Here is a 60,948-nt window from a genome sequence, read left to right as displayed (position 1 = left end):
ACTATTAAAAGTTAAAATTGACACTCATATATGCTTCATAGTTCATACTATTGGGCATGGTTATTAAAACCGGACCGGACCGGCCGGTTTAACCGTATGAACCGGGAACCGGTCCAATCACCGGTCTGAAATGGCCCCAAAACCGGACAGTAGGAAAACCGGTCAACAACCGTTTAAACCGGTCAAAAACCGGTGAAAACCGGCGGTTTTCCGGTTTAGACCGGTTCACAAAATCATATTAAAAAAATTCAAATTTTCATCTTTCTACTTCCCGAGACTTACGGCAGTGGCTCTTTTTTGCAATAATGATCAGTTATTACTTATTATTATATGCATCTCAAATCTCAAGCTGTCACATTTATTTTTTTTGAAAATTTGGAATTTGAAATTTGAACTTGAAAGTAGTAGCAAGTTTGACCAAAGTGAATCTTTTGTTTCCTTCCTCCCGCTGGTGTACCCACTTTGACTTGTTCAATGTCTTTTTTATTTATTCATTTTTTTCGACTTAAATAGTAGTAAATTTATTCATATTTCTATATTTTCTTATCAAACTTACAATAGCACACAAAATTAACAATTGATAATAATATATTCGATGTAATTATTTTTAACCTTTTTTCTTAGCATTTTTTTATTTTTACGGGTGGGCTATATGCAAGCCCATGTTTTATTTCATAGAAGATAATGTGAATTATAAACAAAAATGTGACTATTGTTATTTTGGACCTACTATTTTTATTGTGTAATTTTATTTATAATATGAAGTTATAGATAGTATAAAAAAAGTTAATGATATTTTTTTTTTCATTATTACCTTATATATTATATATCAATTTTAGAATAACATTATTTAACTTATAGCGGTAGGACCGGTTCGACCACGGATCAACTACGGTTGGACCAATGAACCTTGAACCAGTGCTCTCACCGGTTTCATCACCGGTCCGGTTTTAATAACCTTGCTATTGGGGCCTTATTCTCAACCTAACTTTCATACGTGTATCTTCCAATGAAAGGCCACCACGTAAGAAAATAAGAATCAATTTTTTACAACCTCATTGTGATATATAGTTAGCACCTTGTTTGGTTCAACACTTTTAAGGTTCAGCTTCCCATTATTTCTTTTTCTGCTTCTCGATCTGCATCTTCTTCTTCTTCTTCTTCTTCTTCTCTTCTCAACCTAATCATCAGTGCTCAACTCTTCTCTCTTTCTCTCTCATCATGATTGGGCTTAACCAGAAACCCTTTTTGCATCTTTGTCTTGTACTTCTTGTGCTGTTTTCTTCTTCTTCTTCCACTGAATCCCTCAGATTTGAGCTCCAATCTGGCCACACCAAATGCATCTCCGAAGACATCAAGAGCAATTCCATGACAGTCGGCAAGTACTCCATCATCAACCCCAACGAGGGTTTCCCTTTACCCGATACCCACAGAGTCACAGTTAGGGTATGAAAAAAAAAATGAAAAAAAATCCAAACTTTTTCTTGCCCAGTATTGAATCTCTGTGATTTGAATCAAGTTCAGTGGTTTTTCGTTAATGGGTAATCGTAGTTTTTTTTTTTTTTTTTGCAGGTGACTTCGTCTTATGGGAACAACTATCACTATGGGGATCGTGTTGAATCGGGTCAATTTGCATTTGTAGCTGCTGAGGCTGGAGACTACATGAGTTGTTTCTGGGCTGCGGATCACACACCGGCGATAACGTTGACTATAGATTTCGAATGGAAGACGGGTGTGGCGGCTAAGGATTGGTCTAATGTTGCTAAGAAAGGCCAAGTTGATGTGAGTTCATTACTTGTTTCTGGCTTATTTTAGTAAGAGTATGAACAAACAACTAATCATGAAGTCAAGCATTCAAAAATAGTAATTGAAAAACACAACAAAGTCCTCACTTAATTGTTTTAAGAGTTTTCATTAGTTGTGTCTATTAACATTGTAGTGTTGTAGTGTTGCAGTGTTTTGATTATTGCCCTCTGTAGTTGTACTACTAAGTTTCATTTAGCTTGCTGCTGAATATTTACTTAGTTACATTCCAAGGAATACTTTTCTAAGGAAAGCTGATTTGAACTGAACTCAGTATTGCTTTGTAGTATTTGTGGCTATGTACTTATTTCGTTGAGGCTAGGATATCTTACGGTCTGCTTTCCTTGATCTGGTTCTTGATGATATATTAGGAGTAGGGTTGGTAATAGCGCACCATAGCGGCGCAATAGCGCTATAGCGGAGCACTCTAGAGTTCACCGCTATTTGCCGCTATTGTCTGCTATTTGCCTCTATCGCACTCGAAATAGCATTTTTTGGGCTTGCCGCTACACTGCGCTATCCGCCATTAACAACCCTGATTAGGAGTATGTTCGGAGTTAGCATGTGTGCTTGTATTGGAGCTGGGTTGGATGTGCAAGTCCTTTCATCCAATCCAACTCTTCTGTTCCTTTGTACCGCCTACGTTCCTTATTAACTGTCCACTTTCAAGAAAAAAATTTGTTCCTATATATTTGTCCACTTAGCATTTCAAGAGAGCATTAAATGATGTTTTTCCTAACAATGCCCTTGTAAAAGCAATAAATGAAGAAAGATAAAACACATTCTACGGGGTAAAATAGGAAAACAACTAATGCTTTTCTGAAAATCAACAAAATTAATTCCACTCCTTAATATGTGTGTTTCTTCTCTCTCTGAACAGTTAAATAGGAATGTGTGCTACATGGGTTGAAAAACACACACATTCCAAAGGTTGCTCAAAATAAAAATAGGTTATGCAAAGGACTAAAACTATTGGAAACAAATTTAGCATAGTGAGTAATGTAAGAAATATCAAGCCTTGCATCTATGTTAGGATATCAAGAAATAGATGATTTTGGGATACCGAGCTTTGGGATGGTTTTGAGTAACACAATCACCACGCTAAATAGATGGTTCCTTTTTTGCATTGGAATATGTGCTAATGGAAAAAAATAGTTTTGGGATATCAAGCTTTGCATCTAATTTAGTGTAGTGTTTGTGTTACTAAACACAGGAAAAGAAATATGGTTGGTCTCTTTTGCAGCCCATCTCCTAGCTTATTTACCTTACACTGAGGTGAGGTGAATTCCTCCTTATGAGCTTTCCTGGCTTAAGCACAATCTGATTTTTCAAGTAGTGTCTGATATCAGTAATGGGTTAGACAGGTATATAGATTTGTATCCTTATTAGTAAATATCTAATCTTGGTAAGCTTATAGAGGGAGTTTTATATTTCTAATCATGGAAAGTTTCTTACTGCATGATGTTATATTAAATGGTTAGCCCATGTCATCCTTGCAAATCTCGTTGGTATGTTAACTCATTTTCCCTGTACTTATATGTTGTCAACTTATGTTTGCAAACTTTTGATATCAATAAGCGGTGTTTATTTCTTTTGTTGGCCCATTTTTCTCTTGACAAAATTGGCTTTCTTGAATGATTGCTAACTCCAAATATTTATGTATTGCTTCACCTTTTATATATCTTTTCTTTGGATGTTTCCCTAATTCCGTGGATACCACTAGATTTATGCCCTATTCACAAGCAAATCTGAACCTACCCTCTGATCAAACTGAGGAGAAAAATTGAGATTGTGGATTCTTCTTTCTGATAAAACAAACGAAGGTGACACTGTTAACTGATAACTAGCTGAAACTAACAGAGAGTAGCAGTTATAACTTACAACTATATAATTAACATCTCTTTGTCACTAACTGGCTTCTATAATATCATATTCAATCTAGTGTCTGAGATACTTGAACCCTTCCTGTCCGCCCATTTGTCATGGAGGCATGAACCATATCAAATCTTTGATTTTTCATTTACTTTGCAAGATTTGTAATCTTGCTGACTGGGTCTTAATGAAAGAGAAATTCACACCCTGATTTCATTCAATGTGCCAGGTAATGGAGCTAGAGCTAAAGAAGTTGCAAGATACTGTTTCTTCCATCCATGAGGAAATGTTTTATCTTCGTGAAAGGTAAGCATGGGCAATTGCCTCGAAGTTTCTTAATTCAATACACAAGCATTGTTCTTACTTTTGCTTATATACAAATTTCAATTCATTGACATAGGATATCTTTAACGAACATTAATTTTTATTTCTCAATTTCTAGAGAGGAAGAAATGCAGGATCTCAACAGAGCAACTAACTCCAGAATGTTCTGGTTGAGTTTGGTTTCGCTCTTTGTTTGCTTATCAGTAGCAGGGGCTCAACTATGGCACTTAAAGTCCTTCTTCGAGAAAAAGAAACTCATTTAAATTTTTTGTGATAGTTTTTACATTTTTCTTATGTGCTCTTGTAAAATATAGACATTAATTTATCCTGAAGATACGCATAATGGTAGCCACTATATCTCAGAATATTGCCTTTGTGAGGCCGAAATGAATTTCAAAGAAATGTTGACCTTCTGCAATCTGGGGATTTTTTTATTGCATTTTTTAACTATGTTTTTAAAAAGCAATTAAGCTTGTAACATCTTGCGGATGATCATATGTGCTGAAATTGCAACTCAGCGAAACATTTATATTCATTACCACCTCATATCTTATTGGGTATAGTTTCATTATCACTCCATGGAGTGAGGGGAGAAGAGAGCTAGGATGAAAACAGAGAGAAAAGAGAGAAAGTAAGAGATGCGGTGAGTAATATAATTGAAAGAGAAGAAGATAGAAGGTGAAGGTCCGAAATGAAGTGGAAAATTATATCAATGAATTATAGCTTGATCGATCTAATTAGCGGGTCAATATGGGACCAAGATCCCCTCAGATGTGATTTTTTTTTTATCATGTTAAGTTCTACCATCTCACCATTGATTCTTGTATGTTATGTTTAATAATTATAGACATAAAATAATTAAATCAATAATTATAGAAATAAAAGAAAATTAAATCAAAGGTGAGATAATGAAATTTGACATGGTCAAGTTTTTTACAATTGAAAGGATCTCAATCCATTAATATGTTTGGGAGAAAATTTTATTTAATCAAACTCTATGTCCCTTGAATCTTTGATAAAAATCAATTACGGACACAATGGTGGGGTAGTGTGTAAAATATATTGAAGAAATCGCATTTCAAGATTATATCATAAAATGTGTTGAGTTTGCTTAGAAATTAGGGTATCTTTGTGTTACAATTATTAAAATAGCAACTATCATATCATATTATGGAATGACATTAAGGTTGTTGTGGTTGTCTTGTTCGTGTTGGTTGCAACTTGCAAGATACCATCATGGGGGTGCTTTGAGATCGGGCAAGAAGGATTCTTGTGTTCAGCTGAAAGTGAAAATGAGGGTTTATTCGCAACAGGTCTGGCTGGTCCGCTTCGCCTTGGTGGGGATGCCTTGGTGGGGATTTCGAAAGGTCCTATGCGGCTTTCACTTATGAAGAGAAGTTGATTTCAAAAATTCCAAGTGCGGTTTTCAATTATGAAGAGAAGCTGATTTCAAAAATCCCAAGTATGTGCATTCTGGGGTTAATGATGGCGGTTGAGGTCTAGTTCCCAAAAACGGCGTCCCGTGTTTGTAGTTCTAAAGCTGTTATGGAGCTAGGTGTCCCGTGTTTGTAGTTCTAAAGCTGTTATGGAGTTAGGTGTTGATGGGATGGGATGCGATAGAGAGATCGTGGCGTTTCAATTTCCTCATTTAGTTTCTAGTGCAGGTTCTTCTAAGTGCAAGCTTCCTGGATGCTTAGCCATGGTTGTTCCTTCTTCTCCGGCGCTACTGTCATTGTCGCTTGGGATGGGAATGTGAAGCAGATCTGAAGGTTCCTAAGCACTTGATTAATTTTCTCATCTTAGCCTTCTCCGTTCTGCTCTCCCCCACCCTTCTCTCCAACATGCAGCAACCAACCTTCCACCAAGAGTCCAAGAGTGTACAAGATTCATGTTTATTTTTTCAAAATAAAGCCATAAGAGTGAATACCCCTATTCAAAAAAATAAAAATAGAGCACATCAATATTCTTTTATTCCTCCATTTTCTCTTTTGGGCAAGAGGTGAGATTGGAGTCTAAGACTATTTGCTCCTGATGGTCCGTCCCCGGTCCACAATCTAAAACATTCATTTTACAGGATATAACTTAATTCACGTGATACCAGCAAAAAAGGAAATCACATGAGAAGGGCAATCCCGAAAATTTTGGTAGTGTATATGAGGCAGGAATTGATAAAACATGATACAAGAATGGCAGCTACGATTTTTTAAATCCAAAGAAGATGAAACATAGAACACAGATAGCACAATGTGGCCTACTTCCTCAATTAGTTTGTACACTTACATACACATTACACTTAGCAATACCTTGCGTATGCTCCTTTGAATGGAACGGAGCTCTAATGTGGAAGCAGAATTGGAACGTAGAAACCCAAAGAAAAGCAATCAACATCGCCTTTTCTGGTCAATTATACAAACAGATGAAAACAAGTATTGACTTTGCAAGTTTTCCAGTTGGCTCTACCAGTCCATAAATCCGGCAGCAACAACGAAGGCAAACCACCAGAATGGTAATGGCAAATAAATCATTTGAATTTCTGAACATATCAATGTTCTGAGACATTTTTAAGATGCGAACAAGTGCCAGTGATGATCTGAAGGTAAATTATCTTTGATCTTTTCAAGCCGTTTAAGGATGTCAATGAAAGAAGGTCTTCTATTCATGTCAGCAGCCCAACACTCTTGTGTTAATCTGTAAACATGCACGGCCAAAGTCAATAAGATTACATTAAAGTCAACTTCTCTAATGAACATTTGATACAAATGAAATAAATATTTATTAGATATAACTTCGGATTACCTAATTTACAAAGCATTCTAGAACCTACAATTAGATGTGATGATACAACTTTTATAAAAATCAGTAATTTTAAGCATAGTTTTATATCGTGCTTGATTTAGTTGTAGGATGTTTCTTATTCATATCTGTTGGAGTTTCATTAGGATGAGTGAGCATTAGTTGTTAGAACACTAATACAGTTTTTTGAAGTTATATGGCATCAGAAACTGAAGCTACTGTGTTGAATACAAATTTTCATATTTCTCAAATGTCTTGAGAGCTAACAGTTAGTACCCAAGACCTTGTGTGTTCATGAGGGACTTATGAGAACAAAAAGAGAAAACCAGAATATCCACTAGAAAATCCAATGTTTTGTTGATGGCTTCAAACTATCTCACTAGTAGCACCTCATGTATTAACAAGAAAGAACTAAGAAATTTAGGTTGTGAAGAACTCAGTTGCCTATAATCTTTAGGATGTGATGGAAGCTGGCACTAAACCACCATCTTTAAAAGTAAATCCCCTTGCTTCTTAGATGAGATATCACAAGCAAAAATGAAAAACCAACAAAGCTCAGCACAATTAGTAGATAGTTAGATTCTTTAAACATGCAGACAAAGATTCGATCCTTTGCCATGTGTGTGAAAAAGGCTTCACTGGGAGAGGAAAAAGGCTTCATTGTCAGCTTGGGGATACCCTTGATTCAAAATCTATAAGAAGCCTGAGGAGTTACTTGGATATGAGAGAACCAAACATATAATGCAGGTTATCTATGTCAAAAGAGATTGAAGCCTTACAGGTGAATGGGGCTGAAACCACATAGGAATTCATGGCCAAGATTATGAGTTGTGAATCAAATCAGACTGATGTAAGAACTTCCAAACAGCATATTTGTAAACAAAACCTTGGTGGTTTAACCTCAAGGGTTTGAATCTAAGATTTCTTCACATGAAGAATCAAAAACTCATTCTAAGATAAGCTTGACAGAACTTGTAAATGCTCTTCAAGCTCAATAATGAAATACTTCCCATTCAATAGGAAGCAATAGGAAAAGCCTTGCAAGTTAGACACAAAAGGAAGGGTATAAATGAATGATACGTGTGGACACATGAATGATTTTTCATTTCCCAGAAGCTTAAACGGTTGGATAAAGACACATGAATGATTTTTCATTTCCCAGAAGCTTAAACGGTTGGATAAAGACACATGAATGATTTTATATTATATTTCTAACACGTCCCCTCACTAGAGCCCATTTGGCTTGAAGCGTGGAGAATGCACAAGCTTACCTACCTTGTGCCGAAATTCAATTTTTTATTAGAACAATGTGGGGAACAAAGATCGAACTCTACACAATTTAGTCATGGAGGCTCTAACTACCATGTCATGAACCAACTATCCAAAAAACTTAAGTTGTTGGATGAAGAAACATGAATGGTTTTATACTATCGCTCCCAGCTTGCAAGTAAGATCTCGGAATCGCTCTAAGGGAAGTCCCTTGGTGAGCACATCTGTCTACTGAAGCCCTTGTGACCTCAAACAGTACCATTTTTAGGACATCAAAAATTCCTTTTAATATGCTACTCTATAAGTGAAATTAAACCACATTATACACTTGAACTTAATCAAGTAAACATGTAGCTTACATTTGAGTATTTTTAATTTAATACTGTAAAGGACCTACCAACTCTCTTAATAGCTTCATCTATTAGGTGCAAGCCTAGAAATGATTTATACCACTAAACATGGTCCGTTAGGTGAAGCTCTAGGCTTGAAGTGTGAACATTAAATAAACCCACTTAGAAGAATGATAATAGCACAAACTCTTGAGTCTTGACCACTTGGTCATTGAGAGTTTGATACCATATCATGAACTAACTCCTATATATAGAGTGCTGCAAAATTGGATAAAAGAAATTTATAATAATGGCTTACTCCTGCAAATCGGGGGTATAACCCTTTGCCCGAAAATTAGGCCTATGTCCTTCAGCAGCATGTTTTGCTCCATCGTAAGGTTCATAACTTGCAAAAGGAGGTTCACCTTCAAGCATCTGCATAAAATGATATCATGATTTAGAAGTAGCTTAAGATTGTAATACGTAAAACTTCCATACCTAAGCAAGCAGTATTACCTCATACAAAATCATTGCAAAGGAGTAGACGTCAACCTTCTTATCATATTTCCGATGTTTGAAAACTTCAGGAGCCATATAGCGATCTTTTTTATCCCCAAGAAGGAAATTAAAGTAAGTTTTGCACAAGAATGACAAATAATGATTTAAAAGAACTTCTAAGAATACTCACAGCTCCCAGTTTCACCAGTCATCTTGTATACATCATGAGAATTCTGAACGGTGATAAGCTTACTCAATCCGAAATCTCCAACTTTTAAATGGTCGGCACTAGAATTAACTAAAAGAACATTCCTGAAATTTCAGAAAATAAAATTTAACATATAATTCAAAGGCTTCTGACTTCCAGCTGCTTCATGTTCTTGATGATATAAAAACTAGTCAATCTAGGATAAGGGTAAAATTTGCTTCAATTTGTTTGTTTAGTAATACATCATGACATGAAGTCTATGACAATAACATCATAAATTAATACATAGGTGTGTAATAAACAACTTACCTTGGCTTTAAGTCTCTATGAATTATAACATTTGGTTCATTGTGAAGATAGGCCATTCCTCTGCAGGGAATATTCACAACATATAGATTAGCATAATGGTACAGTTATGTAAAGCTGTTACAACTTACAAATACCTATAGTTCTACAAATGCTTCTAGCTCAGAATTGATAGCCATATTATTAAGGGCATCCTCCTACCCCACCTCTTCAAAAAGACCTACTCAGTCTCCTTAACTGAGGAATCAGTAATCATAAAGATTCCAATCATTCAGTTAATGAATAAACAAATATCTGTCAGTTCTGCACGATATTGCTCGGTTACTTGATTCACTGCTTTTGTCAAGCTAGCTTTTTCTGTACACAAATATGAGTTCATTTGACTGGGAAATTCACTTGCAAGTTTGTAAAGGAGAAGTCAACACCTTCGGGTGATAAAATTTTGTCTAGTAAGATCTAGTATGAATACAAAAGTTATGATTAAAAATAGTAATAAGAAACAAAGTTATTATCTGTATCTTAACAGGGTTACTGACATGCCATTCTGTCCAGAACTAGTATTTTAATGTTTGTTTTCCAGCATATCCCAAAGTCTTGGAGGTAATTTTGGCTCACAGTTAGAAATCAAGGTATAGACCAGACTTTCAATAATAGCAGTGCACAGTGAACAGCATACGTGAAAGGTTGGATAAGTTCCTCTTTTATAGTATTCTCACTCCCAAGAGCTTGGTAGCTTTGAAAATGGCTTTTCGGAAAATTTTAGTCACTCCACTTAAGCAGCATTAAAAGATGGGGAAAATGCAAGCTTCTTTGGAAAAACATTTTCCTTCCGGAATTGCTGTGGACTCTGTGGCTGGAGTTCAATCTTAAAGGTTATCAAGAAACTAACTGAGGTTTGACTGCCGCAGGGACTGGCAAAGGACGGGTATTAATGTAACAACAGATTTACAGGCACAGCTAGATTGGAGAGCTCTTTGGCTCTTAATAGTTCTTAGTTTTTATAAGATAACTTCTGCCTATACTCCTTTCATGTAATTCTCCTTTGCTCTTAATAATTTCTTTATATAAGATACAGATAGAATTGGAAAAGAAGGTAAGAAACCATACCTAACAATATCCATGGAAAAGTTGATAGCAGTGGAGGGACTAAGTGAACCTTTTTCTTTGAGGTACTGATGAAGATCACCCTACAAATGAGTTAAACAGAAGATCAATTTTAAAGTAAAAGTTTGCATAAGTTCACTCTATAAAAAATAAGGTGTACCGTGTTCAATTAGAATGAATTATATTTCATTCACATACCCCTCTTAGATACTCAGTAATTAACATAAGGGGCTTCCTTTCAGTAACAGCTCCAAGAAATTGAACTATGTTGGGGTGTCGAAGCTTCACTAACAAATTGACCTCATGCCTAAAGTCCTGACTGCATAAAAAATTAACATACAAGATTAGCACACAGTGTGTGTGTGTGTGTGTGTGAGAGAGAGAGAGAGAGAGAGAGAGAGAGAGAGAGAGAGAGAGAGAGAGAGAGAGAGAGAGATCATTGACATGAGACAGCGGAAAATCCCTGGGGGAGGTTTAGTTTTTATCATTCATTTTAATCACAATAAACAGAGACAATGACACATCCAAATATCCAATGGGTTTAGAATAAATCCCTTTGCACTACAGAGGAAGTAGGTTAAACATGAAAAAAAATACCTTCAATATGTAAGATTTGACAGAGGACAGGTAAAAGCAAGTCATTAGACATTAGTTTTAACAGACTAATCAACCATACGCTACCAGAAGACATTTAAATCACAAGGAATCACAAACTAGTAGCAACCAAACAGAATACAAATACCAGAGATGAATGAAAGAATCTTACATCACCAATCTATCTTCTGAAAGAGAGGGAAGAATGCGTTTAACAGCAACTGGAGTTCCACGCCAATGGGCTTTCAAAATCTCACCAAAAGATCCCTGCATGAAACATACATCAACAGCTTATATGCAAAGTAAAAGTGATATGATACACCTAGCAAAGCAAAGCACACAATTAACAGCAAGAAACACTGACCACATACAATAAAAAAAGTAGTGAAATATGAACAAAAGTAATGGCAATTGGAAAAGGAAGAATAAGAAAGAAAAAATAAACAAAACTAGTAACAAGAATTCAAGAAACACTACATGCATAGAAGAAAACAACTAAGCTAGTAAAAAAAACTGCATTTTACTCACTCAGCCATAAATAAAATTTAAAATTGACGGGTGACGACTGTCTTCGATGATCATGCAATAATAAAATATTAAAAGAAAGACAAACACACATTAAATTGAGTTCATACAACCTGACCTTACACGAAGCATTATCAAGTATTGCAATTCTTAGTCCTGAAGCATAAAACAACAGCAACCACAAGTCTCTTCCCACCAAATGGGTTGGTCGACTATGTGACTTGACAACGCCATTATGGTATATCATCATATATTAAATTTAGAGATAGACTATTTAACCCTAAATTTCTCTTAATGGCTTGACCTATTGTCTTCTTTTTTCTTGTCTTCCTCTATCTCTATCAAGCTATCCTTCATCTTATCAACCCTTCTAACCAGTACTTCTACGAGTCATCCCCTCACATGCTCCAACCACCAAAGATGAGACTGTCATTTTTACAATAATTGGTGCCACCTTGATTTTCTCTCTAATAATTGTATTGTTATTCCAAACTTGTCTTATGTAACCACTCATCCATAGTAACATTCTCCTCCATCTTTGCAACTTCGAACATACGTTCTTATTGGCTCTTAACTATTCACTTCCATGGATTTGACTCCTCTAAAGTGGAAGTTACTTTCTAGAGTGAAGTAAGTCATCACAACCATTTATCGAGAATATGATAATATATCTGCACATGTTTAATAAACTATGGTGTTCCTAAAAATTTCAACCGTCGATATAGCACTTTTTCAATTCCATAGAACATTGCAAGTCTAATAGCTGCATGGAAAATTTTTCCTTTTGTTTCATTTCAACTTGAATGGTAGTTTTCCACTGTAGATCACACTGAAAACATGCCTCTATCCCATCCACCCTACTTGAATTCTATGATTAACATCCCCATTTATCTTATTGTAATTTTGTCATGGAGTCAAGGTAGTTTAAAAGTGAGACTTATGGTATTGCATGTTTTCCATTTTTTACCTCTAAGCTAGGATTAGCAACGCGTATTTCTTGCTGAAAATGAATTCCATGTACTATATTTCACTTCTAATTAAGAGAACCATGTCTTTGTCTTTTCTCTATATCTCTAACACTTCATTTATTCATTCTCTCCACCACCGCGATACCTTCTCTTGCATGTATCCAGGAAGCATATAGATATAGAAAAAGCAAGGATTCCAAGTTGACCCTCGGTGGGCAGTTATAATCATATTGAAATCTTCTATACTTCCTTCCACCTTAAGTTATCACATATATCATTGATTGCTCAAATTTACTATTATCAACTAATCCATGTAAGAAATAGCAGCAAATTTTCTATCCAAATCAATGCTAGAGAATTGAAGAAAAGGCACCTTCCCGATACGCACGGAACTGGAAAAGTCTAGCTCGGAAGGTTCAATTTCCCAATCACACTTGTTAGGCAACGGAGGCGGAACAGGCTTGGGTTCAAAATGGCTCCCGGTTTGGCCATAAGACAAGCCTCCATGTGATTTCAGAAGCTCGATCATATCAATCCTTTTAGCTCCTTCAGCATCAGCAAGAGGCTATCGACAAAAACACCAAACCCTAAACAGTTCAATTTCACTACGAATCACAGAGAATTGGAATCAGAATTTAGAAATGGAAAATTGGAAACTGGAAATTGGAAATTACAGTGTTTTTCCAACGATCTTGAGCGTTGACGTCGGCGCCGAACTCGATCAAGCATTTGGCGACGTCGATCCAGCCATGGAGGGAAGCGACGTGGAGCGAGGTGCGGTTGTCGTAGTCTCTGGCTTTGACAAGGGAGGGATCTTCTTGAAGAAGCTTCCGCACCGCCGCGGCGTCGTTTTGGTGGGCGTGCCAGAGAATCAGAGAGGTGCGGCTCACCCTCGCCTTCTCATTCTCACGGTTGCTACTGCTGCCGCCGCCGCCGCTGCCGGAACTCATATCGGTTTTTAATTCGAGTGTCAGTTGGTTGTTCCGTTCAAAGCATTTTCTTCCTCTTTAGTTTTCCTTTGCTGTGCATTTTCTGTGGGGTCCAAACGCGTATGCAATCACTACTCAGATAAAATTAAGTTTAATTTAATAATGTGATTTGTAAAAAATCGAGTTTATTTTGTTTAAATTATTAGTTTAATTTTGATCTTTACATGATCAACTAGATGCATTACACCATTTAATTAAATTAAAAAGTTTTGATTCATTCTCATTTTTTTTTTCAGTATTTACTCTTACGTCTCTTTTTTTATAACATCACATATTATCTCTCATTACTTTCTTTGTTTGGGGGTTGACCCTAAACGTGATTGGTTGTTGTTCATGACAAAAGTGGCAGACATTGTGGATGACGGTGTGTGATTAAGCTTCACCTGAATTTTGTTGAGGAGACATGTTTGTCTCGCCTTCCTTGTTGATGGATGGCGTATTATCCGAATAATTTTATTTGGCTAGGGGGTTGGCCCTGACTGTGCACGTATACCTAGAGTAACCATAGGTTTGAGTTGACTTGCTATGTCTTGAACTTGAACATGATAACATGTATTATTCCGCTATATTGATATAAAGTGTGTAGGGGTGATGATTGTAATCGTGTTCTTGGGTATTACTCTTTTTCGTGATGTATCATTTTGTTGGTGACTCCGAAATATTGACTTAGTTATTTTACTTTATTTCCAGCTTTCTTTATCTATTCTCAGTTATTTAAACATTTATTTATCCATTTTATATGTTCACTTAGTTAGTTACACTTCCTTAATTATCAATTTCTCAATATCACTTTAAAAAAATTCTCAATATCAATCATTAAAAGCTCTTTAAAGTGGTTTAGAAACCTGCATTGAGAAGCACAATCACTTTTTTAAGTAATCGCTTGATTAGTGAACCGATACATTAGTTTTCCACCATCCGAATTAAACTGTTACCAAAGACCCATATTTAATGTTGTGATATAATATATTCCCGGCTCGAACCGACCACATGCCCGAGTCACGGTCGGACCGGCCCGTCCGAGCCAAGTTTCACAGCACTGCATAAAAGTAAAATGAAGACAAAGACAAACTAGTAGTTGTTGTCCGTTGGTTTCTAGATCTCTGTTGATTCAGATGACTTCAATAGTTCAATATTCAAATGAAGTGACTGCTCCAATCACCAAATGACACGAACAACGGTGACGGAGTACGCCAAGGTGCGTGATCGGCAGCGACCATTTTGATTAAATATTCAACGCGTTTGCTCCTATTTTCTCAACTTGTTCTTGGTTCAATTCAATTCTAGTGTGTGCAGAAAAAGGGACACGATCTAGTGTAATATACAGTTTTGTTAGTTGGTTGTTAATCATTGGAAATCAAACATGATTGTCTCTGCTCTCCTGACATCGGTTGGGATAAACACTGCACTCTGTGTTTTGTTCTTCGCATGCTACTCTATATTGAGGAAACAACCAACCAACTTCAGAGTTTACATACCTCGCTTGCTAGCAGCTCAAGGAACTTCACTCAAAACCCGATTCAATTTCAAAAGACTCATTCCTTCCCCTGATTGGGTTGCCAAATCTTGGAGCCTCTCTGAGGATCAACTTCTCTCATTATCAGGATTAGATGCTCTAGTTTTTATGCGCATCATCACCTTCAGGTATCATTATTGATTTATGTTTGTTTGTACATCGAAAATATAAATAGCACCATCCTAGAATTCCGCACCCAACTCATATGTCGCCTAGCTCGTACCACTTGAGTTATCATTCCAGGACGGAAAATTATTGATTTGATTGTGTGCGTCGTGCGTGCAGTTTGAAATTATTTTCTTTTGCTGGGGTTGTTGGGATATTTGTGATTCTTCCTGTGCACTGCTGGGGAAATCAGCTGCAAGAATTTGACTTAGTTGACTTCGCCAGCAACTCGTTGGATGTGTTCACCATATCAAATGTGAACAGTGGTTCTGCTTGGTATGGAATTGAATACTCTCTCTTAAGATTCTTGTTTTCTTTTTATAGTTGATTCAGCTCTGCTTAATTAGTATGAGAACTATTTTGTTTTTTGTTTCAGGTTGTGGATTCACTTCTTTGCTGTATATATTGTTACTGGATTTACATGCTTGCTACTTTTTTATGTGAGTACAACAATCACTATAGCTTATGGAATACTCATTGCCCGGCACTTGTGTCTGTCTTCATGTTGGAATTAAGTGCTGATGATTAATGAATATGTAGTCTACGGATTGAAATCTTCTTTTCTCAAATTGCGTCTCATTTTCATGTCTTCCTAATCAAAGTTTGAAATGGCAATTAAAAATCAACTTACAAATTTGGAACTGACCCACTTATGTATTTTTAACATTGACACCATTTGGAGATAGAAGATCTTGATCCGTAATGTACAAATACTGTTATAATTATTAATCATTAATCATAAGGGTTTCCTTTTTTTATTTTTCTTAATTTGCTTTATTTACTCTACAATAGCCTACAATTAGACTGCATACTCACTACTCAATTATTTGATTCTTCAGGAATATAGATACATAGCTTCCAAGAGAATTTCTTATTTTTGTTCATCCAAACCTCAGCCACATCAGTTCACCATTTTAGTTCACAGTATTCGTGCTTCCTCGGGTTGCAGTATTAGTGATAGTGTTGAGAGCTTCTTTAAAGAGCTACACCCAAGTACATATTTGTCGCATGTGGTTATTCATCGCACAAATAAAATCCGAAGTCTCCTGGTAAGGATTCTGTACAATTTTAGTTTCCTTTCTTCTTCATTAACATTTATCTCTATATTTGATCATGTTTAGAAACATTTATTCTAGTCCTCTGAAGGGTTGCAAAATTTTCAGCTCAGTTCTGGGTGTTTGTTCTTTTTATTGCAATATGTGAGCATTGTCATATACCGTTTGTAGTTAATATTGGAGCATTATGTGAATAACATAATGTGCTAGAAATTTCCTTTTCATCTCAACCATGGACTTTTCAGTGCTCTCAATCGGTATTGTAATTATTAGCTGTACAGTTAAAATATATAGTTGTTCCCCCACACTATGATATAGGTTTTTAATTAGCTGCATTGAGAAATTGACTTTTGCCATGCATATTTCTTGTGACTGTACACAAATGAGATTTGCTAATAATGAGGAGCTAATTCATCTGAAAGTTTGTGTAAAACAATCTACCTATCTGCTTTCCATTCGGAGTGATTAAAGCCTTCAAAACCTGACGTGTACAGCTTTTCTTATCCTTTTACCCTTCTCAACTAATTTTTATATTTGACCATCTTAGTGTTGTGATTGAGGTTCACTTTCGCAGATGAACTGAACTTTTAAATATTAGTGAGATTTTCCATACAATAAAATTTTTCCTTGATGGAAAGTCCCTGAGTCAGTTACAATGATCAAAACCCTTAGTAATATATTGTTATTCTGTTCATAGCTTGAGTGTCATTTATTAATTATAACAGATTACTGGTAACCAAATTATTTATTTCCATTTTAAATAAAAGATGGATGATATGTTGTTGATGATATTATTCAATTTTTTATTTTCATAATTATGCTATTCATCTCCCTGTCTTTCCCTTAATTGTAGAGTAAGGCAAAGGGTTTGTATAAAAGGATTATTCAATTACGTTCGGATCCTACTCAGCAAAAGTATAAGCATGGTGATTGTTTTGGTCTTTTTGGACAAAAAGATGATCTTATAGATCACTACGGAAAGAAGTTGGAGGACATTGAGCAGAATGTGAGATTGGAGCAATCAGAGGCTTCATTGGCAGGAGAAGTATGTGGTAATCTCTCTCATTAAAAGAAAATATTTTTATGAGTATCCCATTCTTCTTTTTAGCATTTTACTCTTTTCCTGTAAGCAATGATATGAAGTGCATCCTTTTAACCGACATTCTTGTTCAATCTTCAAGGAGTCTCGAGCTGCGTTCGTGTTCTTCAAGTCTCGTTATGCTGCTGCAACTTCTTTCCATTTGCAGCAATCAGTAAATCCTACCCATTGGATTACTGAGCCAGCTCCAGAACCTCGTGATATTTACTGGCCTTTCTTTTCTGAATCATTCATGCGAAAATGGATTTCAAAGTTGGTGGTTATAGTTGAGAGCACTCTTTTCACAATATTGTTCCTTATACCCGTTGTTATCGTTCAAGGCCTTACCAACCTCACTCAATTGAAAATTTTGTTTCCCTTTTTGACAAGCATTCTAACTATGTAAGTAAAAGATGGTTTATTTATTTATTTATTTATTGTTAATGAATTACCCCTCATTTTCTTTCTTATGCTCATAAAGCTATTCTTCTATCATCTCTCCATGTGGTCTCATTATGGAGTTTTTGCTCCAAAAAAAAGAGAAATTTTAGAGTTCCATGATAGTTAGGTCAAAAGACATAGAGTTTGTTTGGAGACAGACTTATTGCAGCTTAAATACTAGAAAAAAATCACTAAATAAGCTCCAATAATTGCTCTTTGGTTTGAATCCAAACAGGTTCGTAGTTGATTGTTTCTTAAGCATACACTTCCAAGCAGTAACTAGGCCACAAGTTGGTTATCTAATGGAATTTATATTGCACTGATGGCATCCATAGTTCACTGTGGAGTATATCAGAAAAGGGTGAAGCCAGAAAGCTATAAGTGGCATGTAAGCCCAAATCAAATTAATTTGTGAGCTTTAGTGATCCAAACTACGTTTCCATTCCTTGGTTAAAAAAGAACTTTTCATGAATATCTAGGAGTATTACAATCAGATTGCTTGCAAATTGCCTCTTACACATAGGAGGAACTTATGAACCCTGGTTTGCAGTACATTTTGATTGTACATCTAAATTATGGGCTTTTCCAAAGGAGGATAATTTCTTGGATTTCAATCCAGATGTGGTTGAAGAACTTTTTCTGCTTCACTCAATGTTTTAATTTCATGCACTAGGATAGTTCGATAACAGCACTTTCTGCAAAGTCAGATAAGCTGCTGATTCATTATAAGTTTCTAGCTGTCCCTTTTGTGATTTTTGATTCTATGTCTTCTTGATTAGGAGGTGTGCTTGCATTACCTTTATGTCTTGTCTTTTAGTCTATTGATAAAAAAGATCTAAACCTTTTGTGAATCTGCTTACAGAAAATTTGTCACTCAAGTAATTACGGGATACCTACCAAGCCTTATTCTTCAGATGTCTCTGAAAGTGGTGCCTCCTATTATGCGGCTCCTGTCCACCATTCAAGGATACATCTCACATAGTAATATAGAAATGAGTGCGTGTAGAAAAGTACTGTGGTTCACAGTATGGAATGTGTTTTTTGCAACTGTATTTTCTGGGTCAGTTATAGATCATCTGTCTGTCGTTCTTGATCTGAAGGACCTTGCTGGGAAACTGGCTGTTGGAGTTCCAGCGCAGGTTAGACAATCATTTTCCTATTGCGTATTTGTATTTATAAATTTCTCCAAAACTTCTGCTGGTGGAGCCGAACCATGTTTGTGCTCCATAACTCAGTGTGATTTGAAAATGGATCCTCTCAATTGTAATTATTTTTTTTTGACAATGTCAAGTTTTACCATCTAACTGGTCAATTTCTTTTACAATTGAGAGGATCCATTCTCATCTCATTTCAGCATATTTTCATCCGTCTGGGCTTTCATGTAAAGAAATATCAACGTTATTAATTGTGCTACTTCCCTTTTGCTCAAGGGTTACCACAGTTCTGATTAACATTTTCACAAAGAAATATTTCAAAATATTTATTTTTGCAAAAATGGAAAAACAGTCTTTCATGTTAGCAACAGCAAGTGTACAGGATCCTTAACGTAGTTTTCTGCTCCAATATCACTTTTCCTGTAATTACAGTCTTGTTAAACTTACAAAACTTATCTGTTTATACCTGTGAATTTTTCCAATAATTTCTCTTACATCTACATCTAGGAATGTTAAAAAAGATAGCTACTTTGGAGCTTGGAAAGCTAAAAGACTGCTATAGAAATTGTAATGCATGAATGCATCTTAGGAAGTGCATGAATAAACCTAGGAAACTTCCAGTGAACCTTACAATCCAATTACAAATTATCATTAACACCATGAATAGCTATGGAAGAAAATTTGAATTGCTGCAACTGGAAAGCAATTATTTGGAGCAATTCAAAAGTATCTCGACTAACCTGCCATTTTTTGTAGTGTTAGTGGAATCATCAATGAAATCCAGACACTTTAAAGATGATAAATGATATTGTTGCAATTTCTGCAGTATTGGATGGGGATGGTAGCTACATCTCAGTAGTGTCTCAAACATCGTGCTTTTTCCTATTCTTGAGTGAGAATGAAAAAATTAGACAGTATAGGAGATGAAGTAGAAATGATAAGTTTTATCTACTAGGGGTCATTCCAGGGAGGAAAAGGTTTGAGCCTTGATACACTTGGTCATTCCTGATTTTACCTGGGCAAGATGACATTACCTGAGTACCTAGTAACCTTGTAGACTCAACGCCTTAATACTAGTTAATTTGGGTAAAATAAATCTCTAACTGATAATTAGTCACAACTTAATTAGTCCCTCATGTTTGTTACTATTATAATTGGAAAAAATATCAACATTCAGTAGTATTCTCTTTACTTCTAACATTAATCGTACTATCTATCATTTTAGGCTTGACAGCATGACATGATATTTTAGACTAAAAACGGCATATCAAGTTTCCAACTCATAATGATATTAAATCTTCTTTTCAGATGTTTTGATGAAATTCAATTTTTTTTATTACAGGCATCATTTTTCATTACTTACGTTGTCACAATTGGATGGACAAGTATATTATCTGAACTCTTTCAGATAATTCCTCTCATTTTAAGTTTAATAAAAAGACCCTTCACAAGACAAGAGGATGAATTTGAAGCTCCATCTATGGCTTACCACAGGGATGTTCCAAGGGTCCTTTTCTTTGGACTTCTTGGTATTACATATTTCTTCCTAGCCCCGCTAATTTTACCATTCCTCTTGGTCTATTTCTGTCTAGCGTACATCATTTTTCGAAACCAGGTCAGATTTCTTGGGATGCTTAATTTCGTATCCATCTATTTCTGGAAGAAAATGGTCTTTAATATTCTGTGCTTATTTTATGCCATACATGTGATCAGTGCTCTGCACCTGCTAATAAAAAAAGAAAGAAATTTGATTATTGAAAAACTGACAACATAATTTCAATATAGAAAGAATTAGATATAACACCATTATTAAGCCTTCACCTAACTGTTTAAGCACTTTGATTGAGTTTGGTTTTTCACATGATATCAAAGCCTTCATGACCAAGTAGTTTCTAAATCCCTCCAAGCCCTGTTATTCAGTTGTTTTGAAAATGGCAACTTCTGCTATGAGTTTCCTCGATTCAAGGATGCATCTCACATAATTGAGGAAGAGCCTAAGCAAGTTGCATTTTGACATCTTGGTGGTCAGTGATTCAATAATATTTTGACAAAGTTAAAGGATAATTTTGGTGAAGTTGGGTCATAAATTTGACTCAACAGTTGGAATGACGTCCAATTTAGTTTGAATTCATGCGTCCTATCAATGTGTTCATGTTTCAGGAAGTACCTATAGCAGCGATTGTGATTTGTGTTAATTGACTTGTGTTACTTAGTAATATAATCTTGATTGCCTAAAGGGGAGCCTTGGCCTTGGCGCAACGGTAACAAATTGTTGCCATGCGATTAAGGTCACGGGTTCAAGTCCTGGGAACAGTATGTTAAAAACAAGGTAAGACTGCGTACAATAGACTAAGTGGTCGAACCCCTACCCGGAGCTTTGTGTAACAGGCTGCCCTTTAATCTTTATTGCCTGGTAGAAGTTTCCCCTTGTAACAATTACTGAAGTATGATGTCTGTGATTTGGAATGGAATCATTTTCTTTTAATGACTCTGCAATCTGACTATTTGAAGTAACTTTATTCATGAGAATGTGAGACTCTGGAAAATTGGCTGTTACATGGCTTGCGTTGATGCCCTCTGTTTGTATTATGCAGTTCATAAATGTATATGCACCAAAGTATGAAACTGCAGGGAAATATTGGCCTATCGTGCACGATTCCATGATATTTTCTCTAGTACTCATGCACATCATAGCAGTGGGAATTTTCGCATTGAAAAAACTTTCTTCAGCATCCGGTTGGATGCTTCCTCTACCAGTCCTCACTCTTCTCTTTAACGAGTACTGCCGAAAACGATTCTTGCCCATATTTACTGCATACTCTGCAGAGGTAAGTTTCAAGTGACTTTAGCTTGTTTTCAAATGTATTTTCCAATTTCCATTCTCCAACCTAAAAGAGAAGGCAATAGTTATCTCTTAAAGATCTGAGTTTTTGCATGGTGCATTCAATCCCTCAGCATTGATTTGTCTTTTGTTATCTGTTTCCAGAGTTTAATACACAAGGACAGAGAAGACCAAAATGATACTTCGATGGCCGATTTTTACGACAAATTGGTAATCGCTTATAACGACCCAGCTTTATTGCCAATTCAACACTCATCAAACACTGATGGTCTTCTTAGTCCCCTTTTATCTTCAGTATCACAGTCTCAATTATGACAATATGCCACCTTGTAAGTGTATGCTTGGAAATCCTTCTATACTTGATTGTAAAGTCAAAATGAATTCTCGGAAGAAGCTTTGGTGAGTAACTTTTGGATGTCAGAATTGATTCTTAGGAAAAAGAAATTGATTCAAACATGCTATAAGTCAAGTTCTATTGGCTGTATATATATGTGATGTAAGATTCCTATATCAAGAGCAATCTAGTGCAGAAGCCAGAAGAGGTGCCATTGTGTGATAACATCATACTCTCTAATTATCCATATAATATCCAATCCGAAGTTTCCAAGTGTCTTATTATAGACTTATAGTGTTAAAAATTTAACTTCAACGTTGTCAGCTTATCTTTTGACTTCACTCTAAAATTACGTTCGTGTAATTATTTTAAATGTTACTAGATTAGCCGGGGAGAGCTTCATTGCCACTTTGTACATGAACTAGTATCTATAAATTGGTCTTATTAGATTCTCAACTTATTCAACAATCAAACAACAAAAAGTTTGAAGGTCCAAATTATTTAGCCTGGTGAATTGCTGCATATAACACATGACAGGTGACACTGTTTGTTGGACCATCCGTGTCATAGCTGAGCTCATGGTTAAAAGTTGCAGCAAAATAAGATGAAACGCAGCTGTTTTCTGCATAACTAACAAGCCAAAATTCCAACGATAAACCGTGCACCAGGTAGGTTCTCAGGAAAGAGGGGAGTCACAATGGACACGCTTAAGTATCAAGTCTTTCTTATTCAGAATCTTTCAAAACAACACTTTCACAGTATCACACTTCTTTAGCACCTTCAAGATATCACACACTTTTTTCTGACGTTGAAGATCAGACATTACTGCAACCGCAGAGCACACTATGAATGTGATATCCATTCATCTGGAAGCATCTTGAAGAAGCATTTGACTCAGCCCAAAAACTGCACAAATATTTTGTTGAGAGTTAAGCATTTGACATCTCTTAAGTGGGAGAGTCACTTTAAAGAGTAAGTAAAAGTCATCACAATCATTAATAGTGACTACATACTTTAAAATTAACGTTAATAAACAAGTTAATCAATGACAAAAATACTTACTTTACCTATTGAGGGACTCTTTCACTTGAGAAGATTTAGAGATCTCATAAACCAATTTGTCTTTATTATCCGAATAATGTTGATTTTAAAATCTGCCACTTTGAAGGATATGACATGAACAAATAATCAGTCATGAATTCGGATTCTCTACCAATATGGCATTGGCTTCATAATAGTGCTGAGGAAGCTGTAGAATCCAAATTCCCTCGGACATTGGCTTCATAATATGGCATTGAGCAGTAATGCTTACCAAAATGTATTGAAGAATTTATTCTTTCTTTATTATTTTTTTAAGATGTTAGCTACTAGAACTTTTATGGTTTTTAATTGTTTTATGAGTATAGCTGAAACTTCTCTCTCGAAGTTGCAATGTATGAAATGATTTGAACCCCGATATTTTATATATGTTATTTTCAATACTTTTATAGATATTTTTTTCTTTCTCTTTTTAAACTTAATTCCATATGAAGTAATTGATTGTATCAATACTATGGTAGTTTACTCTTGGCAGAGGGAATTAGCCTATGGAATGGTAAATTATTCTCGGCTTTATGCAAGCTTTTTCGACAACGAAACGAAGAAAACTCAGGTTCACCATCATTTTTAGAATCCGGCGAGGCATCGTTATTTGTAAATAGATTTTTCTCTTAGCTCTGACCACCTTTGCCAACCACCACCATTGTGATCTTGACATCGAGATGAAGCTACCCATATAGCTAGTTATCGTTGTTGTTGCACCTCCGCCGTGAACTACCATCTTCTATAGCTTGAAAGTCACTGAAAAATCTCCAACTTGTGTTTTCATGCTTCTTTCGTTATCCTCTTTCCGCCCAGAAAATCTGATCACCATGATTTTGAAGAAAAAGCTAATTTTTCTCTATGAATTTGTGTGATTGTGTCTGAGGGCTTCAAAGGTAACAAGCTTTGCATGTTGCTTTCTTGGTGATCTAAGGCCTTTTAACCGTATGTTTTTGTCACTGGAACTTTGATGATCACTCGGATTGCCTTGCATGCAACCTAGACAAGTTCAAAGTGAAGGAAAATTGTTAAAGACCTAGTCACACTTTGATACCTTGTAAATTGAATAGGTCAAAGGTACTTAACCTCCCCACTCAACATGCACTTGTATGCCATGGTGTGATTTACATGGGTGTTAAGTTTCAGTATTACTAGCTACTTAATTACCGACTGCAAGAAGAGTCAGTAAATAGGACGTTTCATCTTGGAATCTCCCCTAGAATGAAAGAGAAAGTCCTGGACTGTTCTGAAGTTTGTTTATTAACATAAGAGTAGAAGTAAAAGAAAGCCGGATTAGACATAGAACAAAAGGGTGGCTACAAAGCATCTATTAGAGGCCCCCAAAGATCTCACTCTCAACTGAATAGTACTTTTCTACTAGCCAATTTTATTTTATAAATATGCCTATGCTCTCCCATGCTGCTATGCACCAAATTTCAAAACCAAGCTTCTTGAGTGAGAAGATGGTGAACAGAAGAAAATTAGGAAGTGAAAATGAAGAAGGGAACATGGAATGGAAACAGATAAGGGAAGAGGCAGCATCAGTGGCTGCTGCACTACTAAGAGCTCGTAGAGCCAAAAAACGTTACATTGGTGTGCGCCAAAGGCCTTCAGGGAGATGGGTGGCTGAGATCAAAGACACAATACAGAACATTAGACTCTGGTTGGGCACTTATGACACTGCTGAAGACGCCGCTAGAGCTTATGATGAGGCGGCGCGATTGCTTCGCGGTGCCAACACCCGCACGAATTTCTTCCTTCCTTCCCAATCTTGTGATTATGTTCCAGCTCTTCCTCCAAAGATTGCCAAACTCCTCCTTCTTAGGCTCAAAGTAAGAAACCTTGAATCTTCTTGCATGGTTGGTACCCCTTTTCCAACATATGAGCTAGAAACCAAACAAGAACCCGAACCCCATTTTTTTCACCAAATAGAAGAACAGCCCCACTTAGAAAACTTTCTAGAGAGCTATGATATTGGTGCTAGTTATGGTTCTTCTACTACCACAACTCCTTGTGATTATAGTAGTGGAGGTAATTATGATGAAAAAATAAACCAAGAGGGGAGGGGAGAGGATTTCAGATTGGGGATGGATTGTGCTAACAATATTGTTGATGATGGGATTGGGAACAAATACAATCACATTGTGAGTGGTGAGGGAGAATATGAAGACTGTGGTAGTGTTGGGCTCAATGACTTCCAGTTTTTGGATTCTGTTGGATCATCAAGCTACCCTTCTTCTGCATTTGACATAGCAGAGGAGATGGTGGGGCCAATGGATGAAGAGAAATGCAATATGGAGGAGGGTTTACCATTACTTAGAGAAACTTTTAGGATGAAGTATGAACGTAGATTCTCAGCTTGTCTTTACACATTAGTTGGAGTGTCTGAATGTTTGAATCTACGAGTTGGACCAGAAAATGGAGAGGAATTAGAAAAAAATTGAGGATAAAACTAGGAACATCCATTAACAGAAGAGGATAAAATGAAGTGACATCTCAAATGGGAGGGCAGAAATAGCCTAATCCGCAGAGCAACTAAGACAACGAGGGGAATCTTCTTCCATTCATTTGAACTCTATTCTTGATTTTCATTAGACTTGGGCAGCAAATAAAATTGTAATAGCATAGATTATTCTTTATAAATAAAGGAGTTATCTTAGCCAGATTCTTCTTTCAGCTCTCTTACCCCAATATTGACCAAGTCTTCTGCATAAGAATAAGAATTTCTAATCAAGGTAATATATTCAATTATCACATAACATTTGTTACACAATAATATAATGAAATATGTGCATGATTTTATCTAGGTTTGTCAACAACCCTACGTACGTGGATACTACTCAAGTACACACTATGTGCTCAACTCTAATCCTTAATTTTCTTTAGTTTTACGGACTTGAGCATCAGAGTGTCTGATAGATACCCACCTCCGGTACCCACCAAATTGCTAGATACGAGAAGAAAGAGGCCCTTCCTTCAAGGAGTAGCCCCGTGGAAAGCAGTGATGAGTGTGAGGTTTTGGAGAATGAGTTTATGCTGATAGAATCCATCAATGGCTAGATCTATCGGTTTTCGTGGTTGTAGACCATGGAAGACGTGCTCTGGGGTGGCAGAGATAGAGCTTGTTTTTTTTTTTTATAAGCAGAGATAGAGCTTGTGACAAGTTTGCTGTGGAATATTCATTTGTGTGCTTAACTTTTCTGATTCTGTGAATGTCTGCCTACTCTTCTCTTGTGTGGGGAAAATTTCTTATTCCTTATTCTAACTCTTGTGTTGTAGTTGCACCTTCTTTTGGAGTGCATTAGTAGCCAGTGGTTTTTCTTTCAGGGGCTGTAACTCATTATTGGTTTTTTTTATTATCTTGTCCCTTGTGTGTGTCTTTCCTTCTTCTCATTGGAATTGTAAATGGTTATAAATTAATATAATAAGAGGAGAAATTCATAAGTTTTTGTCTCTTATTTTGGATGTTATGAGTTTTAGAAAACTCAGACTGCTAATTAGTCACCTCATCTCTTAAATGGTCTAACAGACACAAATAAGGGTGTTTCAAAAAACAAAAGCTTGACCAAATCCAAAAAGAAAAAGTAGTGACTAAAACCAATTATTTTCAATAATACAGGGACTAGAAACATATTCAAGTCAAAACAATAATTCTTACACGCTCCCGACTGCTGTTGGTCCACGGTACAATGTAGCAATGTTGGAAGAGTGATGAAGGCCACTCAGAAAGAATCCGTTTTGTTCAGTACATGGAGCACTTTATTCATTGATGTAACCAGAAGCATAAATCTTCTGGAGGATAATCACTGCTTTCACTCAGGGAAGTAGAATCACCATTCTTACCTATGTTGAAAATTGCAGGGGCAGGTCATCGAACACACTACCCTATGCTTTGTTCTAACCTCATTCATCTATTCAAGAGTGGAGAAAACAAAAAAATTCGCGAATGCATATACAGAACATTGCCGGAATAGGCACTCATAGAAATTTGATGCATGAATTGCAAAATCAAATGGTGAATCCTTTCAACAGTAATCTTCATATTAGGGAGTTTTTAATACAAATGAGCTCAGTATACTTTTCAAGAATCCAATTGGTGCACACCTATTATAAACAGATAAAATGATTGGCATTTTAGAAAGAGAACAAGCATTTTAACATCATAGTAAGTATTCCATTGTAAAAACCTCACTGAGGATTGTGGCATGCCCTAGCCTTGGAAGACCCCTTAAGCTTTTTAGAAACAAAAATATAATCATAATAAATAAACATCAGATAAAATAGCATAAGCTAATAGACTATCAGTACTACCACTAAGCATATTAGTGATTAGTCTCAATAAACACTATCGAATTAATGCTTGAAATCAAAATATCAGTTACCATAAAATTACCAGAGGTTAACCAACACAGTATTAAGACAGAAGATTCTACAATCAGAAGTAATTTTGTATTACCTGAGAACAATAAAGTTGTGCTTGGATTCAATTTAACATCTTCCAATTTGTTTACAAAAGTATTAGCTTTTCTACTGCAATTGCAAAAAACAAAAACATTCTACATGTATGTAAAATAACAACAGGAAGCACTTTCCCTGCAAAATAACTAAAAAACATTGTTTACCCAGCTACTTCTCTCATTTCAAAGTATCCACTCTTTATAGCTCTCATATCCAATGTTCTGAAGAAGCACTGTTCAAGCTTCTCGCGAATCAAATACAATTTGCTGAGAACGATCTCTTGCAGCTTCCCTCTTGATCTTATTAACTCGATCAATATTATCAAAATCACACTGGCATTGTCATTGAATGCCCATTGTTTCAGCAGAAATGGCCATAGTTTCCAAAATGGAGTTCCCTTCACCTTCTGAGTTCTCCATGCTAAAAGATCTACAACTGAAATAGAAAACTGCACTCATCATGGAATCTATAAGCACCACAAACGAATGCATTATCACCAAGAGTGGCCCTTCCCACATTCTCGAAGATCCATCACCGTAGCTCAGTGTCTTTACTCTGTGCTCAAACAACCCCTCCACAAAGGCCGTTCCTATTGTTGATCCAAGAAATATCAGCAAACCCACTTGAGTTTGACCCTTGATTAAAATACTCGACCGCAGCATTGCCTGTGCTCCCGAAACATCCTCCAGCACAGTGATCACCATTGCAATGTTACAAATGATAATGGCATTCGCAAAGACAACAGAGAACACTAACCCAACCACCAATGCTGCATACACAACCACATCCGGAGAAAACCCAAGAACAGACAACGCGCTGCAGAATGCAACAAGAAACACGCAGAACAACGTAATGCAACCAATTACTATCGTACAAGCCCACATATAAGTCGACAATATCTTCCTCCAAAACTTCGCAATAATCACACAAAACTTCGAAACATCAAACTTCTTCCTCGAATAAGTACAATCTACCGAATAAACCACCGCGGCTTTCGACAACAACAACAATGTGGCATACAAAGGGAAACACGAAGCCGAGGAAATCACCATCTCCGCGAAACGCTGGCACGATTGTTTGATGATAGATCTCAAAGGGAGACCACTAGTCCTAGCAACCAACATAAGCCTAATAGTGAGATTTTTGACAATGGACTCATCCACTGTGACATTAGACAAAAGAACAGCAGAAACAGGACAAATAAGCAAAACAGTGATTGCCATGAAAGCCCATGAATTAAACCTAAGAATCCTTATGGTTTCTCTGAGAATATCCAAAGCATTCATTGATTGGATTTCATAATTGTGAACACCAAGATCAGAGTGTTCTCGGACAGGAATTTCCTCGGATCCATCTTTCCTTAAATGTTCAGACCTGAACCTAGGAGAACAACCAGCACCGGAAATCTCCATTTTCAGACCAGAAACCTAAAAAAACATTCGAAATTAAGATTCAAACATGAGAGAAGAGATCTGAAACAGGTAGATTGAGCTCAGAATTGGAAAATTCAGAAGTGAGGGTGTGTTGGAATGGAAGATGAATAGGCAAAAATTGAAGAGATAGAGTAGTTATTGAGAGAAGAGTGGAACATTGAAAGTGAGATTCTGAGAGGAGAAGAAGAAGAAAGGGATTTGTGAATTGTGAATGTGAAAGAAAGGATCTTCCTTCTTCTTCCACAGTGACTTGGGATGGGAAGGGGCATACAATTCAGATTTGCATTGCTCTGTAGCTGTCCAAATTCCAAACAAATAATTGATTACTAATTGAATTTTTTTAAGTTTTTCATATTTAGAAGTAAAATATTATAATTATTTATATGATAATTATTTGAATCAGAATTTGAAAAAATAAACAGAAGTCAAATTGATTAATAAAAATAAAGTTTCAAAGACAGTAAAATATTAATTCGTTATTATAATCTTTTATACTATTCATTATATTACTTACTAGTTGTAAAAAGATTAATTTATCATATTTAAAATTAAATACTTAAATTATTTAAATTTTAATTATTAATGACAACTTTAGAAGAAAATTTAAATAATAATAATAATGAGAATAATAGTGGTAGTTGTTGTAATAATATTGATAATATGGAAAGTTCAAAAAAAATAATAATAAGGGAAATTGACTTAACTTTTACATTAATAAAAATATTAATTAGTAGTTAATAATATTTTATATTTATAAATAATTGTAAAACTTTTCATGTTTTCATATTTTAAATTTAAGACTAATATTATTTTAATTTTGGTTTCTAATCACAAGTTGATAATATTTTTAAAATAATAATTAAATTAATTAATATTTTTTATATAACAAATGTATTAAGAATTACTCTTTCCAAAAAAAATTAGAATAGTAAATAAATATTAAACTTAAGTATATATAATCTAGTTATTAGTTACTTATTGTCATGTTTATTATTATTTATATATTAATTATAAAAAAATCTTATACATATAACCAAAAAATTAGTCATCATCATTTCGCGACTTGCACCTAAAATGGGAAGGAATATGGAATTGGTGGCCTTACCAAAGTCCAAAAGTTTCACGTGGAGCTTTTCCTGTTTTGCCTCTTTGAACTAGAAACGATCACCCACCTTGTGCTCGATTGCCCTTTTTCACGTACGGTATGGTTTTCTAGCCCACTTTCCATTCAAATTCCTTATGTTTCTTCACATTTTCACGTAGAGCTTGAGAACTAGATGGAGGTAGAGGATGAACAACCCTCAACATGAACTTTGCCCTAGCATGGTCTGTTTGGAACCGACAAAATATGTTGGTCTTTAATGTGTTCTTTTCCACGCTCGGATTGTGGTGGTAGAGGCCATGTTGAATATGGCCTTGGTTCCAAATGAAGTTCATCTTGATGATGGTGACGTGGGTGCCTTGCTTGCCATAGTTTCTTAGTTTGAAGACGCTGACATAAGCCTAGGAGTCGGAGCATGGCATCTATGAGCATCAAGTGCATGATTGCAGGCTTTACCGACAAAACAACACATGAATCTTGTTTTAACTAGCAAAAGCCCGGACTAAAAAAAAAGGCGAATCTAGTTGGAAATTTGGTCCATCAGTCAATCAAGAAAGAAAGCTCTAATTTAATTCAAATAGGTCAAGCGAAGGAGGACATAGAATATAATGTTAGGTCACGCCAAAGATTTCTCAGGCCTTCATCCACCAGCACAACCTTTTTCCAACCACCTTCTTTAACCCCTGAAAGCTTAGTTTTGTCAATGTCACTACCAAACTGGCATTTTCATCGTGGGAGATTCAGATTTGCGCTTTAGGTCCTCGATCTCATCCTCTACCACCACGAAGTCACCACCACGCCATCATTCTCTGCAAGCCTCGGTGTTCTTCCGACCTATAGACTGACAAGGTTGGGACCAAAAAACATGGGAGCAGAGATCTGAAACAGCTAGATTGAGCTCGGAATGGGAAAATCCAATGGAAGATGAATAGGTAAAAATTGAAGAAAGAGTTTGAAGAAATTGAAGAGATAGAGTAGTTATTGAGAGAAAAGTTGAACATTGAAAGTGAGATTCTGAGAGGAGAAGAAGAAGAAAGGGATTTGTGAACGGTGATTGTGAAAGAAATGATCTTCCTTCTTCCACAGTGACTTGGGAAGGGAAGGTGCATACAATTCATATTTGCATTGCTCTGTAGCTGTCCAAAGAATAATTAATTACTTATTGATTTTTCTTTTAAGTTTTTCATATTTAGAAGTAAAATATTATAATTATTTAAATTTTAATTATTTGAATCACAATTTGTAAAAAAAGTAAAATTGAAATTGACTCACATTAATAACAATATACTAGTTAAAAAGAAAATAAAAATATTACTTAAAAAAAGAATAAAAATATTAGTTAGTTATTAATAATGTTTTATATTACTTACTAGTTGTAAAAAAATTAATATATCATAATTAAAATTAACTATTAATATTATTTTAATTTTAATTATTAATCACAACTTTAGAAGAAAATGTAAATAATAATAATAATCGTAATAAGTAAAATTGTCTTGACTTTTACATTAATAAAAATAGTAATTAGTCGTTAATAATATTTTATATTTATCAATAATTGTAAAAAAATTCATTTTTTCAGATTTTAAGATTAAGAATAATATTATTTTAATTTTTTTTATTGATCACAACTTTAGAAGAAAATTTAAATAATAAAAAAAACTAAAAATAGTAGTAATAATAATAATACTCAAAATAATAATAATAATAATAATAATAATAATAAGTAAAATTGAATTGACCTTTACATTAATTAAAATATTAATTAGTAGTTAACAGTATTTTATATTTATAAATAAATTGAAACTTTTCATTTTTTCATATTTTAAAATTAAGATTAATATTATTTTAATTTTGGTTTCTAATCACAAGTTTAGAATATTTTTACAAAATATATTAAATTAATTAATTATTTTTTATATAACAAATGTATTAAGTATAAACTTAGAATATTCTTTCCAAAAAAATTAGAATAGCAAAAACAATATTAAACTGAAGTATATCTAATCTAATTACCAGTCACTTATTGTCATGTTTATTATTATTTATATATTATTATTTATATATTAATTATTTATATATTTGAGGGATTTTCTCTCTTGGCAGCGTCGGCATCTCTTCCGGCGAGCGGTGGCCCTTACTTCACGCGGTCGAAAAAGACGTGGCTTCTCGGCAAAGTCTTGGGGCTTGAGTTTGAGGGAAACGACCTAGAGGCTATTCGAGGTTTGGAAAAGGTGTACGAGGATCATTTCAAGGCTTGATTTGTGTAGTTTCCGGGCTATATTTTGGGCTTTCTTTGGGTGTGCTGTTGGTTTTTCCATTGCTGTCCGGTTTGGTTTTTGACCCGGTATTGCTCCTTTTTTCGGCCTAGTTGGGTTCTCTTTTGATCGTTGAGATAACTCGTTTTTTTGGGTTATCTTTTCTCCCTAAGGGTGCTGTCCTTAGGGGTTTTTTTGTGGATATTAATAGATATTCCTTCATCTTTCAAAAAAAAATATATTAATTATAAAAATTCGAATACATATAACCAAAAAATCAGTCATCTTCATTCCGCGAGTTGCACCTAATACGGGAAGGAATCTGGAATTGGTGGCCCTACCAAAGTGCAAAAGCTTCATGTGGCGAGTCTGTTGTGGGATCATGCCGATACATAGAAATTTGGTGAAGAAGGGGATTCTAGTTGATGAGTTTTTCCCGTTTTGCTTCGTTGAACTAGAAACGATCACCCACCTGTGCTCGACTGCCCTTTTTCACGTACAGTATTGTTTTCTAGCCCATTTTCCATTCAAATTCCTGATGTTTCTTCACCTTTTCACGTATGGCTTGAGAACTGGATAGAGGTAGAGGAAAAACAACCCTCAACATGAACTTTTCCCCATTCAAATTCCTGATGTTTCTTCACCTTTTCACGTATGGCTTAAGAACTGGATAAAGGTAGAGGAAGAACAACCCTCAACATGAACTTTGCCCTAGCATGGTATGTTTGGAACCGACAAAATATGTTGGTCTTTAATGGTGTTTTTCTCCCAGCTCGGATTGTTGTGGTAAAGGCTATGTCGAATATGGCACTGGTTCGAAATGAAGTTCATCTTGATGATGGTGACGCGGGTGCCTTGCTTGGCACAATAGTTTGAAGACGCTGAAATAAGCCTAGGAGTCGGGGCATGGCATCTTTGAGCATCAAGTGCACGATAGCAGACTTCACCGACAAAACAACACATGAATATTGTTTTAACTGGCAAAAGCCTGCACTCAAAATAGAAAAAAAGGCGAATCTAGTTGGAATTTCGGTCAGTCAGTCAATCAAGAAAGAAAGCTCTAATTCAATTCAAATAGGTCAAGCGAAGGAGGACATAAAATATAACGTTAGGTCAAGTCAAAGATTTCTCAAGCCTTCGTCCACCAGCACAACCTTTTCCAACCACCTTCTTTAACCCTGAAAGCTTAGTTTTATCAACGTCACTACCAAACTGGCGTTTTCATCGTGAGAGATTCAGATTTGCGCTCCAGGTCCTCGATCTCATCCTCTACCACCACGAAGCCACCACCACGCCATCATTCTCTGCGAGCCTCGGTGTTCTTTCGACCTATAGACTGAAAAGGTTGGGAATTTAAATCCTCATTCACACTAGAAAGGTTCAAACCTTTGGGCACACGTTTAATATGGAGCTGAAACATCTCCTCAACTTCAGAGACAAAAAATGAGATGGGGTCAAAGATGATGATGGTCGAGGAGGATGTAAAGCTTCAACCTTTCCACTGCCATAATGGTTGGCGCCAACTAGAGAAGAGGGTTGGCAGAGGTGCTGTTAGAGATGAGGGATACGACTCTCAAATCACCCTCTCCAAGCCTTCGATGATCCCTAACAATAACATGGAAATGGAAGTGAAAAGGGAAGGGGTGAGAGCAATACAATCACAATGGAAAAAATTAAAATAAAATATTCGGTTCACCTCAATTATATGACATAACATCTTTATGAAATATTCCATTTTTACGAATAATAATGTACCTTAGACAACACCGTAAAACCTCAGTTAGTTCATCCTCCAAATAAGAAAAATATTTAATTAAAAATATAAGCAGCCACAGGTGGCATAGCTAGGTGAAGATGAGTGTGAAATTGAAAATCTGGCATTAAAATCCAATAGATCCTTGCCTATTCAATTGCGCAATTTGCAATCCACACTCCACCTTCTTCCTACCTTCTCTCTGACAGTTATGGCACCAGCACCACCACCACCACCACCACCAAACCTTAGCCTCTGGTCCATCCTCTCCGAATCAAAGCGGATAATCAACGCCCACTCCCGCCACTTCCTCGCCCTCTCCGTCGTCTTCCTCCTCCCAATCTCCTTCTCCCTCGTCATCTCCCCCCTCCTCCCAACCCCTTCCCCCACCTCCCAAATCCACATCCTCCTCCGTCAATCCCAATCCCAATCCCAAACCCTAACCCTAACTCCTCTCCCCCAATCCCCTTTCAATCTTCCACTCTCCCCCCTCCTCCTCCTCCTCCTCCTCATCCTCTTCTCCCTCTCCGCCACCGCCACCATCACCCACAGCGTCTTCCACGGCTTCTTCGGCCGCCCCGTCAAACTCCTCTCCACCGTCACCTCCCTCTTCTCCTCCTCCTTCACCCCTCTCCTCGCCACCTCAATCATCTCCCACTCCATCCTCCTCTCTCTCCCCATCCTCATCCTCCTCCTCAACTACCTCACATCCCCCTTCTCCTCCTCCTCTCACATCACCCTCACCGCCTCCGCCTTCCTCACCCTCGCTCTCCTCTCCTTCACCATCTACCTCCGCATCTCCTGGATCCTCGCCCCCGTCATCGCCGTCGTCGAATCCTCCTGGGGCCTCGAACCTCTCCGCCGCAGCGCCGCCCTGATGAAAGGGATGAAAGGCGTCGGCGCGGCCTCGTTCCTCTTCTTCTCCGTGGCACAAGGCATCGTACTGTGGACCGGTTCTCTATTAACCGTGGACTCCGGCGCGTGGAGAGATTGGGCTTTTGTCCTGCAGATCGTGCTCGCTTCCACCGTTCTGATGCTGCTCATGCTTTACAGCACCGCCGCTAACACCGTGCTGTACATGTACTGCAAGGCGGTGCACGGCGAACTCGCTTCCGAGATCGCGGAGGAATTTGCGTGGCAGTATGTGTGCTTGCCGTTTGATGATGGGAAGGTGCCTCACGTTGTTTCGGTTCTCCATGTGTAATAAGACTCTGAACCAGTGAAGGTTAATTAGCTTTTTTTGTTTTTGATTTTGTAAGATAACTTCTGTAGTTTGGAATTGTGGTTATGATTTGATTTGATTTGTTTATATAATTATGGATGAATATTATTAGGTCACTCAAAGATTGTGACTTGACGTCATCGAAAGATAGTTTAAGTGGTAAAAGCTGGGTGAAAGTTGGGGATGAGAAGGTTCAGGATCTATTCAGGGATCTATTCCCTGACGGATACAATTCAACTTTCCGATGTAATGTACCAAGATGTAATGTAGCATGACATGGCAATTGATTAGTCTGAAACTTGTGGATATGAGTGAACAATGAATTGTGAATGTGCATTTGTTTTGTTGAGATTAGTGGGGGTGGCTATAATTAGGATCTAGAATCTGGTTATTGAATTGGGTAAATGATGGAACTCATCTGCTTTGTTATATATATACTGAAATCAGGCTGGATGGTTCACCTTGTGCAAACTTTTCTATGCATATATTGCAGCTTAGAATGTTAATTTGGAATTATGATATCCTAGGTAGTGTGTGTAGGCAAATGAAACAGAATGGAATAATCTATTTTTTCGTTTCTTTTTTCTGTTTTGGTTAGAATAAAAATGTCTCACCCACCGTCAAATAAAAAGTCTCACGTTTTTCTGCCTCATACCATTCTATCCTGTTTTAAATATGTACCAATTATAGAATGTTCTAGGTTGTCATGCTGAGAGTTTGAAATCACCAAATTGCCTTTTTTTAAACATTAAAAAATAGATAAGAGTGCTTAATCTAAAATATCTAAATGTTCTAATGCTAGGATTCTATCAGCATACTGGTGTGGCTTAACATGCTTAATCTCCCTCGCCAAGACTGTATCCAGTCCAATATCCACGCATCCAAACTCTTTCGCATGTAAATCCCACCAATGAATCAGTATATGACAGCAAATCACTGAACTTCAATCCCAGCTTGTCAAAGGCATCACTAAATGAGGTATGTAGAGCTCTCCTAATCAAGGAGCACTCACCTGATGTCAAAGTTATTGACCCTTAGCTGCACTACAATTGAATCATCCTTGTGTGGCTTTATCCCCTTAGAGTCAGTCATTCTTAGTGAAGGTTATTTTCGGGTGATCAAATCCAAACGAAGTTTCATGAATAGAGTGTATTACACGTGTGCGCTTTTTATGTGTTGTGTTTGTCTCTCCATCGCCACTGGACCCTCCTGCTATAGTATTGACCACGCCAGAAGGAGGCCCCAAACCTTTGGCGGGTGCACTCGCTGCATCTTTCTTTCTAGCCGCCGGAGCTTCATGGTTATCCGACATCCTTCGGGGGGGTTGTGTGACTTCACAAAATGTCCCACCTTAATCAATCTTTCGATCACCTTTCACAGTGTGAAACAGTCATCTGTGTTATGACCAACCGGTGATACTCACACCATTTGATGACATTCACATTATGAGGCAGGTGCTTGGGTAAGTCTGGATAGTTCACCATAAATGTTTTATCTCTTTGAAGATATTCACCAATCCCGTGGTCAAGGCTGGCCTTGGGTCACCCTGCCTTGCGGCGGGTGCCTGTAAGCCTGTTGCTGTTGCTGCCGGAGAAAGCTTTTTTTTCTTTATATGTTTAACATTTCTAATAAAATCCCCCTTTCTCTTCTCTGAATACAAGATAGATTAATCAATGCTCAAAAAAACGACGATTTCATAATAAAGGCATGCATACACATAAAAACAATCTGAACAGAGAATGAAATATACCATCAGACTCTATGCAGACGCATCAAAATTCAAAACCAATATGGATAGAGAATCTAGTCTAATATCACACTAGAATTTGTGAACAAGATTCTGAAATGACCATTTTATTAACTTAAAAAAAAAGACTAGATAAAACAATTGACAATGTTAACTTCCTTGTTGCAAACCTTTGATAATTCTATCCCATGAAGTTGGCTTAATAGAGTTTAGGATTATCATTGGCATGGCTTGCATTATCACGACCATTTTGTTCATCACTTTTTTTCTTTTGATTATCATACATTAAGTAGGAATGTAACACTTGTTGATAATACAGATCATACCCAATCAACTCTTTAACTTCAAAATCATCAAGCCCAGCAAAATACCTATTCTCAGGAATCTTTGAAACTTCATAGAACCCTTCCCCTTCCTCGGTGGAAACATCCCCGACCTCTTCTTTATTAGTATTCATCTCATCAACATCATTATCTTCCTTGAAACCAGAATCATCACTCGAGCCTTTTTGTTCTTTGTCATCACCAACACTATCATTATCATCAGGATCATGATTTGGTGGCACCATAATGGCGATCTCCATCTCCATTAGCTTTAGGTTTTCGACACATGAATCATTTGAATCCATTAATGATTCAGTATCACTTACAACAGAGCTGTCAGTGTTGTAGTCCACCAACATCAACTCTGGCGTTGATTTATCAGTGTTAGAGGAGCTATCGCTACTGTAGTCTACCAGAATCAACTTTGTTGTTGGTTCATCACTTCTAGTGTTTCCCATGCTGCCACCATAAAGAACACAACTTCCTTCCTGAAAAATGAACATTTGATTTCGGGCGCGAGAGTAGCATAAATAAATTGCTCAGAGGTACCAAGTAGTATAGTTGACAATAGAAAAAAAGTACATAGTACATGTTTTACTTTGAAAAAACAAAAATAGGAGTGGTTCAAATATAATTTAATCTATATAATTATTATATGGGAGGTACATGTGATGTGTGTGATTTATTAACAATATCCATAAAACGATCCAACAAGACAAAATTACTTCATAATATGAGATTGACTATTTTTAATAACCCAAAAATTCTTAGCAAAATCAAACAAACTAGCATTCATACATAAATAAATCAAAATTTATATGAAATAATCTTCGAAAAAAAAGATGATGCACCGACGGTGTAAAGTTTTTTTACAATGTCAACCAATCGGATTTCAAGGATGTGCAACGTCAATTAATGAAATTAAATAAAAAGAGAGATTTTATGTGACACGTCAATTAATTAAAATTAAATAAAAAAGAGAGATTTTATCACATCATTGACATTTGATTGGTTGCAATCGTCAGTGTATAGAAATTAAACTCTTAATCTTCAATGGTAAAAGTCCTATAGTTTATGACTATTAATTTACATATCAATTAAAAAATGATGTGATAGAATAAATTAAGAGAGATATAAAAAAAAGTGTGGAAACAAGATGATAAATGATAAAGTGAGTGCACATGAATCAAAATCCAATCCAAAATCTTCACAACTAGTAAATGATTTTGTACCTTGTCCATCGTCATTAACTCTTAATCAAATTCTTGAATCTAATACCTCGACGTCAGTCTGAATCAAAATCTTCACGTACGACTAAATGATTGTGCACCTTTTACCCTGTCCATGCTCTTATATCCTCTTTCTTTTTACAATTTTAATTTTAATTAAAATACATTGATCTAATTAATGAAATAATAAATATTTATGTAAAACTTATCTATACCGTGACCGTACTAACATTATAATATACTTTTTCAATACATATAAAAAGTATTAAATTATATATATGTATAATACTATTATATAATATCTTATTAATTATAATATTTAAAAAACCAGACCAGTTATTGATTGAAAATTATAAAAATATTTTGGATTCGGTCGTCTTCGGTTATAATATAATATAATATAATAATATAAAATATATATACCTATATATGACCTCAATATGATAATATTCTTAAATTATTATAATATTTTAAAACTTAGACTCGCAATTAATGATTTGTATTTTACTAGTGTTTTTTTCCCGCGCGTTGCACGGGGAATATGTCTATCGTATTTGATATATCAATTGATACCTTGATTATTAAAAATATATTAAACAACAGATGAAATAGAAGAGTCAGAAATCCTAAGCAAAGTTGACTTAAAGACTTCTTTTCTAAGCCTGATCCAGATCCACAGGAACTCGTTTCACATTCTTTGTCAATATGAAGACAATAGCACAATTATAGATATAAGGAATTGTCAACATATTAAACAACAACACATCCATTGAATTGGTTTAGATCTCCAAATCGCAATCTTGATGGATTATTTTATTAGTAGAGCATGACCTACATCACCAAAGTTCATTTTCTATAACCAATAAATATGTGTGTATGTCCATGACCCTTGTTTTTTGACATCGTTATCTTATCAATTCCATCAATGTGAGTACAAAAACAACACACTCATCAGCCTATACAATGAGTAGTAAATGCTCTATAATTAATGCTATATAATTAATAAGTAACCAAAAATGATTAATTTTTAAGGTTATGTGCTAACAGTCTATTGGAGATTAAGCTCCACATGTTACTGCACCTGACTTGAAGAATCTCAATCTTCCAAGAAAATTCACATACAATCATCAATAGAGATGTATCTCATTTGGTAGTACACAAAGCCTGCATATAACAATAAAATCCATGAAAATCCTTTCTTTAGAGATCCTTTGTTTAAATCTCAAGATTTATTCCCTTGATGGGAGTCCTCATTTGAAATTCAAGTAATAAATATTAGAAGTCGAGTAAAAAAATATAGAATATTAAGAAAAAATTAGTAACAGTCTTTTTCAGCTTGTTTAGTACAGAAAATTCATTAGTTAACTTTTAAAACATGATTTCTTTACAACTTTGATTTGTTTAGTCTATTTCTGGTTAACAATCTCATTTTTTGCAGCGAATGGTGCAAACGTTATAGTGAAGGGTGTAAAACAAAAAATCTAGGTTTAGTTTACCATAACCTTTATCACGTCACAGTCAGATGCTGCAATACAATAAATTATTGGACTAATATAATAATAATGAGAAAGAAATCTTGTGAGAACTCAAATAAAAAATGTAAGTCCATTAGAAAGTCATGAGAAGAGCTAAAATTACCTCTTGAAGAGTAGTGCGGATTCAGCAAGAGGAAGAATGCAAGACATTGCTATCATCATTATAAAATCAAGGGGAAGAGCTCCCATCTTTCTGATGTTTGAAATCAAATTGAATGAGTTTCCAAAGTGAGAGAGTCAAAGTCAGAAACTAATGTAATTAAATTTAAATTTAAAATCAACAATATTTGAAAACAACAATAACATTATAATTGTCACATGATGAGGAGAGAAGAAAGTGAGAATGTATAATACCATTGCAGCTATAGCCTTATACAACCAGCTCTTTGGTATGTTTCTCCTTAAGCTTAGCGGAAAGTTGAGAAACTTCTTCCTCCATTTGCTTCTTCTTAGCTCGCTGCTCCCTCCTTCATTTCAAATTCCTTTTTCTGCCATTCAATTGTTGATTTATTAACATCTACTAATAGATATTAAACAAAAAGTAACCCAAAAATCAAAACATGAATCTCACACTTCAACCCACAAAACAACAAATTTTGTTTTAAAAAAAGATGTAACTTATCAACAGTAGGGAATTAAAAAAGGTACCTGCAAATGTTTGGTGTTCCATATGTTTCAGCAGGGAAAATTTCATAGAACACAAGCAAAAGAAAGCAAAAAATCAATAGCTGATCAAGGAGAGAGCAAATACATAAGCCAGTTTCCAATAAACTCAAAAAGCATGTAACTTCAATTTTTCGCACAAACTTAATTTCAATCCTAATTGCAAAGCTATTAATCCATAAACCTATCTCTGCTTATATTAACCAAGATAGTGTCAATCACTCCAAGGAAAAAAGAGGTTGGTACATGATGAGCTTTATAAAAATGTTTCTTATCATCCATAGGTTCTAAACTGTATTGATATGCTTTTAGAAAAACCTAAAGATATTTCATGGTAGATAGACAAAATCATCTCTAAAAAGGCATCTTTAATGGGTTCCCACCCATTTGATTGTCTATTTATGTCTATCATATCATATTAATCTATTGTGTCACAAAGTTTGCCCGTATTCAATAGTCAAAGTGATGCTATGCAAAACAAAGATTGGTAGGAAGCTAGTCCTAATCTGAATGGCTATAGACGAATAGAATAGAATATTGACTCATGCTTCAATAAACAGAATGTATGTAATGAAAACCTTGCCGATCAGAAATTGTAAGTCAGCACATTCCATAATTGTACATGCTTAATCATGAATTTATACTGACCCTTCATGTCATTCAATGGCCACCCGTGTACTCCTTCCATACATTTTTCATAGATATCTGAAAATTCAAAAGCTCCCCTAATCAGCATAAAAAAAAAACCCATCAAGCAAAAACAAACACAGGGAAAAAACTTTGCAAACAGGTCCAAGAAGAAAATGAAAAAAAAAAACCATATATGAAAAACAGAAAACTAAACACCATATCCTAAAAATGCCAAAGTTCAAAGAAGAACACAATTTTGGTTTTGTTGCTGGTTGTTTTGTATGTTGTTTATTTGTTTAAAAATCGGTTTCAAGATTTGTTATGGAAATAAATTTTAGGTGAATAAAAAGTTTATTTTTAGAGTATTAATTAAATTTTATGTTATTTTTATTGAATTTTCGGATTTTTATTTAATTAAGGTTTTTATGAGTTTTTGTTGTTATTTGATAGTTTTTATTAATTAATTTTTATGATATTTTTATTGAATTTTTAGTTTTTCATTTAATCTAGGTAAATCTTAGACAATTAGGGAAATTTTTTTAAAATTTTATGAAAAATTTTCTTAGATTTAAATTACCTTTAAAAAATCGATTTCAAGATTTGTTATGGAAATAAATTTTAGGTGAAGAAAAAGTTTATTTTTAGAGTATTAATTAAATTAAATTTTTATTTAATTTTCGGATTTTTATTTAATTCATAATTTTAAGTGTTTTTATTGTGATTTGGTAGATTTTGATAGTTTTTATTAATTAATTTTTATGTATTTTTTTGTTTTAAATTTGATCTAGGTAAATCTTAGATAATTAGGGCAAATACTCTAAAATAAAATAACATATTTCCTGAAATTAACATTAAATATATAATAAGATATATAAATTAAGATAAAATCAAAAAATAAACAACCTAAATCCAAATCAAATCTAAAATTTAAAAAGGTAATAAATAAAGATATATAAAAACTACAAAAATCTAGCAAATCACAATAAAAACTTATAAAATCCTGAATTAATTAAAAATCCGAAAATTCAATAAAAATACCATAAAAATTAATTAATACTCTAAAAATAAATAAAAAATAAATAAAGATAAAATCAAGAAATAAAAAACCTAAATCCTAATCAAATCTAAAATTAAAAAATGTATTTTTTTATTAAGGAGAAATAAGGTAAGGAAAAATCAAGGCACATGTGGCAAGTGGGGCCAAGGAGAAAGAGCTTACATGTAAAATATTAGGTGAGAATTAATCTGGGAGCGACACGTCACTAACTTGGCCTGTGAGAGCGACACGTCATGCTAGAAGTTGTTCTTTTCTAATATATATAGACTAGATTTTAGTTAAAGTGTTTACCATTATGTTTTCAACTAAATCCGATGATGAAAAAGTGGGCCTCTATGTCGTGGCCGATACTGTAACATCTCGATCTAACGACTGGTTTCACGGTAGCAACACATGTATTTTTAGCGCGTTTTATTCTCACTCACGCACTTCTTGAAAAAACTTCTGAAGCACAGAGTTGTCACAGCAGCCGAAGCTATGAAGGGTGCCTACAAGCTGAAAGATGAAATGTATTATCTAGTACTAGCTTTAACCGTGAAGAGTGTATCCAAATTCAAATTAAACTTGAACATAATAAGTTGGATTCAAGCAACCAAGTATATCTACGACTATCATGGACGATGAAGACTTGCTCAAAAGCATTTCTCTACAGCACCGAAAGTCTTCATTCATCTGATACAAATCAGAATACCTGCTCTCAAGTACTTGTGGTCAGAACGACTAGTTTACACTCTCTAATGTCTACTGCATACACTTAGTAACTCTCACGCCTTGCAACATCATATATTCAAGACTTAGTAAAATAACATATGCAACATAAAGAGAGAAGTGGTGATTGGGGTGAAGCGATCACAATGACTAAGGAGATAAGAGCAACGATTGTGGAAATTGTCAAATGAGCCAACAATCAAAGCGATTGAGAGTGAAAAGAAGAGAATGAAGATGAAAATAAATAAGAAGAGAGAATGAGCTGAAGAGTCAAATCCACAAAGATGAAAAGAAAGAAGAGAATAGCATGAGCTTATGAGTCAAATTTAGATATAAAGAAGAAAGATTGTACTACAAAATCAAATACATATTGATTGATGAGAAGAAGTAGAAGAAGAAATAGAGTGCTCTAATCAAGGGGGAGCATTTCTCAATTCGTCTTGAGTTCTCACAAGCTGAAGTTGTTCATCAAGTCAAGGGTCATGTAGCAAGAAGAAGGTGAAGCTCTATGAAGTTAGGGATCTGACTATACAAATCTAATATCCAGAAGACCTCAAGTGAAGGAGCAACAACAAGATGAAGAAAAGAAAGACTAAGTCGAATCTATTGCAATATCAATGCCAATGCTTGGAAGAGCACGAAGTGAAGATTGAAGAATGATTTTGATCATGAATCTCCAACGTCTACTCAACAAAGTCTTTCTTTTCTAGAGGTGAAATATTCTTAAGGTAAATTTGTATGCATCTCTCAAGTCTGTATGAAAAACACCTCAAATGTAATATTTGCAAATCTATGTGCTTTAAGAGGCACAACAAAGAGTACTTGTAATGTCAGGAGAGGCAGAGGAAAAAAAAATACTTGTTATGCCTGAAGAGACATGTACAAGATTACTCGTTATGCTTGGAAAGACATGGACAAGAATACTCGTTATGCCTGGAGAGATATGTACAAGAATCCTTATTATGCTTGAAGGGGTATGTACAATAATACTTGTAAGGAGAAATCATTGATACTTGATAGTGGAAATATTGGCAGTTGCCAAGGACTGGACGTAGCCCCCTATATTGTGTGAACCAGGATAAATGATTAGTGTACTGTCTGCTGCTTATTACTTTATCTCATCGTCTGCACAATATGTCTTTGGACGAAACATTCATATTAAGATGCCTTACAACGTCCAACAAAATATATTCAATCGCGATCGAATCACATACACACAATTCAACCCCTAACTAAAATTTATTAATCAATCATTATGTAATTAAATTAAAATAAAAAAAATTAACAAATAGACACATTTAACAATACGTTTAACTAAATTGCTTGTACTTGTTTAAAAAAATTGCTAATAATGTTATTACATACTACCTCCTCCGTTCCTTATTAACCATTCACATAGACGAATAAAATTTGGTCTTATATATACATACTCACTAATTAACATTTGAAGAGAGGTATTAAATAATATTTTTTCAAGTCATATTCTTGTGGGAACAACAAATGAGAAAATATAAAATACATTTTAGAGGGTAAAAATAGAAAAACAAATATTATACTTTTGTCTAGTTGTTGCTCATTGTGGGTTGGGTTGTTGCTAGCTATGCCGGTTTTTTTCCCCTTTGAGGAGGCTGTTTATCTTGACATTTTTCTCATTAATAGATATTTTGCTTTAAAAATAAATAAATTAATTTCACTCTTTAATATGTGAATTTCTTCCATTTTTGACAGTTAATTAGGAACGAGTAAAATTTATTAAGTTTTAATTATTAATTGTATTTATATATATGAATATAACAATTTTTTTGAAAGTAAGATATGAATATAACATTTGTCCAAATGGTACTATATGGTATTTTCTGATACATAGTAGTCAGATATAGGAGTATATGATTTGGTACATGTGTACCAAAAAGCAAAGAAGGTGGAGAGAATCTAGAAATGGGCATTTATAAAAGGAAAAGAAAAGAGGAAAGAGAGAGAGAAGAAACAGAGAATATAAAGAGACCGGATGTTGACAAATAATCATCATGTCACTATTCTTTAGAACCTCCTTTGATTTCTTCTTCTTGGGATCTCTCCCCTTCTCTTTCTCTCTCTAAATCGAAATCGATGATCAATGTTGTTGCAACAACACCTACTTCGTTATTTATCATGTAATTGTTTGTTGGCTTTCGCTTCCTTTTCTTTCTGTATTTTTCCTATTATTACAGCTGGTGTCTAAGTCTTAACACTGGTAGAATCAATGGCGGATTCTTAAGAGGATGTTGTGGTTCTGAGGTAATTTACCATACTTGCTGAATTGTATATATTTTTCAATTTTAACTCGATGATTTGATTGATATATTTGGTTTCGATATTCAACAACTACTTTTATTTTCAGTGCGATGAATCAATGAATGAAATTCTTAGTCGTTCATCTAGGTTTTGCATCTCTTTCATTTATTTATTTATTATCATTACTATTGGCTGTGTTTGGTTTTCAGTTTGGAAGTCTGTTTGGGACACTGGAATACGAGATTACACATTCCAATGTTCCAAACGTGAAAGAGGCTTTAGAGCTCTGTTGGGTGAAATCACTTTCAAATTGAAAATCGAACAGACATAATGGTTTCCTAGTGATGAGTTTGTGATGCCAAGAACATAGTCCTACATTTTTAATTTCAATGATGAGCCTGTGTATACCCATAAACCTGATAACTACTGACTGTCACTTAGATTTTGGAAATTCCATCCGTCCCAAGATTGAGTGGTTGAGAAAGAATTAGTTTTAAACCTTAATGCATTTGAAAGCATAGATAAGTCTTGTGTGGTAGAAACTAGAAAGCCGTCGCTGTGAAAAGACTTATTAGAATCACTTGTGCCTTATGTGCTACTTTAGTGAGTGTGTTTTAGTTAGTTTACTTTGCCCTGATAGTTAAATTGTGTATTTCTAATCTCTGTCCGTTGCTGGTTTAAATGTTGTTACTACTTCCATGGTGTGAGTGTGATATATCATGTTCAAATTGATTCTCGAAATCCTTGTCCTTCATCAAAATACTGACATCTAAGTGGGGGAAGAAACTATTTGAGTTGGTAGTGTTATTTTTTTGACGGAATCAGAAGATGGGACAAAAGATTTGATTCAGGATTTATTACTGGCATACAAGTGCTGCTTCTGCGATTGCTAAGAAGCTCAGATACTTAGTATGACACAGGTAGCATACAAATGAATTCGGAGATATGGGAAATTCATAAAACTCAAGATAGAATAGAGCCTAGATGGAACATGAATTTATAAAAATGCACATTAGTTGTAAAGAGACAATGGTATTGTTGGTTAATATACAATCAAATTAATGGATGATGATCCCAGTTCACAACATGTAAAAATGCATGTGATCAAATAGGGTAATTGGTCCTCAATCCCGCTATATTAGAAGGAATGCCACTGTCAAATTGTCATATGAATAACCCTGATCATCTTTTTGCACACCTAGAACATTTCAGAGTGCACTTGAAGTTAACACCAAAAAGTGTGTGCATTAGTCACCTGAAGCCCTATTTTCAAGGATGTTTCTTACATCTTTTTCACGGTTCTGCAACCCTGGTGTTTGGCTAATTTAGGGATGTCTTTATTTGTTATTATAGTCCGAAGCAGTATCCTCGTGCTATTAAAAAAAATTACACTTTGTCATGTAGTATTATTCACCCATACAAGCACTGGATTTGTGAAATTTCATCACGAGACAGTAGTTAACATAGCTATGGATTTATGAGTTAACTTATGCGGTAATTATTAGGAGCTACATTGTGCACAGATTTTCTAAGCAGCAACAGATGATTTCTAGCTGCCATAAGGAGTCTGCTTGTTTAAGGGTCTTAACAGCTTCGGATTGTAGCATGTTCTTTCTTCATTCGCATACTCTTTCTAGCCCAGCATTTCAGTAGATACTCTTACCCTAACAAAGTAAGCTTTTGGGATAATTGGTTCATGATATGGTATCATACCTCTATGATCAAATGGTCTATGATTCAGTTCTTGCCTCCCCCATTCTTTTGATAAAAAAAGTTGAATTTTAGCACAAGCTAAGTAACTTGAGCATTGTCCACGCTTTTATTCCAAAGGCCTCTTGTAGGAGAGGGCATCAAGCGTGTTAGAAATATAATATAAAATCATTCATATGTCTCAACTTAATAACTTAAGCTTTTGGGGTCGTTGGTTAATAATACTCTTCAACCAGACGAGACTCATGAAGTTTCTATATTTGAAATTGAAGATTTAATTTCATTCATTATACTTGTAGATCATTGTATTTCAATGAATTTAAAATCCTGATTAATCTATACTTTTTTTTTCCGGGAAATATTTGCTTTCATCATTCAAGTAAATTTAATTAATGAATTATAAAAAGCTGAATATTTTTGGATATGCAACCATATTTGCTAGCTCTTTATGTGTCATGTATTATATGGATTTGAGTCATTCAATTATCTGGACACACTTCATGGATTATATGTGGTATTTGATAGAGTCTGAAATAAGTTAAGATACTGCATGGATTGCGATGTTATTGAGTTGAAATGCTAGCGATGTATTAGTTAATTTATTTATGATAAAAATCTCATTTAATCATAATTGTTGAATTATCAGGGATGGGAACCAAAGTTCAGAGTCTGCCAGGATACTACTCAATGAGAGATCTTAATGAGGAATCCAGCAGTTGTGGCTGGCCCTTATTTTATGGAGATAAAGCACTGGCAAATGGGCAATATTATCATAACTATCTGTCAAGCGCTGCTGTGGATGTAAGTTCAGCATCTGATAAGGATGTGGTGAAGCAGATGATGCTTGGCCATGAGGCTATATTTAAGAATCAGGTATGAAGGTTCTAATTTCTTTTGATCACCTAGGTCTAGCTTAATTAATAAGCATGCAGGAGGTTTTTAGTGATTAGGGTTTGAATATTGTTGGCCAATTAAAAAATAAATATGAGGAATTTTTAATATTATGAATTTTGACTTCTTTTATCTGTCATTAGAGCTGTTTTCTTAAAATGTGGCATTTTTGCTGCTGTTGTTGAGAAGTGCTTGACATTGAACTATCAACACCAGTTTGGTTCAAGATTGTTTTTAATTAGCTTTAGAAGTGGTGGTATTGTTTGGCATAATTTTTTATGCACCCTATGATTGACAAACCTAGTAACCGACTGATATATTTAAAATATGTATTACCAATCAGGTCTTTGAACTTCATCGTTTATACAGAATACAGAGGGATTTGATGGATGAAGTTAAATTGAAAGAGTTACAAAGCCAGTTATCTGTTGGGACATCATTTTCTGCAGGTCCTTTGCCATCTCAGATAACCTCTGAAGATGGTAAAAAGTGGCACATTCCTGGCTTTCCAATTATAGGAAGTTCTACATGTGATAGAGCATCTATTTCGAGCGTTGAGGGCATTCATTCTCCTTTGGGATTAAGTAAAGGAAGTAAGCAAGCATGTCTCTTTCCATCACCAAATGGAAGTAGTTCAAAAGATGTTGAGGTACTGGGATCCAGACCCTCAAAGGTGAGGAGAAAAATGTTTGATCTTCACCTCCCCGCTGATGAGTACATTGATACTGAGGAAAGTGAAAAGTTTAATCATGAAAATATAAGTGGCTCGAAAAAGTTTCATCCTGAAATAAATTGTAAAAATGGAAATGGAGTTACTGAGAAGCTATTTTGCTGCAATGGTAGGAAGGCTAGCAGTCAGGAACACACTTCTAGATCTGAGAAATCTTCAAGGAGCAGTAATGGTTTGGCTGACTTAAATGAACCTGTTCAAGTGGAAGAATCCAAAGACATTGCATATGTGCCTCCTCCACACCATAATTCTTATGAAGTGGCAACTGAATGCTCTAATCTGTCTACCAAACAGAAGTCAAGGTTATTTAGTTTGTCCAGAGAAGATTTACTCAACTCACATCATGGAACTAACAGTTGGGCTCAAAGTAATGGATATTTGGAGAGTAGTGGAAAAGTGTGCTTGTCATCAATGGAGACAGGTAACATTTTTATTATTGAGCTATTTTGAACTGTTGCCTTCCCCCGCGCCGGCTGTGTAAAAAAATTGTATACTACTTATATTGAATTTTGGATTTGGCCTTCTTATTCATTTCAAAGACATGTTAATAAAATAGGTATGTCTTATGGTAACTTATGTTAAAATAAGCTGATAAAAGAGACAGGAAGTACTGGAAAATTTAGATCTGTTTTAGCATGTGAAAGCTGACGGATATTTTTAATTATTAGTTAATCTGATATTTTTTTCTCCTACTAGAATTTTGCAAAGTTTTTAGAAAACATTTTATTTCTAACAATTTTTCTTTTCGACCAAATTTCCTTTTAACTAAGTAGCAGTAAACAAGTAGTAACCTTGATATGATATCTGATGAATTGTATCTTAACAGTTATGATTTTAACGTTACAGGGCAAGCTAAAAGCAGTGTGAGTTCTCTGTCACATCAGACACAGTCACCACAAACCAACAGGAGTTTGGTAGATAGTTGGCATCTTCCTATCAATTTGAAGCTTAACCCAGGCTTTAAATGTGAGACATCTGTGAAGAATGGATTTTACCCCGGGATTTCATCTGGATCCAAGGAGTTGTCAGGGAACTTCTCATCAATTAGCTATGACTATCTCAACCATAAGAATGATTGCAAGAAGATTACAGAACAGTTCAATAATGGTTCTATAAACTTTTATAACAGTTCAAATTCAAATTGCAATGACATCAAGTCTGGAAAAGATATTGACTTGAATGTGCTGTTTATAAATGATGGAGAACAGAAGCATGAGGAGCAGCTTGCAGCGTTGCCTTGGCTTAGAGCGAAGACAAAATGTAAGAATGAGGCACAAAATGCTGGTAGAAGCTTAACTGCTGGAGAGTTAAGCTTTTTCCAAGTTGCTTCTTCATCTAACATAAATGAAACTGGAGAAGGGTCTAGTGGAAAAATTATGCACAGCATATCAGGTTTGGGTTCAAATGATATTGAGCCAAGGAAGATCAAAGCAAGTGAGAGCTGCAGTAAAAAGAAAATTCTTGGTGTTCCCATATTTGATATGCCTCAAATTTCTCCTAAGGGTTCATCTTCATGCATTTCTCCCCCTGTCTCTGTTTCGCATCCATCTGACATAGAATCAGTGGGAATTCATCGGAAAAACCAGGTTCTTGATATGAACATGCCTTATGATGCTGATGTTCTTGATTTGGACAAACAAGCTGGCGATGAAACTATTTTTTGTAAGAAAGGATCATCAAAGGAAACCAACTCTAGAAATCAGATTGACCTTAATTTGAGTATGAGTGAGGATGAAACATTTCTGACAGCTATTCGAACTACCAGTGTAGAAATGAAGGCAGAAATAGATCTCGAAGCCCCTGCTGTTCCTGAGACAGAGCAGGATACCTTTTCTGAAGAGAAGCAGCTTGAAACAACTTTAGTATCACCACTAGGCCCACAGGACACTGTTGAACAAACGCAGGATGAATCTTTGAGGCATGCCGCAGAGGCAATTGTCGTCCTGTCATCTCATTGCGGCGATCAAGTGGATAATGTGATCAGCAGTCCATCAGAAAGGCCAATGATGGACCCTCTAAGTTGGTTCGTGGATGTAGTTTCCTCATGTACAGATGATTTACCGAGTAAGTTTGATAATTCACGGGGAAAAGATGGTGAGGATAATGGGGAAATGGATTACTTTGAGTCCATGACATTGAAACTGACTGAGACCAAGAAAGAAGACTACATGCCCAAGCCACTTGTTCCAGAAGATTTCAAAGTCCAAGAAGCTGGAACAACTTCGTTGCCTACAACTCGGGCACGAAAGGGGCCAGCAAGGAGAGGGAGGCAGCGGAGGGATTTCCAAAGGGACATCCTTCCGGGTCTTACATCTTTATCAAGGCATGATGTAAGAGAAGATCTTCAGACATTTGGAGGGCTTATGAAAGCTACAGGTCATGCATGGGATTCAGGATTAACCAGGAGAGGCTCTTCTAGGAATGGATATGGCAGGGGTCGGCGAAGGTCACAGGTCGCACCATCTCCCCCTCCCCCTCCTCCAGTGGCAATGACTGAAACTTGCACTCCATTGAAACATAAGCTTAACAATATTGAATTGGGATTGGAGGATAGAAGCCTAACAGGTTGGGGCAAGACAACTAGAAGGCCCCGCCGACAGAGGTGCCCTTCAGGTAATCCGTCATCTATCTGGATAATCTAATCATTGTATCAGACTCAAATTTATATATCAGAATTTATAGAGGGTAAACAAGCAAGCACAGGGATTTCTCTTTGTACATTTCTTCAAACCTGTATTTGGATATATGCTTGATTCAGCCAGTCTTCAGGTGAAAGTTTATATACGAACTTGTTATTATTCTTAAATAATGTTGGATGATTAATTCTTGGTTATATTTAAGAACTTTTGAGATATATACTGGCTTGTGCACTCTCACATTCTTGGATTTTTACTAGAAACTGCGCATTAGGCTGCATGCTTGAATAAATTTTGTAATTATCAAGGAAGCCTAGGATGTTCAGTATAAAGAAATTTTCTATGAAACAGATTTTTATGGGGGAGGGGTGTAGCTGACAAAACTCGATTTTGTCTTTAAGAGGAATTCTGATGTAGACACAGGCTTTTATATGCATTAGTAGATTGTGGATAAAAATGTTTTTTTTTTAAGAATACGTGTGAAGTTGTATTTAGGATTTATCTTATGAGAATTGTAATTTTATTTGAGAACATATGAATAAATCAAGACCATTAAATCTAATTATGAATGGTTAATATTAAAATAATTTAATAGTTATGTAATACTCACGTGTCATGACTTTTTAAAAAAATCATATTAATGTTTTAGTCTTTACCCATAACACCGAGGTTCTTTCAAATATCTTCTCTTGTATTCAACATGATGTATTGGCCTCGACAACCGTTTTTTCTTGATTTATTGAAGCATTTTTCAAAAAAAACCAACAAGATGAAATTGAGGGGTCAATGGATTATTTTCCAACACCAGACCGATGAAAAAAATAAAAATTCCTATGTCATTTGAAGAGCACCATGGGCAGATTATGGTCACTAGTCAAATAACGTTTTCATCTTTGTATATTACGCTAAGTTTGAAAATGGTTCATTTCCGGAGCAAAATTTGAATTCAGTCCCTACTGTTTGAGAAACTACTTGGTTTTAGTCAGGTGGTGGTCCGGTGAGTCGGTGACTTTTGCCACTAACTCACTAGTTAATATAAACCCGACTAATCGGTGAATCTATGTCGTAAATTACAAGTAAGATTTATGAAGCCATGAGACAAATATCACCTGACCACCACCTCCAACAAAGACCAAAATCAGGTAATTTCTCAAATAGTAAAGACCGAGTTCAAACTTAACTCACCTGAAACGTTATTTAACCCACCCTAAATCCATATATGCTTTGCTTTCTAATGTTTATGTAGGCTTATTACGTGTATACTTCAAAATCTTCAACTAGCTTCTACCATAGAAACATGTTGGTAGCACCATGTTCTCTGTTCCATTCCTCTAAATCTCTTATTCAATTCAGGTCCCTCAGCAGCTACATTGCCTTTACACTTCCTCATCCTCCCACTCTCTACCTCTCTCCCATCTGCAAAAACATCGACACCGTCAAAAAATTCCACGCCTCCCTCATCGTCCATGGCTTCCCCGGCGACACCAAGCTCCTCAGCCTCTACGCCTCCTTCGGCTTCCTCCGCCACGCGCGCCGCCTCTTCGACCACCTCCCCTCCCCAAACCTCCACTCCTTCAAAGCCATGCTCCGCTGGTACTTCCTCAACAACCTCCACTCCGACGTCGTTTCCTTCTACCACCTCACGCGTTACACTCTCGGTTTCTTCCACGACCTCGTCGTTTTCTCCATCGTCCTCAAGGCCTGCTCCGAGCTTCGCGACGTCGTTCAAGCCGCCAGGCTCCACTGCCATGTTATCAAGTCCGGCCCCTCCGACGGGTTTGTCCTCAACGGCCTTGTTGACGCTTACTCGAAATGCGGCCATGTTTGCAGTGCACGCAAAGTGTTCGATGAAATTGCTGAACGGAACGTTGTGTCGTGGACCTCCATGATCGTTGCGTACGTGCAAAATGATTGCGCGGTGGAAGGGTTGAGGTTGTTTAATAGAATGAGGGAAGGGTTTGTTGATGGGAATGACTTCACCGTTGGGAGCTTGGTCACCGCGTGCACGAAATTGGGGTCGTTGCATCAGGGGAAGTGGGTTCATGGCTATGTTGTTAAGAGTGGGATTCACGTGAATTCTTTCTTGGCAACTAGTCTGTTGAACATGTATGTAAAATGTGGGGACATTGGGGATGCTCGTAAAGTTTTCGATGAAATGTTGACAAGTGATGATGAGCTTGACCTTGTGTCGTGGACTGCTATGATAGTTGGGTACTCGCAGAGAGGACACCCTCTTAAAGCGCTGGAATTGTTCACTGATCGGAATTGGGCAGGGATTTTGCCTAATTCCGTTACCGTTGCGAGTTTGCTCTCTGCGTCTGCTCAACTAAGTAATGCTGTTATGGGAATGTTGCTTCATGGTCTTGTGGTGAAGTGTGGGTTGTTTGATAATACTCCTGTGAGGAATGCTCTTATTGATATGTATGCAAAGTGCCACCTCGTTTCAGATGCTCGTTATGTGTTTGAAACGACGGTCCAAAAGGATGTTGTCTCTTGGAACTCGTTTATTTCTGGTTGTGCTCAGAGTGGCTCTGCTTATGAAGCTCTTGAGATGTTTCAAAGGATGAGATCAGAGTCATTTTCGCCACCAGATGCAGTTACCGTGGTTGGTGTTCTCTCGGCTTGTGCTTCCCTCGGAGCTCTTCCACTTGGTTCTTCCATTCATGCTTTTGCCTTGAAGGATGGCCTCGTGTCATGTAGCATTTATGTTGGGACTGCGCTGCTCAACTTTTATGCAAAATGTGGGGATGCAAAATCCGCTCGTATGGTGTTTGATGGGATGGGAGAGAAGAATGCCGTGACATGGAGTGCAATGATTGGTGGTTATGGAATGCAAGGTGATGGTGTTGGATCCATTGCGCTGTTCAGGGATATGTTGAAGGAGGAATGTGAGCCTAATGAAGTGGTCTTCACTTCTGTATTAGCAGCCTGCAGCCATTCAGGAATGGTTGGTGAAGGGTCCAGGTTATTTCATATGATGTGTCGGGAACTGAACTTTGTTCCTTCCATGAAGCATTATGCGTGTATGGTTGATCTATTGGCACGTGCTGGCAACCTTAAAGAGGCATTGGACTTCATTGACAAAATGCCTGTTCAACCTGGTGTTAGTGTTTTTGGTGCTTATTTGCATGGATGTGGACTTCATTCTGAGTTTGAATTGGGAGAAGTGGCAATTAGGAGAATGTTAGAGTTGCACCCTGATCAAGCTTGTTACTATGTGCTTGTGTCCAACCTTTATGCTTCAGATGGGAGATGGGGCATGGTTAAGCAGGTGAGGGAGATGATAAAGCAAAGGGGATTGAACAAGGTCCCTGGTTGTAGTCTAGTGGAGATAGATCTCAATGATACATATTCCAAAGTGACAATTTTTCCTTAATCGTGTCAACTTTGTGCATGATTATATACTTCATAGTAGCAAAACTAATTGCTCAAACAAGTGGTTCAATCGATAACATTTGATGAGCACCACCAGCATACTCGAGCTGAAAAAGTTTAGAAAAACAATCTTGGAAGATTTGAGATAACCATTGGGGGGTTAGACTCAAGGAGAGGCATAAGCTAGTAGGTCTCTTTTGAGGTCAGTGACCAAAATGGTGAGCATGAAGCTGGGAAAATGGCCTTAAAAGGTTGAACAATGACATATACAATTAAAGTTACTAACAAATCAAAAACTCTGTAATTTAATAAAGCTATTTGTTTATGTATATTATTATCTAACATCTATTGTTAACTTTGACTAGATTCCTTGTTCTTAATCCAAAATTCCACCTAGTAAGGTTTGTCGACGCAACACTAGCAAGGAAAGGTTTGTCGACATTTGTCGAAATTTGACGAAGAAAAGCCATGAAAAATACTAAGTTAAACTGGCAAGTTGAGTTAATCGTGAAATTCGACAACCACAAACGCTTGGAGCAGTTACAAAGGAAGTGGGCAGTTAAGAGCACGTGCACTCACCCTCGATGCAAAGAAACGGTTAAGAGCGTGTGCCTTCACCCACGACGCAGGTCACCCACGATGCAGGCAAGCGGTTGAGATACATGCCCTTTCCCACGATGCAAGAAGCTTATGGAGCAAGTATGAGATCGTGGATCAGCAAGCCCACTAACCCATTCAGCAGGAAGAAAAACCGCCAAGGACATGTGAAGCAATGGAGCACTATAAATAGGAGAACATCATTCAGAAAAAGGGTTCCCAACTCAACTCCAAAAAACTCACTAAAAAGCTCACATGTCCGCATCAAAGAGACTTCAAGAGCCTAACGTGATGATGAAGGAGTATGTTGCAGAACCATTTACAATTCCTGCATTTAGTGTTTTCGAACTTGCTGTTTTATTCACTTCCCTGTCAATTTCTCATTTGATGTAATTTTCCTTTGTTTTTTGACTTACTTTTCTTGTACTTTGCACTTTGATTAATGAAATCCGGTTTCCAGTCTTTGTAAATCACTTGTTTTCTTTGCAAGTTCATCCGTTCACTCTTGTTTGTCGAGAAACACCCTTCACACACAACACTTTGGGAAGACGTTTTCCCAAAAGAACTCATAATCTTAAACTTTCTCCAGTCGAAATTGGAGAATGTTTGTTTACCAATATCACCGTAAACACTTGTCCTTTGTTTCAAGCATCTCCTATATACCCCCGACACCCCGTATTTCTCGTTCACCAATATGCGGTAGCAGTGCGCAAGTAAGAATGCCAATTTTCATCTATAAATTTTACATATTTATCTTTTGACATTACTTTATGTTTTACCTTCCTACATTTTAATTAATTGAACCATAAATAATTCGACCCTTTGTTATCGCTTTAAGCCTCTTAGCCATTTTAGTCGTTTCCTTAGTTCATAACTTTGCCTTTGTCACAACTTCACAGTAATAATTACTATGAGCTTTTAAAGTGTCTTAAGAATCTACATTGAGGAACAAAATCATTAAAGAATTGTTTCGTTGATTTCTCGACCTACCAACAATGCTACTTAGTATAAATCTATTTTTTTCTTGTTATATCGAAAAAGAGTATAAACTATTTGTAAACCAACACACTTATTTTAACTCTTATTTTTTGCATTTCATCTCATTTGAATAGTGTTTTCTTCACATATAAAACATACCTCCACGTGTGAGCTATAAGAAGAGAAATTATAGAAATGAGAAATGAGAAATATGATAGATGATGTAATAAGAAGAGAATATAAGTAAAAATGAGAAGCAAGAGAAAATAAAGTGTGTATGAATGATTAATTTTATTATTTCTATATATATCATCCTAGGAAGGGAAATGGCTTATCAAAAAAAAATCCTAGGAAGGGAAACACGTGGCATGCTTGAAATTAACATGGTTGCGGACATCCAATGTCGACCAAAATCGCATTATTTTCCACCACTCTTTTAGTAGATATTCTTTTGTCAAGTTTACCACATCCCATCAATAAATAAGGATAACCCACTCCTGTTGTTTCATAGAACCTCCTCCATAGTAGTCAATATCATAACAACAATTACTGCAGCAATGGCTTCTGAAACTCCCCTCAAGCTCAGTGAGCAATCAGCTAGCTCAGTTCTAGCGAGTGCCAAAGCTGCGGGCGCGAATGCACAATCGACGGTCAAGGATCAATCTGCAAAGGCGGCTAATGCAGCAGGAGATGTTCTAGATAAGGCTGCGGGTGCACTCCACCAGAACGAGCCCGCCAAACCAGAGGGGTTGGGTGCTGGTGTTGCTAAGTTTACTGGTGGCCTCTTCAAAAAGGAGTGATTTTACCAATTACCATCACAACATGACTTACATGCATGTGTTACATTTATATTGTATTAATTGTTGTTGTTATGTGCAGATATGGTGTCACAATAATGGACTGCATAAATAAGCTTCATATTATGGGGAAAATGGCCTAACTTTTGTCATTTTGTTCATATTATGGGGAAGCAATGCTATCTGTTATCTGTCTGTTAATTCTACCCAGTTTCTATCCTTCTTCTGCCTATGTACTTTTTTTACATATGACATTTGTTGTTCAATTGTGTCTTCAGGCCTCTAGTCTTATTTTTAAAAGTCACATGACTTTATGTTTTTAATTTCAGTCATTCATCATTAGATCTTAGAATCTTAATTTATTCTTATAATGTATAAAAATATATTTCTCATGAGATACATCTTCATGTACCAACGGGTGGTTGGTTCAAGTGTTACATGCTTGATTCCCTTTAAACAAAGTATCGGGTTCGAGTTTTGTGGATGGAAAAAACCCCTACTGGGAGAGTTAACCCCACCATTATGTGAATGTTCCCAACTCGAATACGATTACCTCCGAATGAGGACACATGTCTTACACAAAAAAAAAAAATACATCATCATGTCTTGTAATCCTAAAATATGTTGATTAATTTTTTTCACGGGATAATTTGCATGAATTAGAGAACGAATAAATATGACACTTATAATGAGTGATTTTTAATGAAGTATGCTATTTATTATGAAAAAATAGCAAACGATGTGAAATATTTTAAACAAGTAATGTTTTATTTACACGTACACGTTAGTTTTTTACTCATCGCATTTTCACATATTTTTTTTAAAGAAAAAGTAAGTATAAATAAAATTGAAAAGAAATTTGGCATGATAGAATCATGTTAGTAATCACCGTAGAGTGTGTTTGGTTTCGCGTCTCCCCTTTTCAAAATCACGTTTGGGTCCTGAAACGTGGATCCCCTTCAAATTCGACATGTATGGGACTGTGCCCTCCTTCCTTGGGAGCTGCTTGGGGCGCTGAATTAAGGGTAACAGTTTGCAGATGGAGAGATGGAAGGATATCGATTTCAAGCAGGAGGAAGAAGCAAATATCGTGGTTGAGGCCTGAATGGTAGGCAAAGTTTTCACACATAACTCCTTCAATATGAAAGCTTTCAAGAACACAATTGGGCTGATATGGAAGGTGCGAAAAGGGGTCAAAATACGCGACATCGATAAAAATCTGTTCACTTTCAGGTTCTTCGATCCAGCCGATAAAGACATGGTTCTGAAAGCTAGCCCATGGAATTTTGATAAGTACCTTATTATCTCGAAGGACATGGATGTGGAGGCTAATCCAAGGGAGATCAACATGAATACTGCCCTTTTTTGGGTATTTGCTTATGAAGTCCTTATGGGTTCAAGGACTACGCAGGTGGCCAAATTTTTCGGGAATCTAATCGGAAATTTCATTGAATGGAATGAAGCTGAGGAGAGAAAGCTGGGGCGTTTTATCCGACTCAGAGCTGAGGTAAATCTGTCCAAACCGCTAAAGAGAGGAACAATAATAGCCAAGATGGGCAGAGAACGACTGAGGGTCTTCTTCAAGTATGAAAAATTAGGGGATGTTTGCTATGGGTGTGGATGCTAGACCACACTCTTAGAGATTGTGATGAGAACCAGATGATTGGAATGAGAAAGATGATGAGGGTATGCCTTTTGGTGTCTGGCTTCGGGCTTCTCCCCTAGAGAAAAACCTGGTGTCAAGCATAAAAGGAGTGGTATCCAACAAGGGGATTCGATTCGATCCAATATGTTCAAGGAGCAGGGGGGAAAGACCTTTTAATAATGCTAAAGAGGATGTGGGGGACAATGATGCTGGTATCCACAACAGTGCCAAGGTGGTGATTGACAAAAATAAAGAGGGGGATCAAGCTAGGAGCTCAGAGTTGGTGGAAAATGTAGTGGAATTTATGAGCAATTGCCACATACAAAGTGACAAAAAAGAGTCACCCACATGTGTCAATGCCTCTACCATCCCAAATGTCCACATAGAAATAAATAAGGGGGAGGGAATCACTGAAACAAAAATTGAAAAAGACAAAGTGGAGAATATTCCACCTCAACTTGGGACACCCACCACTCCAAAAGGGCCTGCTACACCCTTTCCAAACAAAACCAACAATTTAAAAACATGGAACTCTCAATTAAATGAAAACCTAGGAAGAGTCACAGATGGGCAGCAATTGAAAAACACAAAGGCTTTAGAGGAAAATGGAGAGAATGATGGATCACCTCTCAAGAGGAAGACGTATGATGATGCCATGAATGTTGATTGTTCCTCACTTAAAAGAATGATGTCTAATGCTACTGAAACAACGGCGGGACCTGCTAAGCAGGCCTGCCGGGCATAATGAGTTTCATAAGTTGGAATTGTCGTGGGTTTGGGAACCCACGAGCAGAACGAGCCTTCAAACAGCTCGTAAAAGACAAAGCTCCCAGTCTTGTTTTCCTGAAGGAGACAAGAAGGAAAGAATCCGAGATGAACAAACTAAGAAGTGTTGCTGGTTTGAACAATATTTTTGCTATCAATTGCAGAGGTGAAGGAAAAGAGAAAGTTGGAGGACTAGGCTGCATGTGGAAGGATGAACTAGACATAACCATTTTGACATCCTCCATCAACTACATTGACAAGGAAATTAGTCCAAATGGAGAGGACAAAATCTGGAGAGCAAGTGAAATCTATGGGTATCCTGAAAGTCATAGGAAATCTCTCACTTGTGACTTATTGGTGGCACTGGCACAACAAAACACAAAAGGGAATGGCTGGTTTTGGAGACTTCAATCTAATACTATCACAAGAGGAAAAAAAGGGAGGTGTGGCATTGAACAAAATATTAACAAATCAATTCAGAGAGGCACTACAATTATGTAACCTCTGTGACTTGGGGTTTGAAGGGGAAAGATTCCCATGGTGGAATGGACAGACAAATGGAAACCCAATTATGGCTAGACTACACAGATTCGTGGCTACACCTGAGTGGTCAACCTTGTTCCCACAAGCACATGTATACAATCTAACCAGACACACATATGATCATAGCCCAGTCTTTCTTATGCCTTGTGCAAACCAGCCAAGGACTTTCCAAAGAAGAGGATAAAACGCTTGAAGAAGTTTGGCTAAGAGATGAGTTGATAAACGAAGAAGTTCATAAGGCCCGGTGCTCACATAGCTCCAATGCTTCAGAAAAAATAAACCATTGTCTTGTGAGACTCGGCAGATGGGGATAAGACAGATTTGGGGCAATACCAAATCAAATTAAAGAGACACAAGAGGAGCTGGAATAGTATATGGGCAGAGAATATGAAGCAGGGATCTTAGAAAGAATCAAAAGATTACAATTGAAGCTTGATGACTTGTTGGAAAGTGAAGAGAGGTGGTGGGCACAACGCTCAAGAGCCATGCAACTTAAACATGGGTATAAAAACTCAAAAATTTTCCACCAAAAAGCTTCACAGAGAAGAGACGATAATCTAGATAATGATTGTTGAAGATGATGAAGGACATAGAAGAGAAAAGGAGGAGGACCTCGCAAGAATCATGACAGATCATTTTATG

At 36.2% G+C, this 60,948-nt stretch overlaps 8 protein-coding genes and 1 long non-coding RNA gene across 10 annotated transcripts; 6 read left to right on the top strand and 3 right to left on the bottom strand.

Annotated features, from left to right (window-relative positions):
* Positions 1-1,087: 1,087 nt before the first annotated feature.
* LOC130711954 (transmembrane emp24 domain-containing protein p24delta9-like) lies at positions 1,088-4,417 on the top strand. The gene is made up of 4 exons (XM_057561758.1): positions 1,088-1,446; positions 1,573-1,782; positions 3,905-3,981; positions 4,118-4,417. Exons 1-4 carry the CDS (start codon positions 1,222-1,224, stop codon positions 4,260-4,262), a joined length of 657 nt encoding a protein of 218 aa, XP_057417741.1. The 5' UTR covers positions 1,088-1,221; the 3' UTR covers positions 4,263-4,417.
* Positions 4,418-6,178: 1,761 nt separating this feature from the next.
* On the bottom strand, positions 6,179-13,633 carry LOC130711566 (serine/threonine-protein kinase VIK). The gene is made up of 10 exons (XM_057561248.1): positions 13,268-13,633; positions 12,967-13,158; positions 11,273-11,367; positions 10,705-10,825; positions 10,510-10,589; positions 9,406-9,465; positions 9,079-9,200; positions 8,907-8,992; positions 8,710-8,825; positions 6,179-6,687 (listed from the first exon to the last, which is right to left on the bottom strand). The coding sequence occupies exons 1-10, from the start codon at positions 13,541-13,543 to the stop codon at positions 6,561-6,563; spliced, it is 1,275 nt and encodes a 424-aa protein (XP_057417231.1). The 5' UTR covers positions 13,544-13,633; the 3' UTR covers positions 6,179-6,560.
* Positions 13,634-14,669: 1,036 nt separating this feature from the next.
* Positions 14,670-22,453, top strand: LOC130711288 (CSC1-like protein At1g69450). The gene is made up of 11 exons (XM_057560839.1): positions 14,670-14,780; positions 14,870-15,226; positions 15,384-15,539; positions 15,640-15,703; positions 16,103-16,312; positions 17,172-17,363; positions 17,500-17,798; positions 18,700-18,976; positions 20,334-20,606; positions 21,586-21,819; positions 21,978-22,453. Exons 2-11 carry the CDS (start codon positions 14,946-14,948, stop codon positions 22,146-22,148), a joined length of 2,157 nt encoding a protein of 718 aa, XP_057416822.1. The 5' UTR covers positions 14,670-14,780; positions 14,870-14,945; the 3' UTR covers positions 22,149-22,453.
* Positions 22,454-24,647: 2,194 nt separating this feature from the next.
* On the top strand, positions 24,648-25,691 carry LOC130712296 (ethylene-responsive transcription factor ERN2-like). The gene has a single exon (XM_057562135.1). The coding sequence runs from the start codon at positions 24,648-24,650 to the stop codon at positions 25,689-25,691; it is 1,044 nt and encodes a 347-aa protein (XP_057418118.1).
* Positions 25,692-27,674: 1,983 nt separating this feature from the next.
* Positions 27,675-29,436, bottom strand: LOC130715010 (uncharacterized). Its single transcript, XM_057564997.1, has one exon. It carries the CDS (start codon positions 29,115-29,117, stop codon positions 28,047-28,049), a length of 1,071 nt encoding a protein of 356 aa, XP_057420980.1. The 5' UTR covers positions 29,118-29,436; the 3' UTR covers positions 27,675-28,046.
* Positions 29,437-34,335: 4,899 nt separating this feature from the next.
* Positions 34,336-35,827, top strand: LOC130711028 (uncharacterized). The gene is made up of 2 exons (XM_057560463.1): positions 34,336-35,476; positions 35,586-35,827. The coding sequence occupies exon 1, from the start codon at positions 34,463-34,465 to the stop codon at positions 35,453-35,455; it is 993 nt and encodes a 330-aa protein (XP_057416446.1). The 5' UTR covers positions 34,336-34,462; the 3' UTR covers positions 35,456-35,476; positions 35,586-35,827.
* A 1,471-nt stretch (positions 35,828-37,298) lies between these two features.
* On the bottom strand, positions 37,299-41,680 carry LOC130711029 (uncharacterized). Of its 2 annotated transcripts, XR_009010543.1 has the most exons (5): positions 40,956-41,680; positions 40,662-40,795; positions 40,411-40,500; positions 39,854-39,936; positions 37,299-38,031 (listed from the first exon to the last, which is right to left on the bottom strand). It is a non-coding gene; the product is annotated as an uncharacterized LOC130711029 (long non-coding RNA). The 2 variants fall into 2 exon arrangements; XR_009010542.1 differs by lacking the exon at positions 37,299-38,031 and having other exon boundaries at positions 38,038-39,936; positions 40,956-41,553.
* Positions 41,681-45,299: 3,619 nt separating this feature from the next.
* On the top strand, positions 45,300-51,824 carry LOC130711320 (uncharacterized). The gene is made up of 4 exons (XM_057560882.1): positions 45,300-45,642; positions 47,996-48,222; positions 48,584-49,391; positions 49,817-51,824. Exons 2-4 carry the CDS (start codon positions 47,998-48,000, stop codon positions 51,610-51,612), a joined length of 2,829 nt encoding a protein of 942 aa, XP_057416865.1. The 5' UTR covers positions 45,300-45,642; positions 47,996-47,997; the 3' UTR covers positions 51,613-51,824.
* Positions 51,825-52,527: 703 nt separating this feature from the next.
* LOC130715912 (pentatricopeptide repeat-containing protein At2g03380, mitochondrial) lies at positions 52,528-56,024 on the top strand. The gene has a single exon (XM_057566068.1). It carries the CDS (start codon positions 52,904-52,906, stop codon positions 54,980-54,982), a length of 2,079 nt encoding a protein of 692 aa, XP_057422051.1. The 5' UTR covers positions 52,528-52,903; the 3' UTR covers positions 54,983-56,024.
* Positions 56,025-60,948: the final 4,924 nt, after the last annotated feature.

The sequence above is a fragment of the Lotus japonicus genome, chromosome 4 (assembly GCF_012489685.1).
Source record: "Lotus japonicus ecotype B-129 chromosome 4, LjGifu_v1.2".
NCBI classification, from domain to species: Eukaryota; Viridiplantae; Streptophyta; class Magnoliopsida; order Fabales; family Fabaceae; genus Lotus; species Lotus japonicus.
The sequence above is the reverse complement of the archived record's forward strand: the minus strand, read 5'-3'. Positions and strand labels throughout refer to the sequence as shown.

Coding starts and splice junctions, on each gene's coding strand:
- LOC130712296 (XM_057562135.1), top strand. CDS start 24,648: ATGCCTATGCTCTCCCATGCTGCTATGCACCAAATTTCAAAACCAAGC.
- LOC130715912 (XM_057566068.1), top strand. CDS start 52,904: ATGTTGGTAGCACCATGTTCTCTGTTCCATTCCTCTAAATCTCTTATT.
- LOC130715010 (XM_057564997.1), bottom strand. CDS start 29,117: ATGGAGATTTCCGGTGCTGGTTGTTCTCCTAGGTTCAGGTCTGAACAT.
- LOC130711566 (XM_057561248.1), bottom strand. CDS start 13,543: ATGAGTTCCGGCAGCGGCGGCGGCGGCAGCAGTAGCAACCGTGAGAAT. Junction 8,993..9,078: donor GACTGGTGAAACTGGGAGCT/GTGAGTATTCTT, acceptor GGGATAAAAAAG/ATCGCTATATGGCTCCTGAA. Junction 8,826..8,906: donor TTGCAATGATTTTGTATGAG/GTAATACTGCTT, acceptor CATTTTATGCAG/ATGCTTGAAGGTGAACCTCC.
- LOC130711320 (XM_057560882.1), top strand. CDS start 47,998: ATGGGAACCAAAGTTCAGAGTCTGCCAGGATACTACTCAATGAGAGAT. Junction 48,223..48,583: donor AGGCTATATTTAAGAATCAG/GTATGAAGGTTC, acceptor ATTACCAATCAG/GTCTTTGAACTTCATCGTTT. Junction 49,392..49,816: donor CTTGTCATCAATGGAGACAG/GTAACATTTTTA, acceptor TTAACGTTACAG/GGCAAGCTAAAAGCAGTGTG.
- LOC130711954 (XM_057561758.1), top strand. CDS start 1,222: ATGATTGGGCTTAACCAGAAACCCTTTTTGCATCTTTGTCTTGTACTT. Junction 1,783..3,904: donor CTAAGAAAGGCCAAGTTGAT/GTGAGTTCATTA, acceptor TCAATGTGCCAG/GTAATGGAGCTAGAGCTAAA. Junction 3,982..4,117: donor ATGTTTTATCTTCGTGAAAG/GTAAGCATGGGC, acceptor CTCAATTTCTAG/AGAGGAAGAAATGCAGGATC.
- LOC130711288 (XM_057560839.1), top strand. CDS start 14,946: ATGATTGTCTCTGCTCTCCTGACATCGGTTGGGATAAACACTGCACTC. Junction 16,313..17,171: donor ATAAAATCCGAAGTCTCCTG/GTAAGGATTCTG, acceptor CCTTAATTGTAG/AGTAAGGCAAAGGGTTTGTA. Junction 21,820..21,977: donor TTACTGCATACTCTGCAGAG/GTAAGTTTCAAG, acceptor ATCTGTTTCCAG/AGTTTAATACACAAGGACAG.
- LOC130711028 (XM_057560463.1), top strand. CDS start 34,463: ATGGCACCAGCACCACCACCACCACCACCACCAAACCTTAGCCTCTGG.